At 40.1% G+C, this 59,776-nt stretch overlaps 1 protein-coding gene across 2 annotated transcripts; it reads right to left on the bottom strand.

Moving 5' to 3' along the window:
* Nucleotides 1-5,754: 5,754 nt before the first annotated feature.
* UQCC1 (ubiquinol-cytochrome c reductase complex assembly factor 1) lies at nt 5,755-58,313 on the bottom strand. 2 transcript variants are annotated; one of them, XM_075058599.1, is made up of 11 exons: nt 58,237-58,313; nt 54,503-54,607; nt 52,778-52,882; nt 48,314-48,421; nt 45,338-45,410; nt 39,168-39,225; nt 32,402-32,510; nt 13,568-13,645; nt 12,022-12,135; nt 9,217-9,267; nt 5,755-5,781 (listed from the first exon to the last, which is right to left on the bottom strand). In XM_075058599.1, exons 1-11 carry the CDS (start codon nt 58,258-58,260, stop codon nt 5,770-5,772), a joined length of 837 nt encoding a protein of 278 aa, XP_074914700.1. In that variant the 5' UTR covers nt 58,261-58,313; the 3' UTR covers nt 5,755-5,769. The 2 variants fall into 2 exon arrangements, with proteins under 2 accessions (XP_074914700.1, XP_074914692.1); XM_075058591.1 differs by lacking the exon at nt 5,755-5,781 and having other exon boundaries at nt 7,336-9,267.
* Between the last annotated feature and the right edge of the window lie 1,463 nt (nt 58,314-59,776).

Below are 59,776 nucleotides of genomic sequence, written 5' to 3'. Positions count from 1 at the left end.
AAGAAACTTATTCATCCCTGAACCATTGCTAATGCTTCTCCTTAGCATTTCCTGGGAGCTTGGGCTCTGTCTGCTAGGCTGGCACCCGGCAGAGAAGCCAAAACACCATCTCTTTTGGTATCACAGGGTCACAGTGTTTGTATGAAGCAAAACTGGAATCTTAGCACAGCTCATGTCATTAGATACCACAGGTTACAAGAGCAATAGCTCTTGTGGTCTTTTAGCATCTCCCTGGAAATCCTTCAAGGAAGGGACATTCAAACTTAGGAGTCTGGTGCTATGTGAATGATGATACTGTCCACACGCTGTGTATTTTGGGATTAGTTAACTCCAGCTTCCCAAAAGCATCACGGAGCTATTTTTGGAGAAACAATACAGGCAGACATTAATATGTGATTTAAAAAGCTGTGTTAGGAATGCACCACCCAGAACAGAATGCAGTAGATGAAAAATTGTGCACGAGGCACACAGGAGCCCCGAGACTGCAATGCCGACCCCCTCCACCCCATTCAGCTCACCCTGGAGCTACCAAACTCCACAGAGGCTAAGCAGAGAACGAAGAACTGGCTGGATAGTTGATCTCATCAGCTAGCCTTTTATCTACACGTTACAAAACCCCTGTAGATTAAATTCATCCAGGCTAAATGGTCTCAAAGCTAAATGTCTGCTTTCTAATAATCACCAGGCTACAGTCAATGGAGAGAGACAGCCATGCCTAAGTGTGAACTGGCACATTCATACACTAAGTTCTAAACCAGCTGGGATGAATCATGTCCCCAAGGGTCTATCTCTCTCCAAGGACTACAGCTGGAATGGGATGATTAGTTTAGATTAAGCTGTCTAGTCTTTAGATCCCTGAAGTCAGAATGAACTCTTACCAGGACTGTGCAAACTATAAGAACAGAAGCAAAGGTATATTTAATCAGAAAATTTAAGTTGCCTGCCAGAGCTGTGCTGCAATGCAGCAAGCAGGTGCAGAGTTAGCAGCCATAGACAACAGATATAGGACAAAATTAAAATAAAGCTGCTGGCATAGAAGTGTTACAGGTTGTCCTGGTTTCAGCTGGGATAGAGTTAATTGTCTTCCTAGTAGCTGGTACAGTGCTATGTTTTGAGTTCAGTATGCGAAGAATGTTGATAACACTGATGTTTTCAGTTGTTGCTCAGTAGTGTTTAGACTATAGTCAAGGATTTTTCAGCTTCTCATGCCCAGCCAGCAAGAAAGCTGGAGGGGGACAAGAAGTTGGGAGGGGACACAGCCAGGGCAGCTGACCCAAACTGGCCAACAGGGTATTCCATACCATGGGACGTCCCATCTAGTATAGGAACTGGGAAGTGGGGGCAGGGAATCACCGCTCGGGGACTGGCTGGGTGTCGGTCAGCAGGTGGTGAGAAATTGCACTGCGCATCATTTGTACATTCCAATCCTTTTATTATTACTGTTGTCATTTTATTAGTGTTATCATTATCAGTTTCTTCTGTTCTGTTCTATTAAACCATTCTTATCTCAACACACGAGTTTTACTTCTTTTCCTGATTTTCTCCCCCATCCCACTGGGTGGGGGGGAGCAAGTGAGCAGCTGCATCGTGCTTAGTTTCTGGCTGGGGTTAAACCACGACACAGGTGTAAATAAGTGTTAGAGCAGCTTAAAGAATAACATTTACTTAAAATGTGAGGTGAAGAGCCAAACACAACGTAAGGAAGTTTGGGGAAAAAACCAAAGGGATGGGCCTTTTTCTGAAGCTGCTTTGCCAGGGTGACAATGTCACCTTGGTGATAACATAAAAGAAGGGCAACATCAGCCTTCCTAAAGAGCTGAAGAGAGCATGAATTTTAAAAAAGTCATTGAATGCGTGTTTTCTGCTAGATAAACAACAGCTGCTGATTCTGTAAAGGGATTTCTACTGTCTCCAGCTGGTGTTTGGTAACGATCTACTCTTCCTCCAGTAATTTCTCATGGACCTCAACACATGAAAGCACATACAATGTAAACATCTCCAGCCAAGCTTGTCAGGCTGGGCTTCTTCAATTTTGGTGGGGAGAGGCAGAGATTTCTCGGGAGTCAGTTACCTCACCCTGCAGCAGACGTCAGATGAAATGTGCCGTGAAAGTGCTTATCTCTCTCCACTGAGCAGGAGAGCTCCGGCTGCCAGTCAGTGACAGAGGTTTACCATGCAGACATCTAAAATTAAGTGAGAGGTATCCTGTCCCTGCTGTCTGGTGAAGAGATAAATGTCTATAACTGGCGCTCCACAGACTGATTGGCCAACACAGGACATGGGAATCACATAAGCCAATTTTTGCCAGCTAAAAGCAAGGATCTTATCTGGAAATGTTTTCTACACACCTTCTGCAATCAACAGAAAAAGACAAGGGGAAAATTCCCTCTGGCTAAACACACACACCAAGTCCCACTTCCAAGACAATGTCTCTAGGCAGCTATACTCTGGCTGCTACCTGAGCTCAGTCAGGATCCAAGCATAAGGCAAAACTTCATTCTTGTGTCCCACTGCAGATGTTCTTGGATCTCACCAAACATGAACACGTTGCCTGGGCTTTCCACAAAATGTACCTGCTGCTTTCTCTTCAAGCACAAATGGAAGAGAGTCTGCCAACTTGTTTCACAATAGTACAGTTCCCAGAGAGCACTCATCCAGGAACACGAGAAGCCAGATTTGCTTTTTTCCACCCTCTTTATTTCAGACCAAAATCCACATCTTCGACCACAAAACACCATGGTGCTCAAACACACTTATCTATAGGCATTCCTGGAAAGCATCTGCATAGCAATGTTCCACTGTGCAGAATTCACTGGCCAGATGTAAACAGCAAGCACAGCTAGATGAGAAAAGTCCAAATTTTATTTACTGCACTGAGATCTGCGTCAGCACTGAAGTCACAGACAGAGCAGTGCAAAGTCAAGTCTCCCAGTTTTTTGTCTGAGGTTCCTGACCATGGCATTACAGAATCATTCTTCTAAACACACCAGCAGCACATGAATTCCTTGTTTCAATTTTCCATTTGTATGTTAAGACTCGTCCAAATCAGGGGAGAGACAGCTTTGCACACACTCAGCTGAAGGAGGGCACTGGACACCAGTTACCAGCTGTAGGCCAAATGATCTAACCGCTAGTGATGGCAGGGAGGATAGACAACCCTACCTCCTCTGCTGGCTCCCTGCTCAGTGATGTACCCAGCATATAGGTTCTTTCCAGTTGGTGCTCTGAGATCCCTACCACCCATGTGCCATGTAGGGAAGCCAATGTGTGGCCATGGAGTCACTCTGGTGGCCCTTCGAGGTCCAGCCCTGAGCTGCTCAGGGTGCCAATTCACAGCTGTCATGAGAAGGACCACAGTGTGCCTCTTCCCTAAGGCTGCTGCCCTGTACTTAATGTGTGAAACAGCACTTTCAGACACCTCTTCCTTCTCTCCTTCCAAAGGAAATACACAGAAACAGAATTGGGCATTGTAACACCAATAGGTCTAGTTACCAGCAGGAAGAGGGTATGAAGGGAAGGATGTGGGACAATGAGCAAATCCTCCTAAGATGCCTGGCTTTGGCAGGATGTGGAGCAGCCCAGGAGGCTGGCAGGTGGGATGAGGAACGAATAAGCCCAGCTCATTCTTTCAGTCAGTGACATAATCATTAATGAAGGCTTTGCATGTGCAAGACTCCTTGCTTACTAAATAAGCATGAAGCAGCTCTTACCTCCTGGAGAGCTGCAGTAGTACGCCAACACCAACAGGATCCAGTCTCAGCAACACGTTGCAGGGTCCTCCTATGTGAACACATCTGCACAAGACAGTAAAAATAGGACAGTAGACATTTCTGGTTCCTGCACTTGCATGCAGGAAATTGTTTACACTAGTCTGCCCCAGGTCCCTCAAGCAGCTCTGTTGCCACTTGATCTAAACTCCCTGGCTGCTCCCAGCACAACACATCTGGAGCAGCCACTGCAACACAACAGCAGAAGGTGGAATCACGCTCATATGAGCTCCTGCTCCGCATTCCCAGTGGAAGGATGAGGCCCAAACGTCTCTTCTGTCCCACAAATGAGCAGAGCAAGCTGTTAAGCAGGTTGAATGACTGTAAGCAAAACAAGTACTCCCTCAACGTGTTCAGCAACTTCAGGAAGAACACATGTAGGATGCATAGGACAGCCCTAAACACCTGAAGAAAGGGCAGCGGTAAAAAGACCTCACCAGAGGAGTCTGGGAAGGATCACAAGACTATTAATATGCAACTGGCCCATCATAGTGCAGGAGGTCAGGCAGCTCACAGCACCAGTGGATGATACTCCCTTTGCAGGCAGAGAAGAGAGGTGGATACTTCACAAGCACAGCACAATTGTCTAAGCCGCAGAGCCCACCACCCACTCATGTTGAGCCTCAGGGTCTTTCCTGGGTCCTTGCCAACTTTCCCAGGCTCCTCTGCCCTCTCCTTGACTTCTCAGACCTTCAGGAAAAGACAAGACAGCGCTGAGGGCCAGGTTGTGCAAACACAATATCCCCAAAAGATGGAGATATTGCTCCCTAAAGCATGCTGCAGAGTGGTAGAAGTACCATCACCCAGAGTGCTGGAAGAGGTGTTAATCTAGCCTTGGGACACTAAAGGCCCAGTGAAGCCTGATGCAGCACTGTTCAGCAGAAAGAACAGGCCACAGGTTTATCACAGTCTCTTGTAGAGAAAAGAGCAAAAAAAAGTCTTGATTAGAGTTTATTATACAAGAAGACAACAGAGATCAGACAAAGCGGGGCAAATATAAAGATGAAGATGGGGAGGGCAAGAGCCTATATAGGGGGGTGTCTACTAAGAAATTAGCTGCTACCAGCCATCATCCAAAAAAACCCATGTACTAGACAAAGACCACAACCAAACATCTGCACTGGGGCCTGAGAAGCTGGAGAACACAACAACAGATGACTGCTGTATTTGTGGCACAACTCTATTAGCAGAAGAGTTAGAAAGACACTCAGTAATTTCTAGGTATTAACGTAAACATTTACGACTTCCAACACTGGTATTTCCATCTTCCTGGAAGAAAGCACACACAGTCCAATTTTGGAGCTCAAGACGGACAATGAATTGTTCAGCATACCTGTAGAAGGGATCAGCAAGCTTCTCCAAATGCTCAAGCAGTACTTCAGCACATCTCTGGGATGCAAAAAACCTTTGCTACATGCTCAGGATTAAACTGGTCCCACAGAAAGGCTACAAGTAGACTGTAGCAGGTCTATCAAGATTTGCTTTGTGAAGGAGGACCTCCTCTGCAGGGTTTTGGAAGTATGAGAGTGTGGAAAAATATGAGAGTGGGTCACAGGGTACGGTATGGCTCTCACTTCTCCTCAAAGTGGTGTCATGCAGTGGCATACATCACAGGGACCATGCTTGCAGAACCAGTCACCATCCCCTCCCAGCTGATGCTTACCCTCCCATGGCTTTGCTAGTCTTCATCTACTCTACATTCATCTAATTTAAAGCTTTGGTGGAAAAATTTGCTCTTATTCAGTCTCCAGTTTCTGCTTACCGTATTTGCCAAGCCAAAGGCAGAGTATGTGAGACAGGTCAGTGGTTAAGTCCAACTGCTATGTCAGGAGCAGCAATTCTGACCCAAGGGCTTGGTCTGGCAGAAGTATGACTAAAAACTTCACTTTGTGGAAGGTGAGGATAGGAGTCAGAAATCTGGGAAGTGGTAACTGCACTTTAACAGGGCTTAGGCACCTGGACAGTACAGGAAATGCGGAGATCATCAAGGATGCCTGTGCTCTTAGCACTTTAGCTGTTTAAAGAAGCAGAAGAAAACCGTTAGATATAAATACCAAAAGGCAGTGTGAACACAGAAGCTGAGATGACACAGAATAACATTTAACCACCTAAAATACAGAGCAGGCATGGAAGGGTATCAGATGACTCCCGCCCCCATCCAAAATATCTCAGAATATCAGTCTGAAGCAAGAGACTTCCCAAGTTTGACCCTGTGGGCAAAACATGCACCTACTCTCACACTGGTGCAAAGCAGCAGAGAAGGAAGGGAAGACATTGAGCGCTGGCCCTTCTTTTCTGCTCACAGAAACAAGAAAGCCAAGATCTAGCTGAAATAATGAGTGCTTCCTAGAGGCTCATGTCTCTTGATTTTAAGACACCTGGGAAAGTTGGTGGAACAAGTTCTTTGGAATAAGTGATGTCCAAATTCCGTATTTGAGATAGGAGATCAGGTTGGACGATAAAGTGCCCAACGTGGCTCCTTACAGAAGAAATGTGCATGCATATATTCATTTAAAATACAGTAAGTGTCCCCAAGCTGATGCTCTGAGACCACTTTAAAAAAAAACCTAGAAGCATAAACAAAGAACTGTCCATAAGCAAAATACCTTCAATCATTTCCTCCGCAAAACCTCAAAAATGGAAAAAGATGGGCTTTACAATGTTTGGTTAAAAAACCCACATTCTGCTGCACTTGAAGCAGTACTGTACAAAGGAATCACTTTTAACTGCTAATCGTTGCTGCTGTAATGCTTGCAAGGTGCAGATTTTGCTACTGGAAATGTATTCTCTCTCAAGGACTCTAAATTCTGGTTGTAAAGATATCTTATATACAAGGTATTGGCAATAGCATGTTTCTAGCCCATAGGCATGCACCTCTCAAGAGTAAGAGGGGTCATATTCCACATCCAAATCCTGTCTCCAGGTAACTAATGGCTGGGAAGCAAAGTCTTCTCTTGTCCTACATAGCCTCCAGTGTATTTTTCCTCTCTAACAGATTACCTTTTTAATTCATAGACAGTTTCTGCCTTATTCTCTCAACAGGCCCCACACACTTCTGTCCAAAACACACCCTGACTGCTGGCTCAGCTCTGTAACAGCAGGGTGGTTGAAGGCATTTTATGGAACAAGCAGAGAGCCATGATTATAGGTCTTTATTCTCATATTAATAAAAAGTGCAAAAGCAGATGCCAATGACCACAATCTGGCACCATGATTTCTGGAGCCTCCTGCCCATAAACATAGGAAAGGTTTCAGTTTTGACCACATGGCTCTCCCATATTCAGAGTACAAAAGGCATTGTCACCTCCAGACTAAGGGTCCCATGAATTCTACTAGCTTTACAGCTTCACAGAATCAGCACCACAGACACTACACAATCTCTGACCTGTGTACAGTACCAGGTTGCATGGTGGTGTACTCCCAGTCCCGTGTTCCCATGGCATGGATAACATGAATCCAGGTTTGAATTACATAGGAGGAAAGGGGTTAAAGTTTAAATGACTGTTTTGTATATGAATTAATGTATGTAGCTTTGAGCCAAAATATCTACTATTAATTTTTCCACCTATTTCAGGAGCAGTAAGATACACAAAGTAAAGTTTATTTTGGTACTTGGTATACTTCACTCTCATTAAAAATAAATTAATCAGCAAATTCCTACACAGCTCAGCCTTCTTTTATGTAAATACAACCCAGCTGTAATGAATTACAAGGTGTTATTATCTCACACACACTGTATAATACTTCACACATAAGAGGTTTCTCTGCTTAGCTCAGCTTTCAACAAAAGCATCTTAAATAAACTGCAAGCAAGTTGTTTGGTCTGTAATGTTTTCACAGAGAAGGGATACACCTCACACATAGAGGGTTTCTTTACATGACTCATTTTATAACAAGTTAAACTGAGGAAGTTCACCTTGGAAAAAAACCAACAAAATGCCTTTTTTATACACAGAAGGTTCCCTAAGAGAAGATTAAAAAAAAAAAATAAATAGCAAGCCAGTGTTTGGGAGCCTATATTCTGCATCCCACTGCTCTCTATACAGAGAAGGGATGTCAAATATTCCCCAAAACACACAATACAAAGAAAGCAACTTCAAAGGCAAGAATAGTCACAGCCAGGCACAGTCACACTTTCACCAGATTAAGGATTCACAATTTAAGGATTAATTTCACAAATCAAGGATTATTACCTTCAACTTTTGTTTAACAGTTTCATTAGGAGTAAGTCCTGACATTATATGGCTTATTTTTATCACAAGCATGCACGGCACAGAAAACACATACACATCAATTTTAGCCAGACTGACATTTATTATTGACTAGGATTTTAGACAGGAGAGAAATGAAAACTACTCTTGTCACTGACCTGGAAATAGCCTGGTGAACCATCCACCTACACAGTACACCTCAGCTGATTTAATCAGTGGAGCTCTTGCTCCCATAATTACTATGTTAGCATATGTGTTTGCCTGCACAGCCACATAAAGTTTTCACTGGGGTTGACAGGTCTTGTTAAAAAGCCCTGGACCACTGCTTTGGGGGATGGAGGATAGCGTAGTCCTGTCCCATTAAGAGCCATGGACAGAAAGAGGGATGTTCTTTTCATAGAGAAATTCTTAGATCACAACTCTAAAAAGAGTATGAAATATCAGCAAGGCAGACCTAAAGACCAAATACTCTGAGGCAGCTTTTAGTGACAGCCTAGCAAAGTTTTGGACTTTATTCTCATTAAGATGGATAGAATCATAGAGGATTACTGGGGACCGTGCATTATTCTTTGCATCATCCCATCCTTGTGCAACAGAGCAGAGTTCCTAAGAAGGATTTTCACAGAAAACCCTTCAAAATCTGTTAAAGCAATTCTTAACTCCACTAAAGCTAAAATGGACCATTCCATCTTGATATCAGGCTTTTAAAATACATTAACATCTAATATGCAAAGCTCAGATTTGCATTCACAACCAGTCAGTGAGCAGAGAAACACCACTGTGTCTCCACGTAGCAGCTCTCCAAATGAGGCAAAGGACAGAAATGTCTTCTTGAGATAACTCTAAGTCATAGTAAAATATCTGGTTTCCTAAAGACAGAAGGCAGGTCTTTCAATTTGTCAGCAAGGATCACTCAGTGCCATAAAAAGGCCAGAGGTTCTCAAACCAACTAGCATTTATTTGCGGGTGAATATTCAGAAGAGTATGGCTGTCCAGTTTGCTACTGAGGCACCACAGACAGTGTGTCTAATTAAATATTTTCTTTTCAACAGCAGATTTTCCTTCCTGACCCCACAGCCTCAGCTCAGTTCAATTTCAGGCATGCTTCCCAAGCTGATCTGACAAATTGATAGAAATGTCAGGCGTTGGCATTCTCAGAGTCCTTCATCATTGTAAACAGGGGAAAGGGGCTTGAGGATGCTGCGGGCATTGCTCTCCACAAGCGGCCGCCAGCTCACCTCGCCCGTCAGCAGCAGGTCCTCCCCGCTCAGCGCGTCCAGGTGCTGCACCTGCAAGGACAGGATGTTAGTGCAAGGTGTCCCATCACCCATCCAAGTTCCTCAAGAGCTATGTTGCTTTCCAGAAAGAAAGCAGAATAGGGAGATTTTAGCATACTTTGCCATTTGTGTGAGGTAGACCTAAAAAGATAATTTACAACTGCTTAAGCTTCATGGAAAGGCTAGGAGGTAAGTATCTGCAGATCCACTGGAGTTAACTGCTTAAGGTTTTCTACTAACACCTTAGCTAACGCTTCTTCTGAAAGTTTGGCAACAGGACAAAAAAGAGCCATGCAAAGCTAACATGAGTCATTTTATCTTCCCGGCAGTTAATTCAGGTGACATACTGTTAGTACCAAAGCTAACATGAGTCATTTTATCTTCCTGGCAGTTAATTCAGGTGACACACTCTTAGTACCATCATCTCCATGGAGTGCTCTCATAAAAGTGGTTTTGCACAGACCAAGGCTTTTCGCTATAGAAAAAAAGCCTGACCAGCAGGGAACACCTGAGTTTTATAATATAAAAGCACATGAGCTGGAGCAGATGAACACTGAATGAACACTCATTCTCACAATACAAGTAATATTTGGGATCAAATGAAATTTTAAGGTGCAACATAAGCAAAATAAAAAAAACCAACCTCGTCACACAACTTAGGGTTAAAAAAAAAGTCCATCAAGGGTCAGTAAAAGACAAAAACACCACCTCTGGCTCAGGAAGTCTGTGAACAGATTGCTAGGGGAGTTGACCAGGGAAATAGTACACATGCTTGCCCCGTTACTATATTCTTCTCTGGTATCCACTAATAGCCACTGTTAAAGACAGGATCAGCAAGAAATTGTGGGAAAGACCTTGTACACAATGCTTACTGGAAACAAAAGATAATTTCACAAGGAGTTTCTCAACAGAGTAAGGAATACACCAATGGCCACAGAGGGTCAGACCAAAGAGCCACCTAAGCACAATAACCTGTTTCTGACAACCATCAGCAGCAGATTCCCCAGGAGGATTTAAGTACAATGCATGCATACAATGTTATTGTCCCTGTTTATTTTCCCTCCCTCTCAAAATTTGTTAGTTTGGGAATTTTGAGCCTGAAGTGGTTGTTGTGGATTTAATAGCCCTGGACAGATTTCTCTTCCATAATCCTTGCCAGTGGCTTTGGAACTCACGTGCAATTGCAGCATCCCAAACAACCTGTGGCAACATTATGTCCCCACGCTCTTTTATCAATGAGCAGTCTTTCCTTGCTCGCCTTTCATATGCCTTCAAGATTTCTCAGAGCTGTCTCATAATCTTTTCTCAGCTGTTTTTCAGGCAGGGGATCCCACTCATTGCTATTAAAGGAGTTGTTTCATGTCATCCTTACCGCTCTTCTCTGAGCCTTCTTCAGTTTGGTTTTTATCTTTCTTGATGGTTGGAACCCAAACCATACACATTTTTCAAGATCACAAGGGTACCATGGATTTAAAAAGTGGCATGACAACACTATTTTATTCTCTATTCCTTCCCTGGTAGTTCTGAGCATTTGTGTTTCTTTTTTTTTTTAAACACTAGAGTGCTGAGCTGACATTTCGATAATACAATTATAATCTCAAGGACTCATTCCTGTGTGGTAACAGACACTTTAGAGCTCATCAATATACATGTAAAGCTGGGACCGTTTTTCTGAAGTGCACCACTTCAGAGTTGTCTGCAGGAATGACCTGTCTTCACAGAAGCTGTGCTGATTCTTCCCCTATGTGCCCCATTTATCTGTGTGATCACTGTTTCCCTATTCAACTGCTGATAGCTTCTGTCCTATCCTTTGCTTGAATATATAGAAGTGCAACAAATTCCCCACTTGGCAGCAAATTGTCCCAAATAACGTATTTTTTGTATGTGTTTGCTCCCTGCCAATCTTCTGTTTTAAACTTTCCTACAACCTCACTGATGTTAAGCATCAGCAACCTTAAGCATTAAATTGTCTGACCCCCCTGAGAAGCCTTCTAGCATTCCAAAAGCGTCCTCAGTCCCTTACAAAGTTCAGCCCTTTACTTGCCATACCATTTTCTCAGACACACACTGAAATACTGTCTCTCCAAATCTCTATCTGGTCTTGAATATAGCATTGGAAACATTACAGAGAATGCTGTTGTGGAGGTTCTGGTCTTCAGTTCCTTGTCCAACAGCCTACACTCTTCCTCCAGAACCTCTCTAATCCCTTTTCTGCCTTTGGTACCCACCTGGACTATATCCTACCAAGATTTCCTAGAAAACTGGTTCACAAACCTCCTAAGGGTTGAGGGGACAAACACTACTTGGCATTGTTTCCTCCAGGTAATAACTGAAACAGAAATAATTCTGGAAAACAAAACCTTTTACTTCTTTCCCACAAAGATCATCAGAGGACTTTCAAGCTCTGCATGCTGTTTCATTATGAAGACGATCCCAACTCCGCAACATCAATTATAATTCTACAACAAGTTGCAGCCCATTTCTGACACATTTTGTCAAGCCCCTCCATAGCATAGGTCCAGAAGAAGATGAGCAGGATTGCGTTCAATGTTCCGTGAATTTCTCTGCAGCCATTTTTCACCAAACTACAATAAATATCAGCCAGTTTTTATATTTTTACCTTTTTCTCCTTAGAAATAATCACTGAATATAAAAATCAGTTATATTTATGAGAACTGAGCTACATAGTATGCAAGCAATAAAAATAAATATTTAATATTCTAAACAAGAGAATGAAGAGAAGTCACACTATGAGCTGTAACATACCTGTTTACGCACATATTCTACGAGTAACTCCAGATGCCGAGGGTCCTCACAGTTCCTGTTAAAAAGGTTTCTCCAAAGAGCTGCTGCCAGGACATGATCATCAGACAAAATTCCCTAAAGGAAGTATAAAGGGAGATTAAAAATTGCATGTGAAGAGGGCCTGAACGCAAGACAACCACATTACTCTACTTGGCAACTGACAATATTAGCTGTCTCAAAGTCCACAGCTGCTATGGACTGTACGTATGAAAAGGCATCACTCTTTCCCAGAACAGAAAAACAAATCTGGTCTTAAATTAATTTACAGAACAGCTTGTAACAAATATTCTAGCAAGTTAATTTTGAAAAAAAAAATGGGCCAGGGTATTCCTAATGTAGGAGCCAATAATTGCATTTCTATGTCACGAAATCTTTATCATAAAAATTTTGGCCTTACAGAGAAGACAGCACCACCTCACAGAATTGTGGGAAGCCCATGACACTTGGAAAAGAAAAATTAAAGTATATTTAATACAATGTTGCAGAAATGTAGTCAGAACTTTGCTATTTTGCTTTGCTTTTTCTATTTTTCATTCTAAATGAAAAAGAGAGAACTCATCATCAAGAACTATCTAGATTTTTCCAGTTAAATCTAATACTAAATTTGGCTTATATAAGAATCACATCCATGAGTGCTTTTCATCTAAATTCTCTCCCACTTTTATTGTCTTTTTAGATTATGTGGTGTTATCACCATAGTCTCCTAACTCCTGCCTTCTGTTGACACATTTGCCAAAGGCAAGAGAGGACTTCAAAATATTCAGTTACAAATAAAAAAGGTCCACATTTGTTTTTAATTTAACTAGACATATTGTCTCTAAAAAGAGTGTCAACAGAAAGAGAAAAGAAAAAAAAAAGAAACACGCAGACACATCCTGGCTATACTTAAAACTAGACTAAAGACTTGCATGCATAACACTGTTCACAAGTCTATGAAGTTTACATTTACAAGATAGTAATAATGCAAATCACCGTGAAAAAAAATAGTATCACCATGTGAATAAGAAGAGCATCTGAAGAGGAACACCCACTGGAGAAAAAAAACAACTGCTAAAAGAGATGATATAGTTGTATTTTCTTCTTGAAAGTCCTGCAGACACTTGTGCACCATGGTGCTTTTGCATCCCCATATTATTAAATACTTGCTATAAATAGCCTTTCACATAGACTCCCTATAAATACTCTTTGCTTTCAAAGTATAGAGGAGTACAATGGGATTCAGAGGGAGGATTTACTGATAGTCAAGTGGTGACAGTGAAGCAGTACAAAGAACATCCCTCCTTCCATGTCCCATGCTTTAAATCAATATGCTGTGTGCTTTCTTTTTTCTTAAAAGCACTTTAATTCAAGGCATAAGATGATTGCAATAACTAAGAAGCCTGCTTCCATAATGTAACATTTCTCCAAAGATATGTAGAGCAAATGTTTTACCCATCTGGAGTACTCTGTGTTCATGAATTAGATGGTCTATTTGTTCTTGCACATTCCCTGAAAAAATCCATCTTACCTCATCGTATCCAAATAGAGCTGCATAGAAATTTTCCACCATACTTCTCAGATCTTCCTTTAGAACAACAGAATTAATCTGAAAAATAAACCAGAAAACCATCTGTATAGGCTCTAAAGAGGAGGTGATGAGAAAATATTATCAGTTTCACTCAGAGTAGGCAAAGAAACAGTGCCTTGACCCACATAGGTTAGGACTTGGCTCTAAGTAACCATGTCAGTGCAGTCAAACATTTTAAAACAACATGCAATACAGTTCCATTCATTCTGTACACAAATGAAGGTCACTGTTACTCAGAACATATGAATGGCAGAAAAATCCACCCAACAGTGCTGACATATAGCTATAAGAGTGGAGAAAAAATGCAGCTGGGGAAAGAGTGCAGGCCAGGCTGTCCTTTCAGTGGCAGCATAGGCTAAGATAATGAAGACTCCTCTGTATTTTAATTATTAAGCAGGTTTTCCAGACCTTGATTCATTCACTCAGGTCTTTCAGAAACTCAGAGGTTTTTCAACTTTTTTTCTAAAGTGTGGACTCCAGAGCTGGACTTGCTATTACAGTAAAAGTAATGTAACGCTAAAGACACAGGCACCATCCTTACCACTACTCCTTAATTACTTGTCAATATTGACTTTCTCATTCAGGAATCACATGAATTCTGTTTCTACAGCATTGCACTAGAAGCTCAGACTTACTAGTTTTTGACTATGACTACATTTCTTTCAGAGTTTGTGATGATCCAGCTACTTCCCCCTATGCTGTAAGAGTGACTCAGTCCAAGTTCCACACCAACTTTTAACTAAATTTAACAGTTGCTTAAATATTTGCTGGTTTGGCCTAAGCCACTCATTGGCTTGCAGAACTGACCCCATATGAGCTTAAGACAGAACCAAAAGACATCAACTGCTAGGTCCAGAGTAATGGCTGAAATACCTTGTGTGCATCTCCCTCATATAAACTGTCTATTCCTTTTGCCTGTACTTTTTACTTCTATCAACAAAATTATTTAATGAACAGTTCCTCTCCTGAGGGCTAAGCTACACTTCAATTAGTAAAGCTTCTTCTTTGTATTGACTCTCATGATAGATCTAAGAGATACTAAGCATTTCTTTTCTACAGATCTTGCATACAACATAAGTATAAATGACAAGAATAATTATCTTCATACCTGCATACTAGCAGAACACTTATGTATGAGACTGCAACTTGGAGACGGGTTTTACAAAAAAGAAACTGCAAACAGGAATATAGGGTAGGACATCAGTTCTGCTACAGAATAAGCACTGCTGTCTTTGATGTACAGCTTATCACACTTACGACTGTGTGAACCACATGTCCTAAATACTGTCTTAGTATCCTTAAGAGTACTCACCTTGGTAATTATGCAACATCTTTTCTATCCAAATATGAATTAATTTTTGCCACACTAGCAAATCTCCAGTTCAAATAGTCTTCCATTAAACCACTGTCTTTTTTCATCTGTTGATTTTTATAGAAATGCATATAGTGCAAACACAAGGAAAATTCCTTTTATGTCAGTTACTCATATTTTTCCATTAATATAAACTATTAAATTTCATGCAGATATTTTATAGGCTATCAAGATTTGGAGACTGGTTATTACTGAATGTTTAAAAAAAGAACTAAACATAAGAAATCAGAGGGTTAAATGATGACTGCAACTTCTGTAATGACTTAATTAAATTTTTATTGAGTACATAAACTATGATGTCATTTCTACCCAACCACGCTCAAACTTTCTATGCATGTCAGAGATCGTGGTTTTTCTCAATAGAACATACTTCTAAATAAGCTGCACTTCTACAGCTCTAATAAGGGGGAGCAGGTCTCATGTAACACACTCAATAAATTATCCTTCCATTTTAAACAAACAAATTCCATGAGTTATTATATATTTGCCACGCACTTTTTATGACATAATAAAAATGTTACCTCAAGGATTACTTAACACATACTACAAATGTTACAGCAGGCAACTGCAAGGGGCAAAGAAAACAAATAGTCCCATTACAGAGACAAGTCCTGGGCTATACATCCCTAGGGAAGCAGCTTTCTATACTAAAAACAAAGAGCAGCAGCTTTAAGTTAGCAAGAAATAGATTGATGAAGGAGATAACCAAGTTAAACAAACATGGCAATAAATACATCTTAAAAGACAAACAGTTTAAAATATAAAATATGACATTGGGGATGGAGCAGTATCTTAGGTGATAAAATTACATTTAAAGGAATATTGCAGTTTCTGAAGAATACAACCAGCACTGGTTAAGTATAAACATTGTAGAAAAAAATCCTTCTTTATAAAACAGGAAAAATGAGTAAATCGAAATCAGCATTTGTTGGAAACTCTTCCTCTTTTTAAGCTTGTACATGTTCTTACCACTGGCAAGTTTCATGATCTGGTTGGTCATGATTCTGCTGACTCTTCCACAGTTTGTTATTAAGAAGAAAAACTGCTAGACAATTCCAAGTGAGTAATTGCTAATAACAGGAAAAAAATTAGTAACATCTGGAGCTCTTCTAGGGACTTAGCTCCTTTGCCTTCTTTGGAACAACCCATTGCAGAGCTGTCACCAGAATAAATGTAGATACTATCACCTAAGTTGACACACAGAACTATCTTAGTTCAAGACAAGGAATGCATTTTTGGTACATCTCTCACATTTAAAAGACCCTTAAAAAAAGGAAATGTACAGCTAACCCATCTTCCTACTACATGTCACAACTTTTCATTGAAAGACTCCACGATCCCACATTCTGCCTGCAAGATAACTACAGCATACGACTACTGCATTTTCATTATTATATTGCAGTAAGAAACCTTATCTTCAGCTTCAGTGAGTTCAATATGCATCATTCAACAGCCAACTGGTGAGGCTTACTGCTGTATCAGCCAATTTACAATATCAAGTCTCAGTTAAGGTTTTGTATTCTAACAAATTTTCTAGGAAAGTAAGAGCACACTGCTTTATTGTATATGCTGGACATGTATAAAAATATCTCATGTATGGGCACAGTTTTTAAAGTGAAAGCTGCTATAGGATTAGTTGATATTAATGCCTTTTGTTGGATCAAGAGCATTCTTTTGTAATGAATCTCCACCTCATCCCCACTTACCATGCTTTGCTTTACACTGCAGAGAAGTCTCAGCATGCACAAACTGGAAAATGTGCTCTAATGCACTCTACCTGCTAAGAGGCACTCAGCCCATGGGATCAGCTGAGAACCAGTGCAAGGTAAAGATCATCCCCATGGAGCAGGGATGCTGGATCGTCAACTGTTTCACTCAACAAATGTGTTCCTGTCAGACCACACTAAATGTTAGCAAAGACATAACTGTGATGTCCACGGGCTACACTATTTGAAAGCACTTTAACACGAGTTCCTTTCTGTTACGGCTTTTGCCAGCATGTGTTGCACCCTTAAGCTACCTTAACACATTAATCCATCCATAGACTATAAAGCCAGAAGGGACACTTCTAACTGCACCTTGTACAAGCGCTAGTCATTGAATTTCATGCAGCAATTCCTCTCTTTAGACCATAAGTTATGGTTGAACTAGATTTTTTTATGAAGAGATTTCAGCCAGAAGAAATCATTAGATCATAGAACCTGACCCTCTGCATATCACAGACCATTACATTTCACTGAGTTCCCTCTGTACTAAGCTCAGTAAGTTGTGTTTGGCTAAAGCATATCACCCTCACAGTTGAACATGTGTATCTCATTTCATATTTGAATTTTCTGGCTTGAGTTTCCACCCCCTCATTCTCATTATACCATTCCTGGTAGAATAAAAAGGCTCTTCTGTACAATGTATTTGCTCCTCTACCTGTACATAGTAGATGTGTCAGCATAGTCATCTTTTCAAACTAAGATTAGGCTCTTCAAGGTAATGTTTACACTAGGTGCACTGACATACTACATAATAAGCGCACTCCTGAAGTGGTCAAAGTTGTAATAGCAAAGTAGTGTTTTATGCTGATACAGGAAAAAATTAATCTATCTCTTACACAGGTATGAGTACACTTCTGTTATGACTGAGTCTACTCTGGGGACTTCTGTTAGCCACACTGCCATAAACATCAGTTGACTCCTATTGCCACTTTTGATTACTGGAGCATTCGATATCAGCAGAAGTTCCTGAAGGAGATACAGGACAAATCTTTCATGATAAAAAAGGTCACTCCTCAAATATTTAGGCTTTTTTATGCACCTTCTTTCAAGTTGCATTTGGAAAGAATGACTTATAATACATAGTTTACCTTAGTTATAAATAATATATAACCACATATAGTTATATATGGGCTTTTAAAGTGTTTGCTGCCCTTTTAATAAATGCATATGACATTAAATGGGAAAACCTGCATACAGCCCTTTTATTTCCTCCAATAACATAACTATTACTTGTAGGACAGTAATTTTGAAAATGACTGAGATTGTCGTTAGGATCAAAAATAAAACAGATTAAAAATATCTCTATAGCAAGGGGCCAAAATAGGCAATGTCACATAGTTACGAAATGACAAAGATATTGCACAAAATTATTTTTCCAATCTTCATTTTCTGAGCCTTTTATTAATAACTCTGTTACTTTGTCTGCAAACAAGCCTATTGGCTTGTAATTACCTACAGCTGTGAGTCCCCATATACTTTAAAATGTTAACTTTTCTGACAAATTCTCTAATTTTCTAATTAAAAGTAATTAATTTTGTAATGCACCTCAGTAGATAATTAACTTCAGAGAATAGTCTTTAAAGCCCTCTTCAATGTTCAGTGGCAACCTACTTCAATATTGTATTAACCTAGACAAAAGCTACATGTTGATTGTATCAGGACCAGTTCCTGCCAAAATCTTCTAATCCATAGAAACAACATATTAATGGAAAAAGACTTTTGCATGCTGTACTACCTTCATAACAATTGCATAATCATCAGTAACACTCCTTAGAGCATGTTTATTTCAAGCAGATATAGAAAAGCAAGTTATACAACATTATCTACATATTTCAGCAAAAACAGCTGGCCACCCCTAGCTGTCTAGTATCAAGAAAATTAGGTATGTTTCTATCTCACAGTCTATTAATTTGGAAACTCTACCATAGTAACAGTTAAAGATGCATAGTAGATCACAGTACAATCCTAACTGTATTAAATATATGGGGGCTTATTCCGAATCCCTTTTTCTCTGTATTACATGGCTGGCAGAGCTCATTGACAACCTCTCAAGAAGAAGATCACAGAAAAGAGGTCAAATTGCTGTGCTCTGTGTCTAGTTGTGCTAATTCTCTTTAAGGGCGAGCAGTTTTACAGGGTTTTTCCTGTAATCCCTCTTTAAAAACCTACTTGCTAAAACCCTTAAAACTCATCATGAACATATTTCTGAACACACCAGAATCAAGAATTCAGTCTAATAAACTGAAAGGAAGTTACATAACCAAGTCTAAGAGAGGCACCTGGAGAAGACAGTAGTAAGGGTAAATGAATTAAGGTAGATACTTAACCACGAGCACTTAACATAGATCCTGTAAAACTCAATTTCTTTACTGAGACAAACCTCAGTAACTGTCAGAAAGAGTCACACATGAGAAACACTGTACTGGATCAGACCAAGGGTCCACCTAACATGGTATCTTGCCTTCAACAGTAGCCAGATACACTGAGAAAAGTAAAAAGACTACAAGCTAATATATGCTTCCTCCAAGTATTCTCCTAGCCAATTTCTGCTCAGGACAATTCTCAACCCTTGATATTTGTTTATATAGCAACCTTCAAAAGGTCTCTATGTCAAACAACTTGTCCAGTAAACTTTCTGCATCCACAACATGCCTCAGCAATGAGTACCTTGGTGCACCACCCATGATGAGAACCACCACCTCCTATTTGTTTCTTCTGAAACTGGCTCCTGCTAGTTTCATCTGGTGGCCCATTTTTTTCACTGGATGAGAAAGTGAATAGGCATTGCTCCCTCCCTCACCTTCTCATGGCACTCAGGATTCTGAGAACCCATCATATTCCATGTGATATGATCTGCCCATAGAAAAGACTTAAGATAACTTAATAAAAGTCATGAGCAACAAAATCCCTGGGATCATAAAGTACTAAACTAAATGAAATGTATTAGATAGCATTTAATAGGGCTGCAGAACTGTGAAAGGTGGCATCTATTTTGAAAAGTATTTCAGCAGAAACAGTTAAGTCTAAATTAGTAGAAAACACAATAATAAATGAAAAAAACAATCACAGATAATTGTGACCAGTAATATTCAGTGGTGATAAAGGTACTAGCAGTAGGTGTTTAAAAAAACTATCAAAAAGCTTATGTAACAATATGCAAACATTTAGCAGCTACAATTCCAGAAATGGATCTTAAAGAGATTTTGTGGAGAAATCTCAAAAAAATTCAGTTTGACAATTCAGTAGTGAAAAAAAAGACAAATAAGTTTTAGGAATTATTATGAAAGGAATATAGAACAAAAAAGGAACCCTATTCTGCCATAAATCCATAGTGTGCCCACATATAAAATGCTGCACACATTTATTACCTTTTCATCTCAGAACAGATCTAAAAGAAATAGAAAACACGCAGAAAAGACCAAGGTGATTAGACATATAAGGAAACACTAGTTATATTCAGGAAGAAATGAGGAGGAAGATCATAGAGAGGTAAAATCATGAATGGTATTGAGCAGGTAAACAAGGAATTACTGTTCACTGTTTCTCATAAAAAAGATGTAGAAAAGAAGCTGATGACTAAATGATACTTTAAAAATAAAATAAAAGTACTTTATCATGTGACACAATTAAGTGGCAGAAGTCATGGCCACAGGACATTAAAGAGCACAACATACGAAAGAGGTAAAAAAGGGACTGCACATTCATAGAGGATTTCTGTTAGTAGATACTAAATATGATGGTCTCCATGCATATCACTTGTGAGTGAATGCTGAGAGAATATACCAGAAGAAATACTGATACACAGTTCTGTTTCTTATACTTTTTCCCAAATATCTCTGGACATTGCTAGAAATAGTACACTGGATCTTCATCCAACATTAGAAGAATGACTTCTGAGTATGTTCATTTTTGTTCATTTTTTGCTGATCTTTACAGATACTGACTGGTATCTCTTCTGTCTGTGTATCTCTTCCTGCCCTGACTTGCAGCAAGACAGCCACAGTTCATTAGATGATCCTGGATACCAGTCATCAGGTCACTTTGCTGACTTGATAGGAATTTCACCTGAAGTAAGCTAGTGTAATTAAAAAAAAAATTGCTACCTTTACTATAGCTTTTAGTAACCTCATGGGAAGAGGCTACATTTTGTGTAGAAGAAAGAGCAAGAATGATCCTGCTCATACCAAATAGATCATTCTTCCCTAGGGGAAAATATAATTAAAAAACATTCTTTCTCCAAGAATTTGGGACTAGAACAAGTTTCTATTGGATAGGAACAGCAAGTCACCCACATCCTCTCCAAAAAAGCAAGCCACATCTCCTTTCCTAAAAACATCTCCACAAAAAAAGAAATTTATTTCCCTTCAAAAAGGAAGGACAATTGCTAGAGTTCATACAATTAGTAAACAATTAACAAGCCTAATCCTTCATGCTAACACCTAGTACTGCTACAACCTTTATCTAGTGATTGAGGCCAGGACAAATGCAAATACTCACTATCTCACTTCCCAATTCATTTTTGTAGTGCCTAGCAGACTGGCTTATTTGCGTTTTGCTCCATCAGACTTCCCACTATTTCCTAGCACAGCCCCGTTCATACATGACCTGTTTGACATTCTCCCATCAGTTCCACGTTTGGGTAAAATTCTAATTTGAAGTCACATTGCTTTCACCTTCTACCAATATTCTGCACCTTCTGGTTTCAATCATAAGCTGAGAAAAACCCGATTTCCCCAAGCACTCCTCCTCCCCAGGGCTTCAAACACACGCATGCCACAGAATAGTTAACAGTTAAATATTTTCTTGCCAATATTTTAAGAGTGCAGAAGGTTCCAAATTGCTGGTAAAATAAACAATGCCAGACTGTGAAAACTCCTGCCTGCCATATACTCTGATGTTAACAAGAGTTTCTTTATTACTGTAACCTTTCAGAAGCGAACAAAAATTATTTCTCTACCCTAGCTCTGCCCTCAAGTAAAAGGCAAAGGAGGAAAGTGAACCATGAAAAAGCTGCATGGTAAGATACTGTAAGTTTTCCATCTTTCTTCTGTATTTCATTCTGACTTGATGCTGCTGTGAATAAATAAACTTCCAGATGATCCTAAAAGCATGGACAAGGATTTTAAGAAGCCAAAAATTTCCTTACACACTGTTTCCTGAATAACACGGATTAAACCTACATATGGGCCATCTTCCCTCTTTCAAGTACATAATAAAATAGGAAATACAAAAAGGCAAATTTAGGATGCTCTCAATGAGACACATTATTTTCAAGCTCCTTGGTACATAGCACTGTCCTCTGGGGCTTTAGCCATGGACTTCCATCAATTACAGGGCCTCTGCCATTTCCTCACTTTTAAAAAATGAAGTCTTCAAACAGCATCTACAAATAGAAGGAATTGCTAGCACTTTTAGCATGGACAACACAAATGACTACACAGTTCAGGTGACACCCCCTAAAACCACTGGTCATTCACAGGCCTGTCAGCCTTCTGTTACCTACCAAAGATATTTGGAATTATGGAATCCATGCCCAAGCCATCTGAAAACCAATTCAGATCAGTGTTGCTCAGTTCATATATACCCAGATTGTACTGATACCATCTTCCATCCATGATATCCATGCCACCTGCTGAATCTCCCTTTTTATGTGCAGTCATTCTTCTTGCCACAAGGCCACCTAACTTGAAAATCAACATGATGTATGTTTTGCTAGCAACAAATGGAGATCTCCAAGATCAGATAGGCTGGTATTTTGGTCACATCTTTTAATCTTTTGCATTGTTTCCTGCCCTTTGAATATGGAAACAACAACATTCAAGTTCTTACAGAATTGTAATTATAATTAACTAGCTAATATCAATAGAGATACAGCAAGTGCTGTGTATGACCAGAAACAGAAGAGAAAGATGTAACAACCAAGGACAGACAAGGGAATAGAAATCTACAGAAATTCCCAAACCAGAATAGAAAACAGAAAACCACATCAGTTTGCCTAGACTTGTACAAAAGTATCATATGCCTTTGCTTATACGAAAGTAGTAAAAGAAATCAAAGCAGCAAGCAAGCATGAAAGTGAGCATTGGAATTATTGAATGTATTGCATTTGCACTTCCTGATCATTATCATTTATTCTACTGTGGGAGTTCTTAGCAAAAGCAGTCAAAAATAAGGGCTTCATAGAGCTGCCAGTTTTATAAACAGATAACATGGGCCAGAGAAGTCAGAAAATGAAGTAAAATAAACTGAGTTCTAACAAGAAAATACAAACATTTGTAACCCACTTACCTAGCCAGGCTACAAGGCACTGTAGTATGTGCATTGTAAACATGAAGACAGTGTGTCTGCAGCAGAATTTAAGACTGGTCTTTGAAGGAGTTCGACAATTAAGTGGCACAGAGTTGCTTGCAGAAGCTGATCCAGGCTGCTAGCACGGGCAGTGGCCAACCCACTCCCCTAGTACATACTACAGGCTATTAAAGCAAAAAAAACCACTAGCAGAGACAGTCAGGATATGTAGTGCCATAGTGAGCAACAAGCCAGAGAGATGATCCTTGAGTGGTTTTCGGAAGACATATGGGTGATGTCTAGGTCAGACAGAGAAAAAAAGATGAGGCACAAGGATACTAGTGGAGGAAAGTGCTGATGATAGTAAATATGCAACTGGGATTTAGGATGGGAAAGCAAGTGTTCAGATAAAGAAATAAAGAAATTGAAGAAGAAAAGACAGATCTGGAATTGAAAGAAGCAAAGTCATGAAGACATTTCAACATGCAAGGGTGGGTTAGAAGCAAGCAGACAAGAGGACAGATCCTGAGCTTCCACTGCAGACCTTTGCAACAGGAGGTTGCTGGATGAGCATGTTGAATAAAAGCAGCACATGGCCATTGAATCAGTGAAGCAGCATGCCAGGGATGGAGACCAGGCAGAACTGACACTGATGGTTGTGAATGGGTTAGCTGAACATGAAGGAACCCAAGGGAAGGGAGAGAGGTGGTGGTGCCAGTCTGACATACAAGTAAGGAGTCCTGCAAGGAAACTGAGAATTAACAAGAGAGGTAAGAAAAGGTAGAGAGATAAACTAATATCTCTACAAGATAAGAAGTAGGAGGGAGAAGTATGTGACATACTGACAGAGGGGAAATGTGAAAACAGGTGCATACCCTGAAAAGGGAATCAGTACAAGCTCCAGTGAATTCAGGCATTGGGGTAACATAAAAATTACTAAGGACAAGGAGGGGAAAAAAAAAACATTCAGAATGGGTGTGATGAAATAAGACCTTAAGTAATAGCTTATGTACTGCAAGTAAATGCTAAAATTAGGCATACCTGAAAACAGTAATACAGTCAATGTACCATAGAGGAAAGCAACCAATGGGGAAGTAAACTTGCACTGCACCTGACAAAATGAAAGCGTCAAGCAAGGAAGGCAACCCCAAGAACTGGACCATATTCTTCTAACAGGATAGCAGGACTGAAGGAGAACAAGACTAATTACCACAGTTGTACAGATATAAGCTTGATGAAGATCCTATTAGCCTGAATGCATTGGCTGTCACAGAGAAAACAGAAGAATTTCTCTTGCACACTGTGCCTCCTTCTCTCCTGGAAACAATCACTATAGTCCGTAAAGCTGCACTCATGTTTTGCTCTCAGAAACAAAGCAGTAACACACAGTTACTAATCCTTCACCAAACTAAAGGTTAGAGAAGAGATCCCAAGTACTGAACAGACCTCACATGCCATCTGTGCCCTGTGAAGACGAGTCCAGAATTTGTGCAAAATACAGCACTTCACCCACTCCTTAGTTTAGCCAGAATTAGCATTTGGAAGGATTCAGCAGAAGCTGGATGCGTAAGGAAAACCAACCAACCTCTCCTTGTCAGCAGCAGTTACCAAACACCATCTGGTACCTGCAACTACAGCCTCCTGATACATGAGGAAGGGAACAGCCAGAGACACTACAGAAGGTGGCAGTGGCAACCGGTGAGCTGGGAGACCCCACAATAGCTGCATACTATCTTAAAGCCACAACACAGGGGCGCTGTTGAGTCTGCCAGAGACACAAAAAGAAGTTGCCCAAGGGGAAGGGAATGAGCCCCTGCACCGTATCAGAACCTTAACTGATGCCTATGTTACTGTCTTTCAAGTCAGGCTGCCACCAAAATCATAAGGAGAAGTTAAGTTATTCATTTTTGAAGAGGAAGCAGAAGATTCCAGTGACATTCTACCAGCAGTGAAAAGCACAAGCAACAATATGATTAAAATGTATTGGGAACAACACGGAACCTCTCAATGGTTTGCTTGATTACTCTGATTTAGAATAGACATTGGTCTTGGTATTTGTCTGTATTTATGAAGGACCTTAAAAGTGCATTCATGTTTTCACTGCAGCAGCTCAAGAGTTGTTAAAAAAGAATTACAATCACAATGTGAGATACCTTGCTCCCAAGAGTCTCAAAAGGCTTAGCCGAGCAGACCAGCTCATCTCAGTTTAGGAATTCTGGGGCAAACTCCAAAAGGATAGGAAGCTGATAATGTAAATGTCCAAAATATGTAGCATAACAACATGTTACTTAAACCTTCACTGACCGGAGGCAAATCACAAACTGGATTGTGAGTGATACACGAAGCACCGGCAGGAGCTAGGCAACAGTGACAACATAGCTACTACCTGTTCTGCTGAGCCTGGAGACTGCAGCAGGTTCTGTAAGGATCATTTTCCTGTTTCCACCATCATCTTTACACTGTCAAAATAAAAATTATGCAGTTGTAGTGAGCAGTAGTTTCATTGCTCAATGTTTGAATTTTGGCAACTACACTATGTTCTGGAGAGTCTGAGGAACACGGGGCAGCACTTAACACCTACAAGCACCGCATGGTAAAATTGATTTTGTCATGTGAGTCCCAGCAGTGCAGAACATGGGGAATAATGAGAAAGGTATTTCTAGAAAAGGTGCTATAAGGCAGCTTCCAGTGTACATCTTGCAGGAACCAGAGGGAGGCACAAAATAGACCAAGGACACTACCTTACAGTAACACGATCCAACACATCTGGGAAATTTGAATTGCTTTTTTTATGCCAGACTCCACAGAAGACTGGGGCAGGCCAGTTGAAAAGCACCCAAGCATATATTATACCTTGATTTCAACACCAGGTATACTTGGCATGCCCCAAACATGCCTATATTCAGACAGCCAGGTGTGTTAGTTCCACAGGTGCTGGTTCTAGAACAACTACATCAAAAACAACATGAGAAAGAGACCCCTATTTCAAAACTCCATGACCTGGTAAAGCTAAATTTGCATCACCATGCATACTGTTTGTTCCAGACCTCATCATGATCAAGATATTTTCAACGTACATGCATACACATGCATTTTCCTGCATATTCATGTTATTAAGATTTCCAGAATCAAATTTACTGAATTTACTGTGGAAATTTACTATGACCTGATACTATTATTCATTTATGAAATGACAAAATACTGAAACTTGCTGTGAACTTTCAAGCTCTCTGAGAAAGGATAAAGGGTTGATGAACTATTTCTTTTGTGATGTTCTTAAAACACTAAGTTCAGTTAAAACATCATTACAATGCCTGGTATCCTATTAAACAAAAAAAGGCACAAAACACACACAGAGCAATTTTGTAACTCACTACTTTGGCAAGTTTTTGGTTTTTTGTTTTTGTTTTGTTTTGTTTAAAAAAAGGGAACACTAGAAACTGGTAAGATTTTATATATTACATTTTCTAAATAGTCATTAAAAAACTCATAACATTTTTCTCCCTAAAACGTCCTAGTAAAGTTATACATTTCAAAATATACATAGACCATTTGAAACTAAAACTTTTCCTCTTTAGTTTTATAGGTTTTTAAAAACCTTTTTCAACTGTACTAAACACTATCCTCTATCTCATACCCCAATCCATTTCCTCAAAATCACTACCTTCTCTATGTTTTGCTTCAGTACACTTCCTCCATCTCAACTCCCCCTTCCACTGCACTGCCAGAATACTGCACACACTTTCCTTCTGTCCCAGCTCTGCCCCTGTTCTCCCATGATAATGTAATTTCTGTTCTGTGCATCCCAAATTGATTCCATGAATTCCCATCAGCTTTTAGACAGGCCTGAAAAAGACCCCCTGAGCATTCAAGTACAGTAGTTTCCCATTGTAGCTGAATCAACTGCAATAGTTCAATTCAAAGATCAAGTTCTATTTTAAAATTCTATCAATTTTACACCCTGTCCTATTCTAAAGCCATTCCAGAATCTTAGTTGTCTCACTCTGACTGTGATTTCTGAGTCTTTAATTAGAAGCGTCAGACTTTTTGTTCTCCACAGTAAGAAAAACTTAAACTGAATTATATCAAGTTTAGGAATTTTTGTAGCTACTGTAAGGTAAAATGGCATTTTTAATTATCTGAAGTCTTCTAATTGTGAAAAGACTATCAAGACAGAAAATAGTGTTCAAGTTCACAGAGCTAAATTCTGCTCTCAGTTACACTGATGTGAACCACATTATTGATTCTGATGGCATTACTTCAGATGTACACCAATGTAACTAAGAGCTAATTATGGGTCACTGTATATAAACAGCTCTAGCTAAAAGTATAACAAAGACTGTATTGTGCTATGCACAGCAGAGCCAATAAATGAATTCAAAAGACACCTAGATGTGTTCCTGGAAAAAAAGGGGGCAGGGGTCTAAGCGGTCTGGTGGGAAAACAGGAAAGTGAGATTAAGATAAATTAGAACAGATTTGGCACACTGGGCTTGACAGCCCCTCCTATTCTTATCTCTTTCGCAGCTTTTAGAACATGTATGGTTATAAAATGAATTGTTATTTTGCATTGAAAAAAACTTATTTCAGAAGCAGAATACCACCACAACACACAAGACTAATGCTGTTAAAATGAGCCTACAACAATTTACAGGTATTTGAATAAAGCCTGATGGATCTTTCTAAGACAGTATGCGATTGCACCCAGAAGTATTAGTATGGGGTTCCTGGAGGAAGAGGAGGGGGTAGGGAAGGGGTGTTGAAGTTTTTTGGTGCTTGGTTTTTGGGGGTTGGGGTTGGGGGTTTTTTTCGGGGGGGGGGGGGGTGGGGGGTGGGGTGTCCTTTTTTTTTTAACCTCATATCGATTGTCCAATTATCAGCTGAAATCCTGCTGCAGGGAACTCCAGCATCTAGAATTCCTTCTGACCAACTCTGCAGCTTCATCTAAGGGTATTAAAATAAACTTATAACAACTGCTTTTATACACACAGTTACTAAAACACAATATACAGGTTGCTAAAGAACTCTGTTAGCAAGACAAATAGCAGCAATTTCTAGTACTGACTCAAGTCCCCTTACAAACGGATTAGGCAGCTGCCAGTTTTCATAGTATAAATCTATTCACTGCAAGCCACAAGGTGGAGATCTCTGGCAAAGTAGGATCGAAAGGAAGTCTTCTACCCAGCCTAATGTTACTATTAACACTTTGAGCCATTGCATCAAGCCAATTTTTCTGTTTGTTTTTAAAGTTTGATAGAAATGTCACTAGTGGAAAAATTAAGTAAAGAGCACTGGTTAGCCACAGAACTGGACACACCTGGCTGCAAACCCACCAAAAGAAACTGACTTCATTAGTACTAGGGACAGTAGAGTAAAATTTATACCTGAAATATGCCTGCACCAGTAGAATTTGCTGAGGCCACAGGCTCTCTGTGTGTTTTTACAGCTGTGTCAAGTTTTGGTTTCTGACTCTTGCCGACATTCAGGAGTTCTGAAGGAGCTCAGGCTAACAGGTCCCAAAACTTTGTAGCTGAGATTTAGATCTCAGCAATTTTAACAACCAGGTTTTGAAATAATACAAACTCCATTTGGAGTTAGAGCTGATGTAAATTAGTAGTTAAAATGCCTTACATTCTATCACTTTCGGCTCCAATGAACTTGTATATTTAAGAGCAGATGGCATATTTTAATAAACCATCAATATCAGTTCAGGAATATAGTATCATTTTCTGCATCAAGTGTTGGAACTGCTGCTAGATACGGAAATGAGTTGTGTCCCTGCCTATGGCAGGGGGGCTGGAACTAGATGATCTCTAAGGTCCCTTCCAACCCAAACCATTCTACAATTCTATGAATAACTGCAGCTTTGTCTGTCAACAAGTTAAACTAATTGCATCGACTAGCAATTTCATACAGGTGCTCTGTCACTTATACCACAATACAGGAATGTACAATCGGAGTTAAATATTGAACTTTGATATCCTACATGACAGAAAAAGCAGGGAGTGGAATTTCCTAACTCCTAGAGCTATGAAGATGGTAACTTAGTGCCCTAAAAGTATTCAGTAAAGTTTCTTTTCATTTAACTTCCCTCTCAGAAAGGCTCAGATTCTGAAATTTAAAAGTATAAACAGAGGAACATGAATGTCATCATCTTTTTATCTACTATTCCTACCCTGATATATTTAACTATCTTCTTTTGGAGGTAGAATATATACTGATTGCAGGACTAAATTACCTGAAAATAAATAGCTGTTACACATATTCCTCAATCAGCTCACAAACCCTTTGTCATTACTTCAGCTTCATTTTAGAAGAACCATTAGGGATAAATACATCAAGATTAGTAAGTAGAATCTAACACCTAGGGTAACTGCCCTTTACTTACTTATCACTTAAAACTCCTTGCAATTGCTAAAGCTGAGCTGTGAGAAAGAGTTCAGTCAGGGTATATCCATGTGAAGGGGAGGAAAGTAAGTGAAGAAGAGTGAATAAACATGGAAGAAATGGGAAATGCCCATCAAGGGCATGGGTGAAGTGGTATATTAAGCCATGATCACTAGCACCAAGGAAGGAAAATAAAGCAATGATAAAGAGCAAAGGAACAGCTAACCTCTTCAGACATCGATGCATAAATTATTTTCATCTAACATACAATAAATACTACCAGAAGAGACTAAAAAGTTAATTCATCTTGACAAAATAATGACTGAAATATTAGGAATAATTAAAAGATGAAAGAAAAAAAAAATCACTAAAAGATTATGAAAGCCCTATGCCTTTACAAACACTATGGGGAAGAGAACAGTCCTAATTTCCAAGTTTACAATCTAGGAGAGTTCACTATGCTTTCTTACACACCCTTAGTGCCTGGTCTAGTTAGCTGTTACCTCGAGAGTTCAAGTTCTCTCACAAGGAGTCTCATTAAAATCAATGGGCCTCTGTGCAGCTAAACTATATTAAATATACACACAGATGTAACTGTTTTTGAGATCAAGCCTTTAAATGTGTACAAACTTCATTTAAGCATCAGCTATTGCCACATAAAAGCTACGTTAACACTAGGTTACAGTCAAAAATGTATTATAAGAATCATATTATTGCAAACTAAGCATGCTCATTATTACATTGCATGATCATTATTACAAAGATTGTGAAATTTAAATTCAAAGATAAACTGAAAAGATGCCTAGCTTGCCAAGGCAGAGAATGAATGGCATTCAAACAACTTAAGATCTCCTTACAGTTGCATCATACAGCAACCATACCGTTATAATATTCACATATTAACATTTGAGGCTCCAGACTGGATGAAAACATAAGGACACTGGTGGGGTTTTTTTCTACACTTTGGGGAATTTTAGGGAGCAATGGAATGGTTTAGTTTGCAGAAATGGAAACCTTGTGCTTCCCTTTACAAAGAACTGACTGTAAGCACTATCTTTTTTTCCCCTTAAAGTTTACTGAAAAAAAATCTCGATACAGTTTAAACTTACACCATGCTTTACTTTTGAGTTCTGCATGCTTGCAAGGGTAGAAAACAGCTAGCTTTGCTTCTCTTTGCTGCTTGCTGCTGCTTCAAATCCTGCAAGGAAAACTACAAAATGGCACTTGAGCTTAGTTCATATAAGGCAAAATTAGGGTCAAAAGGAACAGAAATAATTTTCTGTTCCAAAGCAGCATTCTCCCTGTGCACAGATGAAAACAAAAGGTCTCTGAAGATATTGGGGGGGGGGGGGGGCGGCTTTGGGAGGTGGGACATTTGGCTGGGATTTTGGGGTGGGGGTTTTTTCCACTTTTCAAGAAGAGCAGCCTTAAATTTACACTCAGAATGAAGATCTGAGCTGCCTCCAGTTCCTACAGAAAGCAGAATCAACCACTGATATGACATGGAAGGCATCAATTGGATAAGGACAAAAATGCATTAGCTATTTCATTCAATCTTTTTCTCTGGTACTATGATCTAATTTGTCTAGGCTCACTCACACTGCCTTATGGCATCTGACCGGGAAAGTGGAGATTCCCATATTGGAATTCACAGAAGCCCATTAATGTAGCAAGAAATTCTAAGATGCCGGAATTTAGATTTAATCCAAAAGAAGATTAAGAGGATGACTTGTCTTTAAAAGCAAGCTGTAACATAGTAAAGCTACGAAATTCCCAACAACTAGGAAAAAAAAGGCATTGCTGATGGAATAACTGAAGTTACACCAAATTCAACACTTTCTAAAACCACATACAAAATAAAAGATCAGAGAAACTTCTTGAATTATTAATGTGATCGCATACCAAATCCTAAATCTCTGGCTAATTCCCTCGTTTGTCACCAACAGGAATACCATAGCAGCCTCTCCAAACATGGCTGACAACTAAGACTTGACAATATGCCATTATTGCTATATGAAAACTGTCACTTCTCTAACAGTCTAATTTATTTTAATCACAGACAAATGTCTGTTTAATCACTGAACAATTCTTTTCTTTTTCCACAACATAGGAGATCTTTCCCAGCCCTGTTCTCCCACTAGAAGTGCCCTGAACATAGGCATCCTCAACTGCATCAAGTCTTCTGTCACCATTGTGATACTGGGGTTATGAAAACTATCTCCTACTTCCACTGCTGCTGCACTGCCTTCTCTGAAGGCTATCACCAACACAAGGCTGAAGAAACACACTTACAGACTTTAAGGCCAGAAATTACAATTACAACTAACTAGCATAACCTTCCTCAGAACAGGCCAAAAAGATCCAACCTTGTTCCTCCTTCAAACTTGCAAATGAACTATCCTTGGAGCTACTCTCTCCTTACAATGTTTATTTTGTGATAAAGACTAGATACACTAAGAATCCAAAATGAAAAACAAACTAATGACTAGTCATAGTCATGTACAGGAACTTAACATAAAAACCTTGTCCCTTAACTTTCCTTTTACTCACCATCCCAGATACTGAGAAAACTCAAAGCTCTGCTGGAATTACTTAAGTTGTGGTTATACATTTGGCACCAGTCATGTCAGCTGCTTATTCCTATCCACAAATGCCCATTCTGTTATAGCAGCATCCATTTCTGTAATAACATGGCAAACCACGTGGAAAATTAATTACTTTCAGACAAATCAGTATCTTCATCCAGGCTGTAGTACAGTTTCAGAAACAATCTCAGTTGCTCAATACAACAAGCAGTACAGCTGTGGGACTGAATGGTCAGGAGTAAGGGCTACATATACCTGCTTAAGAAATAAACAAGCAGCTACAGGTTGATTCTCAGGCATTCTTCTAAGATATGCAAAGTTACAAAAGCATTGAAAGATGTGAATCATCAAGATTATCAACACCAAAGATGACTTACCCCCATCACCTTACCACGCTGTTCAACATCCTCCCACATGCAGTGAACTATATAGCGACACATGTATTTTCCTGTGCGACCCTCCTGCTTCATTCGTACCAGACACATCCTGCAAGAACATAAACATCAAATTCATAGCTTCTAGTTTTTCTTCAAATGTAAAGAGTATATTAAATATATTTCAGTTAATTTAAGAGTCTCCTTACAGTATATGTTTTTGTTTTCAGGAAAAAACCCCACATACAAAGATTTTTATTTATCTTTTTTAAATCAACTACCACAAACTTTTCTATTCTGTACTCAAGAGCTGTATCTGCTGGATTTTGGCCAATCCAGCTATGGAAGAGTGACAGTGGACTCTATTCTGGCTGACAGTACTGTAATCTAGTTAAACAGTACTGCAACCTAAATTCCTCAGCCTTAAGAACATATCACCCTTTGGAGCAGGAACAAATGTCTTGTCTAATCCTAGGCTACCAGCCAGCTGTAATTCAGCTTGGTATACTAAAGTGCTGTAAGAGTCTGAACTAGCCAAGCTGTGAAAGCTTAAGCAAGTTACAGACTTCACCCAAATTCACATTAGCAATGTCCTAAATTATTTCAACTACAGGGGTCTTTGGATACATGTCCAACCGCTTGGCAAAATGCCTACACACAGTACATGCTAGAAGAACTCACAAGTTTGTAAGTGCATTGTGAGATCTTAATGAGAATACCAGGTTGAGTAGTTTTACTTTTTTTTAACCATTAAAGCCACTTGAACTTCATTGCTGCTGTTCTGTCTAAAAAATAAATTGTCAGAACAAAACTTTTATTTTGCCTCTTTTACGACATCTCTAACAGCGTGAACTGAAATACAGGCTAATCATTGACCAAGCTAAGAGACCAGTCCCATCACCAGTCCCACCTTCTCTACCTCACTAATCAGCTCTGCTCCTGTGCTATGTAGTCAGAAGTACCTGTCCAGGATTGACTGAGTTACTGTAGACAAGGTGATGCTCAAACACTGGAGCCAAAAGAAGTCACTGCTTTGCATAGAGACATGCTACAGGTGGGAAACTGCTCACAGGAAATGATTCTCACAGCTTATGTAAAAACAACAGAGCAGAGCTGCTGGAGGCCCTTTTGAAGCAGTTGCATACTAACAAGAGTGCATGTGCCACAAGAGTTAAGAGATACAAATGATGATTTTTTTTAATCTGTTCATTTCTTCAGTGGACATAAGATCTGTACCTCCCTACAGGCATTAAAAGTATTTGGTGATCTGTGAATGCTAGCTCAACAGGGAGAATCATAAACACTTGAAGCTTGTTTGTTGAGCTGACCTGTAAAAGGACAGAGGCCAATCTTTATGATGGATTCTATCTGTTCTACTGATTAGTAAAGGAAAGGTATTTTTTAACCTGCACATGAAACAAAACTTATTGCCAGTGATGAGTCACAGAGACAAAACAAACAAAAACTGCATTTGTCCTATATTCTGGTTAGAACCACACATTTAAGTCCCATACAAGGGCCATTCAACTGAGACACCAAAATTAAAAGAAGAAAAGCCCATGGACCAGAGTCTGATTTCTAGGTGTAGAGCTTCTGAAAATGACACTGGCCATACAAGAGACAGCTTGGGCTCCAACACAAGCCAGGTGGAATGAGGTCAGAAGACTGGAGAGAGAGACTAAGGCATGACAAGTAGATCAATGATCAAAGAGTGGAGTGACTGAGAGAATCTGCGTAGAGAGTGGGTAGAGAAGGGAAAGGGCAGCAGTCAGAGAAAGAAATTTTGGGAAGACTGTGGCAATTTCTACCTCAGGAAACAGAGCTGTGTAAGGATTCCCAAGGTTTATACCGTGGCAGTGACAACTCGGTATCTGTTCAACAGTACCACTGTCCCAGCAAACAAATGCAATTAAGACAGTATCAAGAAATGAATCCTCATCTTGCTCACAGAAGGATGACAAAGCTAAAACTGTGGTCCAGAACTCAGAGAACAGCCATCCAGTTACCAGTCCTTCCACAAAGCAAATGCACAAAGAGCTTAAAACTTTTGTGTCTTACTTCCACCAGTTTCAAAACTTTTGTTCCTCTTGTGCATTTACATAATTGAGCTGTATGAAAAAGTTAATTAGTATGAGTTACTGTATCCCAAATTTTTACCTACTCTTAACAAGTCAAAGAGAAAAAGACACAGTTAAAAAGACTGATTTGGGGCTAAGAAAAGCATCTTTATACTTCTCTTGCTGGATACGCAAGCTTAGGGTGGGGGAAGTAAGAGTGGCTTGGCAAGAAAACCTCCTCCCAAGCATAAATACTGGTTCCTATGCAGTCTGCCTTCAGTGGTGAAGCAGGAGAAGAGAGCAGTGCACAGACCAATGGCTAACAATTGGTCACTGATGAGCAGAACTGGAGTGGTGTTCAGAGTAAAACCTGCTACCCACAAAGCCTAAAAGGCAGCTCTGTGTTTGGATGCATAGTGCTGTCACAGAGCTGTTCTGCAGCACCACAAGTACGATCATGGAATTTTGCAGTTTATTTGAAAATTTGGTAGTTTGTTACTACACCTGCCATCTGAGGTTTAAAAGACACAGACTCTTTAAAGACTATAAACCTTCTAACTAGATCAACACAGTGTGAAACATTTTATCGTTTCACTACAGAATCTGTTCTGTAGTTTAGTCAAATGCTGACTCATCTTCATCAAACCATGAAAGCAAAATTATTCCAAACTATCTTTAGAAAGCTGTCTACCTGACATTAGCTGGGTGGGATAATTTATGCTGTATTTAAGTTATGCAGAGAGATAATGTTAGAAGAAAATAATATGAAAGGATGCCTGAAAAAGAACAGGAGCATCTATAACTAGACCCATCTTAGGTGAGATGTAGCAGTTTCCCACAACAGCCTCAGCTACAATGGCTTCTGTCAGTATTCCCATAGTGCCAAAAGACTGGCTTAAATACCAGAAGCGGTAGTCGACACCACCCTGTCGACTGTTGTGAGGTGGCTCGGTGCCATGCAATCAAGATGTGATAATGCATTATACTTCTACAGGCAAAGCCCACTCAGAGCTTCCTGCTATCCCTGCTCCTGGCCACTCACTTCTGCTTCCTCAGTTGCTCCAGAGCAACTATTTCTGGGGCTATGTTATACTTGTTCAGAAAAATTACTCTGCCTTAACAACACAAGTATCAACAGCAATTTTGGAAGGCTCTATTCTGTTTAACCCATTCATGAATGGCCAGCAACTTGGGGGACAGGAGAAGGGAGCTCCTGAATCGACTCTGTCATCAGCTGTACGTTGTGACATACACTTCTATGAATAATGCTAGTGAGCAGAATTCTGAACCCTTCCTAATTAGGTTTGCATGTTATCCTGCACCCCAGCCTAGCAAGTTCACGAACTACTCTATTTACAGCCACGTACAGGTCTTTGCTGGGGCAAGCTAACAGAACCGAGCCTGGCTGTGCAGTCTTCCTCCCCCTTGGGGCCTTTGCTTAGGCCATGTAGCCCATTCCCTCATGTTAAGGCAGGATCAAGTCAATGCCTAACACATTCCAGATAAACTTTTTCTTAAAACCTCTCTCAAGCAAGACTCCTCTGATACAATTTAAAACTCTTTCTCCCTGCCCTCTCTATCACCAAACACAGAGCTTGTTCCTTTTCTTCTGAAGCTGCACATTTTGAAATGGTATGGTATCCTCAGTCTTCTCTATGCAAATGTGAGAAATCTTTTCCTGCAGGAAATGTTTTCTACATACTTGGTGGCTCTTGTTCTCCTCCAGACTCTCTCAGACTGATCAACACTTTCACAAGTGCAGACTCCCTTATGAAAAACAATGCTCAGATGAATTCTTGCAAAAGACCTTTGAGTCTTTCTGAACAGGAATTGCAGCACCACTCTATTTTCATCCTAAATACTTGAGAGTTGTTACCATACTTGGTGTGGTGAAAATATGAAGGGAGCTCTAGGTATCTACATGATACATCCTGTACCAAGACATTTCTTATTACAGTCACTAAAGTCATCTCTTTGGCAGTTTTGTAACAGCTCTGGACACAGCCAATGCTCCATTTAGACTGCCACTGCACGGGAAAAGGCCGACGCAGCACTGGAGATGAACAGGTTGAGATTTTCTAAAAGGTCTGGACTTCTATGCATAAAGAAAGAGTCCTCCTGAAATAATAGAAATGGCCTATAAAAACATGACATTCAGGAAAGAATATTGATAGGTTTATTTTCTAAACTATAATTCTAGTACTGCATTGAAAGGCACTGGAGTGTATCTAAAGGAACATTATCTTGAAAGAAGTTAGCAAAAACAGAGGCTAAACGCAAGAGCCTGAATTTCCCCCCTTTCTGACTGGAGGCAGGCAGGAAAACTCTGTTCACAGACAAGAAGAAACAATAGCCAGAAAGTCAAACAGAGGACCCACCAGAATCTGTAACACAAGAACGTATGCTCCAACAAGAACCTTAAGTCTATAAAAGGTGGGATCCAAAAGGCACAGAAACACAGTTCACGAGAACACGATGGGCAACGACAACAGCAAGAAAGGAGGTGGGGTTTACCAAACTAGGAAAAATTGTCATCTTCTCCAGCACCAGAAGACACTCTAGATCAGTTGAAACTAAAACTTTGAAGAAGAGGGAAGAAGTAAGTACACCAGATAGTGATCTAGACTGCATTGCAAGGGGGAACAGGAATGCTTTAACAGATGATCAGAATCTACATGGTCAGGACATTGGCCACCAGATCAGGAAGGTTTCTAGCCTCATTGTCATTTTCTCCAGCACCAGAAGACACTCTAGATCAGTTGAAACTAAAACTCTGAAGAAGAGGGAAGAAGTACGTACACCAGAAAGTGATCTAGACTGCATTGCAAGGGGGAACAGGAATGCTTTAACAGATGATCAGAATCTACATGGTCAGGACGTTGGCCACCAGATCAGGAAGGTTTCTAGCCTCTGAGGCAAAAGGTCCAGCAGGAAAGACAGAAGTATTGGAGCCTTCAGACAGGGATAGGATGTCCTTGACCTTGCCAGACCTAGCAGTATCAATAATGTTCTGTTCCCACTTCACTGAGGTAAAACTGATTAAAGAAAGAGAAACACAGAGAACATAGCAATAAACCTGACTGTGAAAGCAAAATTATGTCATGTCAGGATCCTGGTCACTGAGCTAATCACAAGCAAAGCCTGCAGCATTTCCCAGTGACCCAGGTAGTGAGCAGGCCTATCAAAGGCTTCTCTGTGTCCTGGAATATGAAACTGGATCTCTCATTTATGGTCCAGTATGACAGCACTCCCTAGGTCAAGCTGCCAGAACATGGAGGAGCCAGGCACATAAACCTTGGAAAAATTAACCTTTAGTGCTAACCTCCACACTTAAATTTTCATTGCTGTCATATGAAGTAAAGGGATTTAGCTCCTTCATGCTTGTATAGTATATTGCTGTCAACCTGTCCACCATATCTTAAACGTAAGAGTACTTCAATTTCCCTCATTAAATGTCTCCTTAATATCACCAGCTCAAAGTGTGGCAACTCTTGGCCTTCTCCAATGTAGCTCTGATCTTTGAATTTTTGTGTCTATCCCATACTAGTTTCATCTCTATCATAGTCCCCTTGTTTATTTTTATGCCTGTCATGAAAGATTATGTATCCTGAATTTGATGCTGTGTATCACAGGGTACATTTTCCTGTCAATACAAAATCAAGATGATGTGAAAAAAAGTGTGTTCTTTGCAGATTCATGTTACCCCTCTTTGTTTTTCCTGAGATACTTATAAACAGTTTGGTTTTGAATATTTATTGCAGTAGGTTTCCAAATATTGATATGAATGATTAGCTTATCAATTTTTTTAAGCCTTTTTTTCCACAGGGAACAGTAAGAAATACGTAAACTGCAAATCTCAAGGCTCTTCCTTACTTGATTCCACTGATCTCATTAACTGATTATAATTTCAATGGTTCTGCTAATTTATTCATTCTTTAGTGAAATGAGCTGCCCCATCTTTCAATATATTAAGGAGACAGGAAATTAAAAGGAGGGAAGGGGAAAAAAAGGAGGGAAGGAAATAAGGGGCCTATACTTAAGTGCAGGTATTTCAGTACAAACTTCCTTTCAGCCTTTGGATAGCTGAATGTAAGTCTATGGCCTTCAGTTTCCTGAAAGATCTGGCACTTAACAAAAATTACTGTACTCCCTTGTGCATCCCTCTGACCTTTACAAGTATGTAATGCTAGATGAAAACCTGATTTTTTTGGCTACTGTTTTCACAAATGAAAAAAGTAAAAAAATTAAGGTTTAAGGTGTTAAATAGTTTTACATGTAGCCAAGCTGGCATTCACCAACCTACATGTACGTTCCAGAGGTGCAAGAATAAATGCCAATGCTACAATTTGTTAAATGTTTCTGATGAGCAGCAACTTAAATCACCACAAATTCTCCCAATTTAAATGACTTTTACATAAATTTAAACTTTTCCTAAAACACCCAAGTAAGATTTTTCCACATAGGCTAAGCAAGGCTTTTAGAAAACTCATGGCAAAGATCATTCTACTACTGAGGAATTTAGAGATGTAAAAGATGTTAGCTTCTCCATGGGACTTTTTGTTCTTTAGTAGAAAACTGCTAAACTTCAGTAATTAGGAAATTGAATATAACCACTATTATCAATAACCATGGAGCCTACTTTTTCTCACATTAAGGTATATATCACTCTATTTTCTGAAAATAGTTATATTACTATTTTACTTTTCACTTACCAGACATGAAGCTGGGCTACTAGAAACCATGAATTCAAAGTATCAGGCATTTGGCACCCTTGATGGGAGGGGGAAAAAACACAAAAACAAAACTAAATATTAATATGAATTTTGCCATGTTTTGCTCCTAACAGAAATTCACTACACCAAAATCTAAATACATTTTAATAATTTAATTTCTGGCCCTAAACAGTACATACATATCAGAAGCAAACATCATTTACTATCACACTTGTGCTTAAATTCTAGAACATGCAGCCACAGGACGCTGTAGATTCCAAAAGATTTCATGTGTTTAGAAGTCACTCAGATAACATTTACAGGTGGAGGAAAAATTCCAAAATGGAGAATTAGACAAACATCTGGCTTCTGGCTCAGGAAGTTCCAAAGCAGTAGAGAATAACAGGGATGTATCAACAGATGCCGTGCTCCGTTCTTACACTCTTCCTTTAACATGTGCTGTTGCCTCCTGCCAGGGACAGAATACTGTGCTAGCTGGGTCTTTGCTCCAACTCCGCTGTTCTGATTTCCTACACGGCTGTACAACCCCCAGCACTCTGAGCCCACCTTGCCTCTAGCCATTCTACATTAGGATTAAAACCACCAACGAACCACAGAAACAAATCTCTGTTTCCAGATTTAGCTCTACTCCAATAGCCACTGGGTGTCCCAGAGATGGTTTATCCATATGCATGTTTATACTATGGATCTGCACATGCCATTAGGATGTGAGGCTGGAGATTTAGGCTATGTGGCACAGAAACTATATTCCTCTTCCTCATGCTTGAAGAGCATGGACCTATGGGTTATGTGCACATTAAGTCCTTCAGTTCCTATCAATCTTAAACCTTCCTCCTAGGAAGTCACCTCTACATCTCTTTTCTGGAGAAGTTTTTAAGAGGAGTACCTAATGAGAAGGATTTGACACAGTCACCTTGGCCTACCCAGCACTTGGTCCTGTCTTCTGGACTGTTCAAACCTAGCTGTAAGAAGGCCAGAGAATATTCAGAAACAGACTCTCAAGTCAGATGTGCCCAAAGGAAGTCAACCTTATCTTTTCTGTGTTGAATATATTCCTTCCTGACTCCTATACTTCTTAGCTCTCAAGTTTACCAAAGAGATTCACCTGGATCACGAAGCAATACTCTTCACAGCCTCTTTCTTTTTATATGCCAACTATGGTCAGGCAACCACCAGAAGAACCAAGGAAATCATCACTATTCCTCCCTCCTCAGAGAGATGACTCCATCAGTGCCTAGGAGGTGCCAAGCTTCAGCATCAGCACCCATACATCACCTATGTCACCTCTAAGACAGTATAACAACACTAACAGCCTATGTTTGGAGATTAAACACAAGTTCCCCTCACCCTTCTCCCCTTTTGACTCGCTCATTCCTATTAGAAATAGTTCATGTGCCTAGAAATGACTACTTGGACCTAAAGGCATGCCAAGGCATCTCTAACTAGGGCAAGAGTACACAATGCTTGAATTAATCAAACCATGTCATTAAATGAAGGTTCCATAGGCAAGATTCAGAGTAAAACAATTAGTTCAACAGACAGAGGTTTCTGAAGTAGAAGTTACCACATATCAGTCTCCCACCACAGAAATCACTCTTCAGTGGAAAGCACACCTCACACCTCTACTACTGGAAATACGGAAAGTTTTTAAAGACCTATTCAGTACCCAGGAGGGAAAAATTTTTTCTCTAACTTTCCAAGTGTTGCACTTCTATTTTTATAATTAATTTTTTAACTTCTGTATCAGGACTGCCTACGTCGTAAATTTAAAGGAAGGATGGCATCTTTAAAGCAACAAGCTTGCCCTCCGATACCAGCTTTTTAAAAAGAATGCAATTTTAAAATATGGGGGTTTGGAACACCTTATTCTGGGAAACTAACTGGGGAGAAAGATCTATCATATAATTAAACTGAAAATTATTCCCTTCAGAATAGTTAGATACAGAAAAAAATGTCTGATGGTAAAGTTACCTATGAAATTACTGTGATTATCATCAGCTGGGGAATATATCTATTCTGCCCACAAAACACATCCTGTTCATATGTCTGCATATGATAACAGACACAAATGCTCAGGATTATGAGGACATACCTCTTCCTCCAGTCATATTCTGCACTTAAAATTCATCAGGTAAGGGATACAAAACTTGAATGTGGACTTTCTTTCATGATAGCTCATCTTTGCCACTACCACAATTTTAGGCAGTACAAAATGGGATAATATCCCCCTATCCTGCAAAAAAACCAGGTGCACTACATCAGTGTTCCCCTGAGCACTACAGATAGCAGCAAGTGTCTATAGGGCACCTGATGGGCTAAGGGAGACAGAAGAATCCAGAGTCCTGTAGGTAAACTCCAGCTCTTTCAAGCTGCTTGGCAGCCCTACTAGGAGCCACCTGAAAGACTGTTTTGATAGGGCCAGTTCTTTACTACCGCAGCTGCATGACAGTGCAGCAATTAACAGTATAAACAGTTCAAGATGAATTCAAGGTAGCCCTACACCCGATGTTCATCAAACTTCAGCTCAGCTCTCAGTATCACCTACCTCATCCTAAAAGCTCTTTTGACCTTTCAAGTATAAGTTTAGGCATGAAACACTCTCCTCACAGGTGGCTACCTCCTTCATTTTGTTAGAACTACCCAAGTGCTACAAGCTTTGTGCATAGAAAGCCTGGCACCAGTAATCTTGCTATTCCCTCCGCTACTTCGCTATTCCCCTTTAGACAAGAAACAGCTGAAGTCCTAAAACAGCTCAACTTCCTATATGAGCAGTGAAGTACAGACATTTGGGAGGGAGGCTCTAAAGCAGAGTTCCCAAAGTTTTGTCCACAGATGATCATAAAACAAAGAGACAACAGAATGGCAGGTATAATAAAATTAACTGCAGTATAATACTAGAGAGTCTCAATTAAAGCACCTCCTTTATATACTACAGCAGTTTCATGACTTGCATATCCATAGTCCGTATTTTGGGAACTGCTGTTCTCAGCCATAATACAGGGAAAGGCAGTTCACAGGGCTCATACTGCGTAACAGAAAGTCTCAGAAATTTCACTAGGTATCAGTAGAAATGCACTGAGATAGCAAGATAGCCTATAAGACATGAAATGCTATCAGTGTCCTAGTCCTCAACACCAGTCTTGACACTCTATGTCACCTCTGTCAGAGAGCTACCTGACAAAATCCACATACCAATTCAAGTTCCATAAGGTCACACTGCAGTTGTTATTCATGCCACAACATAACCACACCACAAAAACACATCCAGAAAAAATGAAGAAGGCTTGACAAAGAACTGGTTCTGATCACACAGGGTTAATGAGCCCACAAATGGTTTTACACATGCATGGATGTACAGTTTCCAAGGCCAGCTCAGTAGGTTAACAACTCTCACAAACAGCACAGAAAAACCTAATAAGCTCTCCAGAGACCAGAGCTGACTTTGTGCCATTCACTTGGATATCTCAACAATCTCAACACCATACAACTAGAGCCAGAAGTGCTGGGGGCAGCAAAGCATAAATACACCACTAGGTCTACATACAGTCAGCTCTGGCTCAGGCAGACTGGAGCTGGGTCCCATGTAGCACCATTACTACTCTTAGGGTTCCTAAGCTGTGCAATTCATCATGTGGGTGTGCAGCACCCACATCAGCATAGTCTCAGGCACATCTGTGCTTGCTGCATCACAAAGGGAAAGAGTTAAGAGTTAGTTGCTTCCTGTTCTTGCTAGTCCCCCAGGCTGCTCTTTTGGAACTGAGCTGCAGTCCTGCCTTAAGTGATGGCCATCTTTATTTGAAAAAGGAGCAATTCAGAACAGAAAAAAACCAGCTCCTGACTGACCTAGTTTGATGAAGACATGGTGAATTGAACTGAAAGTTGGGTATCTTGCTTCGTGCCATGTTTCCTTCTCTGAACCATGTACTCCTCACCACCTACTTTATGCCACAGCTGCTGTCCATCAGACACTTCCATGTGCCACTTTAATTCACTAACACAGCAAAACAGTAAGTCAGTAAAAAACTCGGCTGTTTCAGGTCTTTCAGTCACCTAAACAGTTCACCAGAGGACATGATAATTGTCCAGTCCAGAACACTGGCAGAAGAAGATGGAGAAGTGAGCCTTTTCCCTTCGGCCACTACTTCGACTCAGCTGCCCATGGCACCACAGCCTAAAGCTTCTTCACTGGCAAAATCAATTTAAAAGGTTCCTGCCCACGTCACACAGTCTATGTTTTAGGGGAACTACTTTTTAAACATGGATCAAATGCCTGTTAAATGTTAAAGCTAATCCCCCAAACAGCTGCAGCTATAAGTAGACAGAAGTAACAGAAACTTCTTATATCTGTTTTTATATGAAAGCAATGATTTCTTTGGAACCACAACTATAGACCCCAACATTACAGGTGTTCTTATAACACCAACAGGTGCATCACACACTCTGTCAACCTCGGCAAAACAAACTACCTTGTTCCTTATGTCACAACAGTCTCAGGTCAATGCAAACATAGGTTTCCCTGGGTGTAAATTCAGAGATGGACTGGCTACAACTTACACTACAGAGCAAAAAGACAAAAGGACCAATGAGGACATTCTGGAGAAGACGGTGAAACTTGAAGGAAAGGCTGCCTGCTGTTTGTGATATGTTTAAAGTGAGGGGGAGCTCTGAGAATTTTCTCTTTAAAACAGTAAGACAATATCAAGAATACAACTGAAGTAATTTTACTCAGTACTGAGCCTGAAAATCTGTGCCAGTATCTTTTTCACAGTCATACTTTGAAATTCCTTTAAATTTTAATCTAGGGCAACATTTATATATCTTTGTACAATTAACCTGTTAAGCAGAGATAGTGAAACACCAGTTAAAAATAGCAAAGCCTCTATTTGAGAGGCAAATATGACAAACAGAAGAGAACTTATCTGAGAAAGCCTGAGAGGGCACACAGCTGGGCAGAGGTGTGTGCAGAGGAAAAGTGAGGTTCTGAATTTTTGAACACCGATGATGAATCCTATTGCTCACAGAGTTCTGTCACTCCTGCAACTGCTGAAACCACATCACAGTTTTGGAAAACCTTCTGAAAACCATTGGAAAAATCTTGCAGCAGCAAAACCATGTACCAAACCATCCTCAATAAGCTCTGTACTAGATGAACACACAAAGATGTCCCTTCAGCTGATCTCTCAAGAGGCGGCAGCAGCAGATTCAACCTGTGCTGATGCATTGTAAAGCCATAAGAAAGCATTTGGTAGCTCAAGAATTCAGGCGACAGGCCAGATCCAGGTAATGGGTTTACTAACAGCTAAATCACACTGACACAGGAAATAATTCGCATAAGAATAAAATATTATTGAAGCTTACGTAAGTCTCAAAACCACATCTTCCCCATTCCCCAGACAGATTTGGTACTAATGGAAGCAGCAACAGATATTTTAGCTAATAGCTAAAAAACTACATGCAATGTGGAAAAGCCACCCCAATTTAATATTCCTATATACTTAAAGGAGGGACTTGTGTCCCTGTTCTAGTCATACTCTCTACCCAGTTAAGAGACATGTCCTGGTTTAATGCTGTCATGGTGAGTAAAACATAAAAAGGTTTTAAGTTTTAGCCAAAACTGCCCCAGCCATGAGGGAGAGAGACAGGTAGGACCCTATGATCTAACTGACCCTGTATCATAAAAAAACTTGTGCGTCAGTGGACAGGGATGGTTCTCATACTTGCACCCCAATTATACTGGACCTTCTCACAACTGGTCGTGGGACAGGGTAGGACACAGAGACCATCTGACCACAGTAAAAAGGGAAGAGATACCAGGATTCTTAGTTTATCACAGCCCTAGTAATAAAAAAGTCAATATCCTTCAAACTCCAGGATATTCTGGGTTTTACCTATCCCACCCTTCTTCTTGTTCTCCATTGCAGCAGGCAAAATGTAACAGTCCCAGACTCCAGAATCTGCCCTTGAACCCTTGCCACTTCAGAGCTTAAGGGAATCCTGTAGTACAGTCAGCTTCTAGTTGACCATGCACCATTAGGGTCTGACAAGTCTTTTTGCTGTCATATTTATTGGTATAAATATGTCTAATGAATGTTCATCAGAAGTTCTATCACCATGGCAGTAGTCCAAATACCATCAAGTCCATTACTTACTGTTAAAAAATTCCTCATAGTCAGTTTTCTCCACACAGCATGTGTACATGCGCAAAGCTGCTACCTTAATTTTCTAAAGAAAAAGAAAAGACAATACTTAAGTATTCATCATGAGAGCTAGTGTACACTACTGCTTTTGTTAAATACATACACTATCATTTTCTGAAAAGGCTTCTTTTGAGAATCACAATCACTTGAGATTTTCAGGAGCACATTAAACTATTATATCTCCCACGAATGACACAAGTATAATCAATCTTGCCTTGAAGCAAAAAAATAATTAAATGGCTTCTTGAATACACTTCCAAATCTAGTTTAATATAATACTGTCATTACAGAAAAATAAATTAAATGGCTTTCCTTACAGAAACTCCAAAGATGCCAATTCAGGATTCCTGGTTTCCTCCAAAAACTTTAATTGATGTATACCACTCAAAGTGGTTTGTATAATTTAAGTTTTAAATATTAAAGAAGTGACATATCAGACATGTTCTAAAAATATCTCTTTTCTTATGAAAACGAAAATTGACCAACTAAGCTTCACAAGAGAGAAAGGAATCCCAAATAATGAATGACATGAGGTATACTCAGGTGCTTTGGTACTTCTAATTTTGTTCTTGGCCTGCCATTGCACCACAAACATCTTCAGTGCATCATCTATATCAGACACTTGCTGAAGCTTCAAACAGCACAATAATTGATAGCAAAGACTGTAAAGAGAAGATTTGTCAGCCATTCCCATTTACTAACATCAAGGGGAAAAAAAAAATAATTTGAAAACTCCAGAGCCCACTCCCCTACCTAAGCCAGGAAGCAACACTGGGTTTGGGTTGTTTTGGTTTTTTTTTTCTTTTTTTTTGTTGTTTTGTTTTTTTAATTATTTTTAGTGACATACACTAAGGATCATCTCAATGCTCACTATGCTACGGAGATGAGCATCATGCCTGTCAAATGGCACTTCAAATTACCAAAGTAATTATTTGTGTCTTCTCCAACCAAAAGAAAAATAAGGAAGTTGTAACTGATCTCCTGCTGTGGAAACACAGAAGACATTACTTTTCTTATTCAATAATCTCAGGCTTCTGTCAAAAATCAAGTGTACATTTAAACTTCTTGCATTAAAATAATTTATACTGGAGTTCTGACGGTTTCCTTTTTAAAGGTAATGCTGCCTGGCCTGGGAGTAGAGATCTCCCCAGTGAAAGCCATTGCCCCAGACCAGGCATTACTAGACATTAAAAACATATTGTAAAGAACAGTCCCTGCAATCCAGCCCTTAAATAAGGCAGGTAACACAGGAGAAACTGGTGAAATTTAATCATGGAAGTTTTAGGGTGTAGAAGAGGTGTGGGGGAAGGGAGAAGAAAATGGAAAAAAGCAGAGAAATATTAAGAAACTTCCCTAAGATCTCAGAGAGAGCACTGGCAAGGCCAAAAATGAACTCAGGTCTCTTGGGCCCTAACCACAAAATAACTCTCTCCAAACCCAAGTTCCCTAGCCAAAAGCAGGCAGTAAAGAGTAGCAATTAAGGAGAACTCTGAATCAACACTTAGAGCTAACAAGAATCTTTATTACAACAATATGTACACAAGCACATGGGAGAGAAACTACTCTCTCATGAGGTTTAGCATCACCTGATTAAAAGCAACTGATTTTAACCAAAATACCTAACCCCCTTAAGTGTCAGTTATCTTTTCTTTATATTTTCTCTCTGAGGAGTGAGATGCAATCAGCAACAGTTTCAGATCAGTCTCGGAGGAGGTCCGCTCCACTTGCGGATATTCAAAGCACTTTATAGGTTTTAATTCCTGCACTGTTAGGCTCAGCCCTTCCTTCAAGCTGCCTTTTCCTCTCCCTCCTTTATACTGTGTCCTAGTTCAGAGCAAAGAAATTATGAATTTCATCTCTGCCTTTTTTCTTCTGCATAAGGAACTGAAGGCGTCTTGTACAGAACTGCTCTCATTTAGTCAATGTTAACAACTGCTTAATAAAAAGACTATTTAAAAAATGTGAAAGAGGAGGACCTATTTCTGACTCTGCCCTAGTCAGCTACTACTGAACAGCGACTCAAACAGCAATCATAACATATATCACTACTGCCCATTTGGGAGACCCTGCTGTCACAGAAATACAGAACACTGAAAGAGGTTCAGAGAAGGGCAACACAAATCAAAACATGAAAGAGTCTCAACAGCAGAAACAAGTTAGACTAAGTCTCCTCAGACCAGAGAAAGACTAAGACATTATGGAATATATGAGTCTAGAAAATCATCAGTGGAAGGGAGAATGTGAATATACACTCCAAGGAAAAAATAATCACCATTTTTTTAAGTACAAAATTAAAAGGTACCAACTGAAAACAACTGTATGTCTTCCCCCAGTGGGTACTCAAGCTATGGAACTCCCCGATATTGAATGCTATAAACTTACAAGAGTTCAAAGTGCAACTGGACAAATTTATAGATGAAAAATCCAACAGATATTACAGCAAAATGTCTAGTTTCATGCAGGAAGTTCTGAAACAGACAACTATTGTGGGCTGGAGGAGCACGAGAGAAGTATCATAATACGCTTTTCCTGTAATTAAATTCTTTCTAGATAACTGCAATTGGTCATTATTAGAGACAAGATGATGGTCTATGTAGGTGTTTGACTTAATAAGGATGTTACTGTGTTCTTTGGTGCACAAATGAAGTGAAAAATAAGATATCTGAAGAAATTCAAGAAGGCTTAAGACTCTACAAACCAAATAAAATATTCCTACTTATGTCAATAATGGCAATGCACAGATCAAGGGAGGTTCAAGCTATGGATTATTATTCCTCCCATCACAAAACAGGAATTTACATGGGTAATAATTAGAACTTTTCCATTAAGTGCTCCTATCATAAGAAAAAAGGTGGGGTTTTTTTGGTTTGCTTTTCAGAAACCTGGAAGTATCAAACAACCAAAAGAATTATTAAATGAATGCTTTACCCATCTGCTGTACTTCAGTGGTCCTGTGAAACCCATTGCTTCGATTATCCTTGTGAAAGCACCCACTTTCTCTTCAGAAGGCTGCACGGAATCTTTTGCAGAAAGATGCTGTAAAATTGAAATATCACATATTTCAGTCTTAGCAATTAAATCTGACAAATCATTTTAGTTAGAAAAGCTACACATTTAATAGAGAATTTTACATTTTTTGTTTACTTTTTGTTCAACAAAACAAATACATATTTAAGCTTCCTCCGCAAAATACTACACTGTTTTTCCTATGTGACATTCTTCTGCTTATGAATGCAAACATTGCATAACCATTTTGATAAAAGCATCCCATTGGAAGCTCAGACTCAAATAGTTTGTACAGAAACCTGCTTTCCAAAATATGGCTCCCATTCTAGATTCCCATATTCTTTCTAGATGTGTGTCTTTACTTGGGCTTAAATCTTTTGCAGATAAAATGAGCAAAAATTCACAGAAACAGAGTAAATAAAGCTAACCTTTCACATTCGCTCTCTTACTCTGACAGACATATCATATTCTAGAGCAATTATATATTATATAAACCAATCAGCTCCATCTTAAAACTAATGAAGCTACGTGAACCCACTGTTCCTACTGAAAAGCTCCCCCAGACTGTCATTCCCCTTACAGTTAATCTAAATGGTACTTGCAGAAAATCTAGATCAGGAAAGTATTTAGTCCCCAATGATTTGCAGTGTCTGTAAACATGAAGATATATATTCTCTCTTCCAGATTAACTACACACCTTAAACACCATTGGACTGACAGGAAATCTTCAGGGCATTCTGCCTCTAAGCACCCTGGCAGTAGCAATCAGCCATCAGTAACTACCATCCATACTCCAGCAAATAATTTCTCATGAATTAAGTATGCAGTATAAACATTTTGTTATCAACAAATTACCCTACTTTTAAGCCATCTAACCAAAATCTAATGCACATGAATCTCCTACATATACTTGAGGAATACAGCTGAGAGCCATTATAATCTGAGAAAGTTCCCTGACTAAAGAATTGTTAAATTGTTTTAAGAAGCTGGAATTTTACCCTAAACACTTCCTCCTAAGACACGAACATGCTAAGAAAATAATTTTCTTAGTAGGGAAGCAATTTAGCTACATAAGGACTGCCATATATGGCCAGAACAAACACTTAGACCAGGCTGCCATGTCCAACAAGGACCAGTGGCAGACACTTGGACAAGACAGAAAGCAGAGCTATATGGCACACACGCCACAGCTTCCTGGGATGTACCTGCCCAGCTTGACAGTCATTCTCGCATGAGAAAACGTATCCACACATTCATTTTTGGCAGCTACAATTGGATGCACCTTCAGCACCCCAGTGTTTAACCTCCATAACACAGAGTTGTGGTACATGAGTTTCACAGTTTAGTTACGTAAAAAAAATTCCCTTGTGCCTGTTTTAAACCCACTCTTATCATTTCATTAGATGTTCCCAATTTCCCCATAGGAAGCCGCAAACAACCATTTCCTATTCCCTTTTTCAGTATCTTTTATGACTTTTATAGGCCAGTATCATAAATCTGCCATCAGGTATCTCTCCTTCGTTTAGAAGGGTCCTAAAATAGCCTCTTCTCATACTGAACACTTTTCATATTTCTGATCATTCTGGCTGTATTCTTTATAGTTTTCCTAGCACTAGTATAGTAATTTTTGAAATGTCATGAATGATAAATAAATACATATTAAAATACAGACACATATCCTGCACAAGTAGCTATACTTGAATAAAAACTAACTGTAAAGGTGACAAAAATTGTAGCTTTGAGACATTATCAATCCCTATGTATATCCACACACAAGCTTTAGCATTTGAGATAAAATGCTTTGTACTTGTGTACTATCCAGAGATGGCTATTAATGTCTTGAACCTCATCATGCCTAGTATTCAGGTAAATAGGAAGAAACATGCTCACTGCCATTTTAGTATCTATCAGTGACCCAGTAAGCCCTGCTTTAATACTCAGATCCTTGTTTTGAATGTTGACGTTCACCAAGTCCCCATTATCATCCAGAATGAAAGCATCTGCAAAGGCACTTAACCCACTCTCTGCCACATGTGATGGACCCAGTGAGTGTACCAACACGTAGGTGAATATTTAAACCAATTTTCAGCACTTTCTCTTCAAGATTATCCCATATAATACTCTTCTCCTCTACACTAAAAATGATACCTAACCTTATATCACAAGATAACTCCATAAGCTGCCCCTCCAGCCAGGCAATGATAGGATATACTCATACTCAATGCACAGTTTGTGTCCCAATAACCACTGATATACCAAACTCACTAATTCAACTTATCTCCTCCACAGGAATTAAAATCATTCTAAACCCCTAGTGAATCTAGGCAGATTAATTTTACTAAATGCCTCTTATCTACAAATGCATTATGAAGTCTCCCTTAGTATGGATTTTTTCATTATGCAGAGGAAGTTAATTAAAAAAACAAAATATCCCAATTCAACTGTTGTTAGCTCATCACCAAAAAAATGATTGACTGGAAAACAGTTTTTTTCTAAGAAATGCCATGATTCTTGCTTCATTCTTCTGCAAGTCTGCCTGGACTAGCTCAGGAGATGGAGAGGGGATTTAAGCAGTGAGTGTTTGGTTCAACCTATGGATAGAGGTATGCAGTTCATCCTGCCAATGCTAGGACTGCAGCCAAACGCAATTAAATAGTCCTAAAAACGTATATAAAATCATATCTAGAAAACATATAGAGGAAACTTCAAAAATATGTTTTATAACTCACTCAAACGAAGCTCATCAAGACACTGAAAGATACTTAAGCCCACCTCAGGCTGACTTTCCTGCTCAGTACCAGAAATTCAGTGCTCAAAGCAAACAATCCTCTTAATATTGACAGCAAATATAAAACTGAAACAATTGGAGCTCACCATTAATTCTAAACACTCCTACCAAAAGTGCATAGTCAAGTTCACTTTTCAAAGATGAGTAGGTACTTCTTTCTTCAAAATAATGAGGTTGCAGTCCAAAAACCTACCTCAAACCTTACCTACACTTTTGTAAACTGCTTCCTCTGGTCATAAATCCTGTCTGACTTCCTACACCAAGGCTGTTTTAACCAGGAAGTTTCCCAATTCATCTTTCAACCTCTGTACCGCTCCCCTAGCCCTTTCCAACACATCAAAAGCAAGTCTCTGACCCCTGCCTTGAAGATCTTCATGCTATTCCTGGCTTGTTAGATCTACCATCTTGTCATACATTGGTCACCCAGATCTGCTCTGCAAATGATGCTTGTGCAGGTATAAGAGAGGGGTGATGCAAGCAGGCATAGGGACTAGGCATTATGCACCACGTTTGAGAGCCTGGATTCTGTTCTTAGCTCTGGACATGGCAAATTGTGCAAGCCATTTTGTATGCTTCAATCTCTTTGTTGGCAAAATGTTTGGTTTACCTCATGAGCTGAATAACACTGAAAAAATGACAACGTCTATTTAAGAACTAGATGCAAACAGCAGCCAGGGGTTCTTTCTTTCCACACATCTCCTTGTTTTCCTTCATTTTGTCTATCCATGTCAAAATAACCAATTTAAAATACTTCTTAGTATTGACCTGTAACTCTACACCAGCAAAATACACAACAGATAGCAGATAGCAAACTGGGATTGTTGCTGTTATGCAAGTTTTACCCATCAATCCCTAACTTTCCTTCTGTCCTCTCATTTCTCGTGCACATGCTCCATTTTGCCATTTTCTTCATACTGCGTTAGTAAGAGCAGGATCAGGATATTTATTAGTTGAGAGACACTGACTCCCTTAGATTAAGTGCTAAACTAATCTTATGGAGATGATTCATGAAAACTTCTATTCCAAGACAAAAGACAATCAATGTAAGAGATGCAGAGACCACAAATTAACAAAATAGTACAGATGAGCAGTAAATAAATTATTACAGAATACTTAGTTGTTATTAGTAGACTGCACGACAGTTTTCAGTGTTTAGCAGATAATAAAACTGTCATTACACATTATTCCCAAGCTAAAGAATCAGGAAACATCTTGTCACTTCTAATATGTCCTGACAACTTCTAAGTTTCCCTTTTTAAAGGTAAGAAAGGAACATCTGCTCCCCACCCAAATAACTACTCTCCTTAACTTAAGTTTCTTTCCTCATTGGAAAGACGCCCTCAGGCTTACCGTTGGAACATTCACCCCAGATAATCCAACTGTAACCACACCTTCCTATGCTAGCTAGCACTTATTTTCTGGAAAGGAACAGGGAGCACGTCTCACATTATTGGACCCACTGTTCACGCTACACTAAAATATTTATATAAAAGTTGAATCATCTCCCTACATGTTTTGAAAAGTGTTTTGCTACCTGTATCTGTATAATCCCTAGCACAACATGCCCTCTGACAATAAAAACATCAAACTTTTCTAACCTTATTTGCATTGTGAAATGACCTGTTTTGTTGTGTAATGGCTCCATCGGCTTGAATCACTCCACCACAGGATTTAGACAGTTGGAACTGGCCAGCCTTGCGTCTCTAGTAAAAATGATAAAATAAAAAAGAAGAAAAAAATGCAGAGACCACTGACTAGTAAACACTTAACTTTACAACAATTACCCTTAATTTGCTTCCACGTCAATTACAGTTCAGTCTAATCCTGAAAAACTTTGTATCACAAAAAGCACAATTTTATTATCTTAACTGTTACAAACAAAATGGCTGTCCATACTTAATGCTTTGCACCACACATTTTCTAGTGTTCTTTAAATGTACTGATGGAATGGACTGGCAGAACACTCCACTCTCAAAAACCACATCTGCTTTGATTTTCTCACATGCTACTTCTAATTATGGATTTCGTCTCTAAAAGAATAATTCTTTTTCCTGGCCTTGCAGAGAAACAGTTTATGCTCTTTTTATCTACAACTTTACAGTCCATTCAACTGTCTTTGTGGCCAGGACTGAAGAAAAACAAATTACAGGGTAAAGGCTATCACTGCAACCACTATAATTTCACAGCACATGATTTGTATTATAGAGCTACAGCACAATAAAGAAGACTATCAAGTAGGAGTGAGTGGTATCTCCAGGTAAGAAGCTGCACTGCACACTGAATAGAACACCTATCATAGCCTCCCAGAACATCCAGATTAGCAGTAACTTGTTTATGAATAAATTCAAAATAAACATGCTGATTTGTTCAGAGTAGTCATCCCCAGAAGTCTGCTGAATCTACTGGTGGCTCAGAGTAGGCCCAGCTTTATCAACTTCATAACTGCTCATTTCCCTCTCTACTCCCAACATTGTATGCTACTTGATATGGACCGGTGCTTTAATAGCATGGTTGTGTCACAAAATCACAGGCAATTTTCCCAGGACTGGAAGGTCTTATCTGAAAAAAGACATCCAAGCCAAAGAGTTTACAGGTAAATTTCTAATTCTGTAAGTCATGGCTCTATGATACAAGTTGTATTATACAGGAGGACAAAGAAGAGGCCTAATCTCCTCTTGTTTCATTGTATGCAAGAAGGAAACACCAAGAGATATACTCTAATTCTGTTCAGATATCGTGCATCTATTCCCATTTTCTATACATTTTTCACCTCTTTATTATTAACTGCTATTACATGATGTTCTAGTTAATTTACTATGGATAGACACAATCTGACACTATGCATGCTATTACAGAATTAGAAGCAAAACTGCAAAGCAGTGCTTTCCCCTGAAACAACACTACTTAATGTTGTGCTATGCTAGGTAAACATACCATCAGTACCAGAAAATCCACGGCTACTGTACAGTGGAGATGTTCTACAAAATAAAGTGTTGGAAATTACATGCAATCGTGACTAGCTTGTAATAGCTGCTTTGGAATAATAACACCTGCATTTGGACTTCTGCATTTAATCTGCTCAAGACAAATCATTTGGATCCATTAAAAGACTACACAGCTGAAATGAAGACAACTGTGTAATAAAGAGTGGGAGCTCACCCTCTTAGTAGCAGAAAGCTTTTAAGTTGCCTTGATATTTCAGCAATACACAGACAATGAAGACATCACTTTCGGAAGCCTCTTTATTTAAAAATCATGACTTTTTCTTACTAATTTAAACTTATCCCATTTTTTATAGACTTTAACATAGTCCGATATCCTACCTGGAAAATGCCATAGAGCATCCGTCTACACTGGCCTTGGACTGCACTTGTCTGTAATAATCCACTGCATGCTGCAATCCATTGAGTTACTCCAGTCTGGCAGCTCTGGAACAGACAGACTAGCAATGAAGAAAAAGACCCTAATACTCAGAAACAGTTTAACTGCCCTCCTGCTTCCAAAAGTTTTATTCATTTATACAACAATCCTCAGATTAAACCTCCACCTTGCACTTGACAGAAGTACAAATTTTGTTTTTAAAAAATATCTTGCCTTCCAGTACAAGCATGCAACACAAATTTGACGGCAGAAACAGATCAGTCAAAGGAAATGGTGGGCTGTCTCTATCATAAAACTACACCACAATTGTTATATCTACACAATAAATTCAAATGCTTAAGAAGCATTCTTCAATTGACCAAGTGATCTCTAAAAAATCCTCATCCAACTCTCAGCTTTTATGCATCTTTGTCTTACTTTACTCAGGCACAGCTAAGAATTTTAGTATTTCAAAAGCATGTATTATCCTAATAAATTTCAGTGAAGACAATTATTTTCTGTAATGAAGATGTCAGGTAATATGGAAAAGAGGCAGGGGTTTTCCTTGCCTGCACTTTCTTTGTAGTTTTCATTTTCTGCAGTATTCAAGTTAGTGCAATATTTGCCTCCTTCATGCATGTTCTACATTAATACTAGAAATGATGTATGTATTATTAGACAGGATATGCTTTTTTCTACTAAAAATAGCTTCATTTTCAATTGGCCACAAAGATGATTAAGAGCTTGAAGCATCCAACATATGAGGAGAGGTTTAGCTTTGATAAAAGACGACTCCAGGGAAATCTTATCAATTTGTATAAATACCCGATGGGGTGGGCAGTCAAACTCTCCTTAGTGGTGCCCAGTGAAAGGACAACTATGAGACTAGCAGATCTGCCCAAAGATGAGGAGGAATAGACACAAAACCAACTTGAGTTCCTGCTCATTCCCTGTACCTGCACAGTCACTGCTGTCCCTCAGGTGCAGTGTACTGCCTCCTCAGGCTGTCCCTCATCAACCCCTCACAGAGCTGCACTTTTAATCCATTGAAGGAATTGATCTGAGTTTTTAAAAACTGCAAGGGGAAAGATGCACTACCATAACAAATGTGATTAGTGTTCACTACTGCTACACCTTCCCATTTCTGCTGTAGCAAGACTACTTAGTTTCTGCTCTTTCTCCATAACGTCACTACCCAGCAAGTAAAATTATGAAAATTATACATTTCTATCCAAAAACACATTTCCGCTGAGTACCACAAAGTACTTCTTGAGGTAATCCAGTGCTCTGACATAAACAGTTTAACAAACACTTAAGTGACAAAGAAAATTCCACATTTTTTTATAAATAATTACTACAAGATTCCAAGGCATCTGATAGAAATTTTTTGAGGCTTTTTCTTCGTAATAAGGAGGAAAACATGCCTAGGTTGCGATATGTCTTAGAGCTTGAATATACTGGGGTTTATAGCTGTTGAAAAGCACTACTGCAAGAAAACTGGACAGAGACATATGAAAACATAAAATAAGCATATGCACACGTAACAGGTGAGATGTGATAAACAATCAAGTTAAAAAAAAAAAAAAAGACAACAGCAGAAAGCAGCAGAGCAACAGAAAGGGAACATGATGAGCTAAGGAATCTTCCCTAAGCCAGCACCACTGTTTGCAGAACATAACCTTCCTTTCAAATTACAAGTGCTACTTTTACTTCTCCATTTGACTGAAAGAAAACATACCAAGCATAAACTGAACAGGATTACTCAGGAAGAGTCTGCAGACAGTGCAAGCACCTCCTGTGGCTAACTGCCTTGTCAAGACACAGATGGAAGTATATCACTATGGTCTAGATCCTCCTGGCAACCATTAGGAAAGCCTTAGGTAGCAGACAAACTATTCATCGAGATCTCTTCTCAGGTAAAGAACAGCTTTATCATAATGGCAGTATTAACTAGTAGAGCTGAAATGTTTGGACAATAATCAGGACTGTATCATATGCTGTCAGCTCCTGAGAAGGCTTGAAGACAGAAGAAAAAAAATAATTTCCTTTCCTATTTCCAGAACAAAGAAGAGACACTGAAAGTTTGAAGACTTATTTGCATATGATTAAGCAACTATTAAGTTCTAATGCAAAAGCAGATGCTGGGAAATGCCAAGGATCAGCAAAGCTTGAACTGAAGCATGTTGCTGCTGTCAGAAGTCGCCTGCCTCCCAACTGTGTACTCCCACCACCTACTACAGCTCAGCTGCTTCTCTGATTACAAAGTAAGGCACTTCAGATCATAAAAATGGCAAACAACTACATCTCCTCCCCTCCAAAGAGAAATTTTTTTGGCCAGGCTGAAAAGTTGAATCAGCTTACTTTGCCGTATGAATGCCAGCAGCAGCCAGGAGAGGAGTTGCCCAGGGACAGGTAAGCCTAGGAGACACATCCTTCACCCTCTGCAAGCAGGTTTTAATTGCAAACCACTTCCTGGGGGTACTGCTTCAAGACAGCTGAACCCATGTGGTGACTCCCTGCTCCCCTCCTGCCTGGCTTCCCCCTCCCTTTTTGCTAGTGATTGCCTCTTTAACACATTAAAATTGCAGGAAACTATTTTTATTTTGCCACAGCTCTGCTGCTCCAGAATTTGGAGCACAGGGGCCAAGAAAAACGCTGGAGGAGGCAATGGCAGGCAACAGTGCAACAACATGATGAGCAAGGAGAAAGCATAGGAATGAGAGGAGGAAGCAGGAACTCAAACTCACTGCATTTCAGTTGCTCTCAAGCAGGTTTGCTCTCAGTTGCTTTCAGCTTGAGACCTGAAAGGACAGGGCTCACCATGCTTGTAAAAACCACACCCTGAGACATCAGTTCCAAGAACTCTATGGATTAATTTCATAAGTGGGTATTGCCCTCTGACTAAAGGCCTTTCACCTTCCTAACAAACCTGCCTCTACTTAGCAGCTCTGCCCACCCCTGTATTTGTGTGTGACAGAATATCAGACCCAGGCACAAACTTCCCTTTTCTAGACTACATGCTAAAAAGCGGCACTTTGCCGCCAAGACTTTAAAGGCTAAAAGGAGAAAAAAAGTTCACACATGGATAAGGAAGAAGGAGTTGTGTGATTAGTAATCCAGTCTCACTCATTCATAGGAACCCAATCTCTTCCACTTAACCCAGAAATTGGAATCTTATATTATCCTTGCTATGAAACACCTCTAAAGTGAGAAGGGAACCTCTAAGAATGGCAATCCCCACCCCACAGGGCACACACACTGTGCCCAAAGCAACAAGACAAGCATCAGACTGAAAAGAAAAAATTTCTCAAGCCCCAGTCAGGAGTACCAAAGCCTTGCATAATTCTTATGTAAACACAAACTCCGAAGGAAAAGCTCGACCCACTCCTTCACCAGAGACCACAGCCGGGAGAGGAGGCCACGGGAGGAGGCGGGAACAGCCGTTGGGTGCCGCAACCCCCCGCAGACACCCCCACGGCCTCACAAACGCCACCGAACAGCCTATTCCTTATGCACGTTGCCTGGGGAGCGGCCACGCCAGAGACAAGCCGCGCACAGGGCGGCCCGCGGAGAACTGGCGGGACAACCCAGGCACCACCGGAGTGGCGCTGGGACAACCCCGCGGGGACGCGCCCGGCCGCACACGCCGCTCGTTCCCGGGGCGGAGGAGGCGACCCCGGCCGCCGCCGCCACTCACCACGGCTCGCACCAGCGCCGCCATGGGTCCTCGGCGCCGCTTCCGGCGGCGCGGCCAGGCCGGGGCGGCCCCTTCCGCCCTGTTGACTGCGCATGCGCGGGCCTGGAGTGGCGCCGTGGCCGTTGGCGGCAGGGGCGCAGCCCCGCGTGGCGTTGGTGGGCGGGCAGCTCGGCGCGGGGCGGGGCGCGCGGGTGGCAGACTGAGGCGGCCGGGGGCAGCGGGGTTGTGAGGAGGGAGCGGTAGAAAGGAGGGGAGGGTCCCGGCCCTGGGCCGGGGTTTGGTTGGGAAGGGGAAAAGGTGGCAAGTCTTTGCCCGGTCGTCATTGTTAGTCCTCTCCTCTGGAAGGCCCGACCCCGAAGGGGGATGGTGGCTATGCTTTCACTCTGCTGCTTGGCAGCAGAGTGAGCAATGTGAAAGCAGCGACAGTTTTGTGCGGCTGAGGTTGATCTGGCCATTCTGGCTGCCCCAGGCAGGAGACAGCATCTGTGTGCACCTGTGCAGGTGCCAGCACAGGGATTTCACAGAGGTAATACCAGGAGAACATGGCAGAGCCCTTCATGCCAGTGTCCCCATAGGCCCTGGAGCCAGCACCTTGCTGCCGGGAGCGATCCCACCTGCCCCTGGTGCATATTCCCTACTCCTTGCTTCTGCTGGCACCAGCTTTCATGAGGCCGCAGAGCAGCAACCCGATGGGTTGAAATGAGCCGGCTTGTTTTGCCAGGTTAGTCTTAATCTGGATCACATCCACATCACCTCACAAATGTGAGTCCTGGTACACGGGAGGCTGGTGCAGATGTGAGCAAGAGCAGCTGGGGAAGAGAGCAAGGCTGCTCTTTTCAGCCGCAGTGCTGGCTTGGAGGGCTTGGGGAACTATAATATTCTACTCATCTCTTTCCCAGCATATTTACTGGGATGTCAGCTTCTCAAGAGGGCAGTAGCAGCTGCTTTAATGGCCCTGAAACTCCACAGTAGTCCTTAGAAATCTTCCATATATTCTTAAATGTCAAGCCTCTGGGGACCAATGGAGTCACCTGCTTGGATTTTCTTTCCACAGGCATCCCAGATCCCTCTGCCTGCAGTTGGTCTTTGCTGAGATGTTCTGACTCACCGCAGCTATCTGCTGAAATAGGTTTAATGGTATCTGAACATGTTTAGTGAACGCGTTGTTCTGACGTGGGGCTGGATGTTGAACAATGCGGGGAACTGTAGATCTCTGTCAGGGATATGCTACGTTTCATTTCGTTCTTGTGCCTGCGTCTAATTCTAGGGAGGAAAGTTAAAGCTAGCTTTGCTTCTTTCTATTTGCTTAGCTGTCCTCCGTCTATTAGACTCAAAGCAATGTTAAATACCATTGTTAACAGCAAATCTATTGTGAGAAGGCTGTGGAGGAGAATGATTACACTTTTCTGAAGCCTCTTCTTTGCCATTAATGTGTTAGAGTCATTAAAAGTGATGAAGTTCAAGAACCCCTGCCATGTGTAGTCGTACAGAGAAAAGGCTTCTGTCAGTAGCAGAGGAATCTCACAGTGGTGTGCAGTAG

This window comes from Buteo buteo, chromosome 2 (assembly GCF_964188355.1).
Source record: "Buteo buteo chromosome 2, bButBut1.hap1.1, whole genome shotgun sequence".
In the NCBI taxonomy this organism is placed as follows: domain Eukaryota; kingdom Metazoa; phylum Chordata; class Aves; order Accipitriformes; family Accipitridae; genus Buteo; species Buteo buteo.
Note: the sequence above shows the minus strand (reverse complement) of the source record. Positions and strands in the feature narration are given on the sequence as shown.

Bases quoted from the DNA above. Each gene is read 5' to 3' on its own strand.
- UQCC1 (XM_075058591.1), bottom strand. From the start codon at position 58,260: ATGGCGGCGCTGGTGCGAGCCGTG. The intron at 54,608-58,236 runs GTGAGTGGCGGC...TGTCTGTTCCAG, and splicing joins CGGCGCTGGTGCGAGCCGTG to AGCTGCCAGACTGGAGTAAC. The intron at 39,226-45,337 runs GTAAGTAATGGA...CCTCCCATCAAG, and splicing joins CTATGAGGAATTTTTTAACA to GGTGCCAAATGCCTGATACT.